Genomic DNA, 72,089 nt, shown 5'->3' with positions numbered 1-72,089 from the left:
GAAATTTCATATAAATATAGTCACACAGCACTCTCAGTCTTTGGTGTCTGGTTTCTTGTTTTATAGTTCGTGTGCTAGAGTCTGCTGTGTTGCTTCAGCATGGATGCAGAGGTCAGAGGCCAACTTGCCTGAGTCAGTTTTCTCCTTTCACCATGTTTGTATTTGTCTGAACACTTTTTACCTCTCTAGGGTGTATATGGGCCTAGGGCTACACTTGGGCCATTGGGTAATTCTCTGTTTAGTTTGTTGGAATTGTGAAATGCTTCCCCAAAACTACAGCATCCTGCATCTTCTATCTCAAGTGCCACCTTTATACATCATGTGCACCGTGTAGAACATGGTTTGTTCTAGGCCAAAGAGGAAGAAGCAAAGCAGAATAACAAGGTCTGGATGGGGTGTCAGAGGTGGGGTGTCAGAGATGGGGTGCCGGGGTGGGGTGTCAGAGGTGGGGTGCTGGGGTGGGGTGTCAGAGGTGGGGTGCCGGGGTGGGGTGTCAGAGGTGGGGTGCTGGGGTGGGGTGTCAGAGGTGGGGTGCCGGGGTGGGGTGTCAGAGGTGGGGTGTCAGAGGTGGGGTGCCGGGGTGGGGTGTCAGAGGTGGGGTGCCAGGGTGGGGTGTCAGAGGTGGGGTGCCAGGGTGGGGTGTCAGAGGTGGGGTGCCGGGGTGGGGTGTCAGAGGTGGGGTGCTGGGGTGGGGTGTCAGGGGTGGGGTGCTAGGGTGGGGTGTCAGGGTGGGGTGTCAGAGGTGGGGTGCTAGGGTGGGGTGTCAGAGGTGGGGTGCTAGGGTGGGGTGTCAGAGGTGGGGTGCCAGGGTGGGGTGTCAGAGGTGGGGTGCTAGGGTGGGGTGTCAGAGGTGGGGTGCTGTGGTGGGGTGTCAGAGGTGGGGTGCTGGGGTGGGTGTCAGAGGTGGGTGCCAGGGTTGTGTGTCAGAGGTGGGGTGTCAGAGGTGGGCTCGGTGATGAGTTATCACTGGTGCCTATGACTGGCCTCACCAAGAAAGTGTAAATGTATTTTATTGTACTAAGACTACTAAGGTAGTCTACCATGTCCAGACATCATTTCTAAGGTTGGAACAAAATAGGAGACTTGCTTTTCTTAGTCAAGCTTCCTCTTCTCTGCTTGATCTAGGGAGCCCAACCCCCAATCTTCTACTTGATATCATATGGTTCTTGGCAAAATTACAGGTTCAAGTTCCTGGAATGCCTCTCCATGCAAATGAGGTATCCTCAGAATCTTAAGCCTCAGTCAATGAAACTTCACCCTAAGAAGAACCCCTTTTTACTCTCCAAGGCTCTTGATTCTCCTGAATAAAGTATGCACACAAACTATTTCATTAAATATCATCTAAGAGAGCTGTTTTATTAAATGTCATCTAAATGGCTGATGCCTTGTCTGGTGCAGCAGCGTCTGGACACCTCGCGGGAAAGAGAGGGAAACAGAACCACTATATGTATATACTGTGCCACACCAACATCAGAGGGCATAGTCTTGCAGGGTACTTGCAAGTGGCCAGAGTGAGGCTGATCACACTTGGAGAATGATGTCATCTTGGAATGTTACTGTGGGGGAATTCATTATATGAGGCATAGCAAAAGTATAAGCACTCTCCTTTTCTGTTTGTTTTGCCCTCCTCCTCTTCCTCTCCCTCCTCTTCCTCCTTACCCTTTTATTCTTCCTTCTATTTCTTTCCCCCTTTTTTTCTGTTTTTTCTCCCCTCCCCCACCCTCCTCTGAACCTTATCATTTTTCTTCTTCCTCTTCATTCCATCTCTCCACCTCTTCCTTTTTTTCCTTTTTCTCCTCTCCTCTCTCTTAATCTCTTCCTTTTTGTTTGATGGGTATGAAATACTATCTTGTTGTGTAGCCCAGGCTGGCTTTGAACTCCTCATGCCATAGACACCCCCTCCCCACCTCTGACATTCTTTTTACTTCCTGGAATTCCCTGGCAGATGTGTGAATGAGTCATTCTGTTTGGGATCCCCATCTGTACAGTCCTCGGTCCCCCAAATCAGATGTTTTTCAGCACCAGGGACAGCGCTCACCTGCTCCAGTCGCCCTCCCCCGCCCCCTACCCCCTGCAATGTCCCGCACTAGACAAAGAACTGTGCATTTATACCGTGTCTGTTATTTATCGGGGAGGGGCCTGTGTAAAATTCCCTGAGTCTGGAAAATGCAGAAAGTTTGTTTTGGCCTTTAATCTTAGCCTCTTATTCCCACATGGTCGGCTAGACCGGTCCATCTCAAAGAATAGAAAAAAGTAGCGCTCAGCTTTCAGCTCGCTCATAAATCTGCTTCCTGCGTTGCCATTTTTTATCTGCTTACTTCTGTTTCCCCTGCGTTTAAAGGGAGTGCTTTACCTTAGCAATGATTCAGTATTCCTGGGATACTGTGGGCTTTGAGAGCTACACAATAGAAGTTCCATTTCACTCCCACCACCATTTATAACCACAGGGGGAAAACTGCATTGTCTTGGGGGTTATCAATGATTTCATAAAACTCAACCTTTGTTTCTTGTTGCCTCCATTTTTCAAAAAAAAAATGTGCTCCTTCAAGTCTCTGGAAGCAGTTGCCTCTGAGGAAACATTCGTCTTCAGTTTGACATCTTTTGTACAGTATCTCTTTTCAATTCTCCTTTCTCATGGAGGATAAATATCTCTTTGGGGCTTGGAATGAAGAGTTACATCTCCAAGATGCAACTTGTGAGTGTGTGGAGACCTGCCCTCCTCACTAAATCCCACCTTATACCTGGGGCTGGAAGATGGAGTCATAGACAGTTGACAAAAAGGATAGTGTAGGTTAAATTGTGTCCTCTTGGTGTTTATAAGCTGAGATCCCAACTCCTGGTACCCATGTGTGTGACCCTGTTGGGACCTAGATCTAATGCAAATATAAGGCAGGGAGATGCAATCACCCTGGAATAGATGGGCGCTTATTTAGGGTACCACAGGATTCCTGGCCTCTTCACTAACTGGGTGGAATGAGGACATGAACAAAAGAGAATCCCATGCAAATGTTAGGCAAAATCTGTAGATCAGGGAATGCCTAAAATGACCCAGACCACCAGAAGTCAAGGGAAATGTAAGAGCAGGAATTTTTGAACAGTCCTCTAAAGAAACCCATGAAGGGTTTGGATTAAGAACATCCAGGCCCATGACACAACACATTCCAGTTTTTTAAACCACTTGGTGTATGGTCTCCTGTCTAAGCAGCCCTGGCCAGGTCACAGGGAGACTTGCTAATGAGTTCTGTCACAGTGGATTTACTTGGAAGACGTTAGACTCGAGTTTCTAGAACCAGGTATCTTGAGTTTGAATTTTCAGGTGAGTTATTTGGGAAAATTGCTTGTCTCAAGGATTCCAGTTTCCTTGAAATAAAATAGGGTGGGGGTGAGGTGACATGAGTTTAGGTCTGATGCTATTACCATAAGGAGGAAAGGATATATGTATTGAAGGTATCTGCACATGAATCTGTTATCATAGTAAGCATTTGATGGGTGGGATCTCCCACAGTGGTTATCAGTTATAATGGGCAACGTTTTCTGAGCACAAGACAGACCTCTACAAGCTTTTTTTTTAATCCTTTCTGACCACACAGAGCCAGTGGCTGAAGTATCCCTTTCTGACCTTCTGCTCTTTAGTCTGGTGTTCTGGAGTTTGAATCCATTCCTTTAACCTCTTCCTATAAATTGCAGTTGGTTTATAATTAATGAACAAGAAAATTAACTTATAGTCCCCACCTGAGGAAAATAAGATGTCTTGAAAACCTGAGTAGGAATTTGGAATCCATAGAAGACTGATCAGGGTCACAAACTCATTCAGATTCAAATGACACTGTTTATTAAAAGCCAAGGGTGAAGGGGAGGACCTGGTCTAGGTATGGTATTTTGGGTATCTCCTGAGCAGGGAAAGGGGGCTCATGATGACCGTTCCATGATAACTTCTTGCAATGCATCCCGTGGTGGGTTAAGTCACCCTAGAATAATTATCTTTAAAATTCTGTAAGTCAGGTAATCATATCATGACCATTTTACTGCAAGGACACCGAGGTGCCGCGTGGTTGAGTAGCTTGTCTTGGACCACCAGTTAATGACAGGATTGCAGTTTAAACCTGTGGTATTTTTACTTCGACTCTATGGTCTTTAACTGTGAGTGTGTTTGTGTGACCCATGTGCACATGGGTGTGTATGTATGTGGGGGCTAATTGTGCTCCATCTGTTGGAGACAAGGTCTCCCACTGAACAGGAGCTCACTAATTCAGCTCTGTGACTGGACTGAGAGGTCCAGGAATCCTCCTGTCTCTGCCTCCCCAGTTCTGGAGTAAGCACTCTACCACTGAGCCACACCCACAGCTCTGCCTTTACTGTTTGTTTTGAGAGTGTCTCACCAAAATTGCCCAGCCTTATCTTTTAACTGGTGATCCTCCTGCTTCAGTCTTCCAGGTAGTTGTGCTTCTGGGCCCAGATTGCTTTAAGACAACCACTCATAGAAGAAAAAAAAAAAAGAAGCTTTGCTGATGCATACTTTCCAGCACTGCAAACTCTTCTTTCAAGTGGGCAGAACAACCCCAACCAGGGGCCTGTGACCCCAGGACTGCAGGCAGGAGGCCAGGAGCTCCAGGATATCTAGGTGACTGAAGAGTCCAAGGGGAGCCTAAACTATACAAAACTCCATCTCGAGAACCAAATGGAAACCCATGCACATAAAGGGCCATCATGAGGGTTTAGCTGCTGGGCTCAGAAGAAGCCTAACAATGCACAGCGGATACAGAAATAAACGTAAAATGAGAATTTACTCTCCACGATTAAATTGAGGCCAATAGATAGGGAAGAACTCGCAGTCTCCACGAATAACCACGGAAGCAGGAAGCTATGATAATTATTATTATTACTTGTGTTAATAATTATGTTCAGTTGGACTATTTAAATAGAGGATGCCTTAGGGGGCAAAGACAGTCTAAGGAATGTCATTATTAGAATTGCATTCGCATCCCATAGTCTGCTCAGCATCACTAATTAATATTCTCTCCATAAACAAATAAGCACGGCGGAGGTTGGCAGATTGCAGAAATACCACTTATCAGAGGCAACAGCGGAGAGTAAACAGGATAAAAGGACTAGGTCGCACTCGCTATTATTGACATAAAACGTTTCTGAGGAACAATTTGGTAAAACTCACCTCTGTCGTGCACCTGGCAGATGAACGGCGTTGAGACAATTGCAAAATGAAAGCGAGCCCGAGGTTCAGCTGCTGGATTTAAACCCAGAAAGAGGCTTCTTTTGCACTATCATCAATTCTCAGCAGGTTTTTATATGTGGGGTTTATGTGGGGTCTGTTGTTGCTTGTTTGTTTTACGCATCAGTCTTTCGGTTTACAACCTGGTTCTCGCCACGTCTCATTCAAAATGTATTGCAAGCATGTGCTGACAGATACTGGGGTCCTGTTGCTGCTGAGGCAATGGCTTTCCAGAGTTAAGACCATGGGGGCTAGGAGGCTTACTCAGTAATGTGCTCGCTGTACAAGCATGAAGGCTTGAGGTCAGATCTTCACACCCACATAAAAAGGTAGGTTCACTCTCATGTGCTCATCATCCTAGTACTGCGGCTGATGGAGACAGGGATTCCTGGACCCTCCAGCTCAGTGGACAGGTGGCCTAGCTGGATCACTCAACTCCAGGCTTTGGGAAAGTCTGTGTCTCAAGAAATGAATGTGAGAAAGGAACTTATAGGGAAGGAGGAGGGTTGCCAAGGATGGGTGAGGAGTGGGTAGTGGGTGAGAATAGCTAGAATGCATTGTGTATAGATATTAAATTATCAAAGAAGTTTAATAAAATTTGTTAAAAAATAAAGTGGAGACCAATTGAAGAAGATACCCTGCATCAACCCTTGGCTTATGGGCACACATATATGCACACATAGGCACATAAATAACTTTCTGACCCCTAACTTAGAATGCTTTGTTTTTACTTTTTAATTCTGTATCTTTGTTCTTTTAATGCTTCTTTCTGATTGTTTGAAAATTTCATACATGTATATTATGGATTTTGACTAAACTTGCCCCATCCCCATTCCCTCTACTCCAATTTCTCCCCAAATTCCCTCCCACCATTTCTTCATTGTTATATTTTTTAAAAAGTCCACTGAGTCCACTTACTGCTGTGTAGTATGTGCCTGGTGTAGGGCCACCTACTGGAGCATGAGGAGCCTCTCTGGAGCCATACTCTTAATGAAATCTGACTCTCCCTTTCCGAGCTGCCACACATTACCAGTAACTCCTTAGCTAGGATGGCACTTCATGCAGGTCTTCTTTCTCCATGCTGGTATTTTGCCTGGCTTGAACTTGCACAGATCTTGTGTGTGCTATCACAGCTCCTGTGAATTTACATGAGCAATGGCCCTGTTGTGTCCGAAAAACAGTTTTGCTGTCGTTATCTACTATCTCTGACACTTGAAGTCTTTATGGTCCTCCTGTGATGATCCCTGAGCTTTGGGGAGAGGGAGTGTGATAAGGATATTTCATTTAGGATTGAGCATTTCAGAGTCTTATTCTCTATAAGTTGACCAGTTGTGGGTCTCTGTATTAATTGCCATCTAATACTAAAGGAAGCCTTTCTGACAAGGGTTAAGAGGTGTACTAATTTATGGGTATAGCAATATGTCATTAGAAGTTGGCTTAATACTATACCCATTTAAGCAGAGTGACAGTAATAGGCTCTTACCTCAGGCTTATGGCCTCTTCGGTCACAGGTTCTTGGTCAAAATAACAGTTCTGTCTTATGTATGGGTCCTAAATTCAGGGATAAAGTAGTTGATTACTCCCAAAACATTTGTGCCACTTGTGCACAGGTGGGCATGTCCTGTCAGGCCAAGCATTATTGCAGCTCTCAGGGTTCACAGCGAAGTGAAATTACATTGAGGAGTACTTTCCTCCTCTGTTAGTTTCCATAGCACCTTCTAGCAAATAAAAGGTAACTAGTAGGGATGAAGCACCAGGTGACTACCAGATTGATTTAGCATATCCCATGACTCAATTGTCTACTGTCTTCAGCAAAATGGTCTTGCTGTCAAGTTCTGGAAGGTAACCAAGAATAACGGCAATAACCTAAAATGTTTGGGAGTCTCTGGGACTCTAGTGACCAACAATTCCAAAAACATTAACCTATTCTTAACACAGACTTTTGATATCTGATGGTGTCTAACAGTGCCTCTGTCCCCTCACCCCACCCATTATAGGGTCACCCCACTTAAACCCTGTATGTATGTATGTATGTATGTATGTATGTATGTATGTATGTATGTATATATTTTAGGAAGTGTTTACAGTAGTAGGTTTCCACATGAGTTTCTTAAAGGCCTTTAGTATTAGTTATTCCTTCCTATTTCTTTTTTTTTTTTATTAACTTGAGTATTTCTTATATACATTTTGAGTGTTATTCCCTTTCCCGGTTTCCGGGCAAACATCCCCCTCCCCCTCCCCTTCCTTATGGGTGTTCCCCTCCCAACGCTCCCCCCATTGCCGCCCTCCCCCCATAGACTAGTTCACTGGGGGTTCAGTCTTAGCAGGACCCAGGGCTTCCCCTTCCACTGGTGCTCTTACTAGGATATTCATTGCTACCTATGGGGTCAGAGTCCAGGGTCAGTCCATGTATAGTCTTTAGGTAGTGGCTTAGTCCCTGGAAGCTCTGGTTGCTTGGCATTGTTGTACTTTTGGGGTCTCGAGCCTCTTCAAGCTCTTCCAGTTCTTTCTCTGATTCCTTCAATAGGGGACCTATTCTCAGTTCAGTGGTTTGCTGCTGGCATTCACCTCTGTATTTGCTGTATTCTGGCTGTGTCTCTCAGGAGCGATCTACATCCGGCTCCTGTCTGTCTGCACTTCTTTGCTTCATCCATCTTGTCTAATTGGGTGGCTCTATATGTATGGGCCACATGTGGGGCAGGCTCTGAATGGGTGTTCCTTAAGTCTCTGTTTTAATCTTTGCCTCTCCCTTCCCTGCCAAGGGTATTCTTTTTCCTCATTTAAAGAAGGAGTGAAGCATTCACATTTTGATCATCCGTCTTGAGTTTCGTTTGTTCTAGGGATCTAGGGTAATTCAAGCATTTGGGCTAATAGCCACTTATCAATGAGTGCATACCATGTATGTCTTTCTGTGATTGGGTTAGCTCACTCAGGATGATATTTTCCAGTTCCAACCATTTGCCTACGAATTTCATAAACTCGTTGTTTTTGATAGCTGAGTAATATTCCATTGTGTAGATGTACCACATTTTCTGTATCCATTCCTCTGTTGAAGGGCATCTGGGTTCTTTCCATTTTCTGGCTATTATAAATAAGGCTGCGATGAACATAGTGGAGCACGTGTCTCTTTTATATGTTGAGGCATCTTTTGGGTATATGCCCAAGAGAGGTATAGCTGGATCCTCAGGCAGTTCAATGTCCAATTTTCTGAGGAACCTCCAGACTGATTTCCAGAATGGTTTTACCAGTCTGCAATCCCACCAACAATGGAGGAGTGTTCCTCTTTCTCCACATCCTCGCCAGCATCTGCTGTCACCTGAGTTTTTGATCTTAGCCAATCGCACTGGTGTGAGGTGAAATCTCAGGGTTGTTTTGATTTGCATTTCCCTTATGACTAAAGATGTTGAACATTTCTTTAGGTGTTTCTCAGCCATTCGGCATTCCTCAGCTGTGAATTCTTTATTTAGCTCTGAACCCCATTTTTTAATAGGGTTATTTGTTTCCCTGCGGTCTAACTCCTTGAGTTCTTTGTATATTTTGGATATAAGGCCTCTATCTGTTGTAGGATTGGTAAAGATCTTTTCCCAATCTGTTGGTTGCCGTTTTGTCCTAACCACAGTGTCCTTTGCCTTACAGAAGCTTTGCAGTTTTATGAGATCCCATTTGTCGATTCTTGATCTTAGAGCATAAGCCATTGGTGTTTTGTTCAGGAAATTTTTTCCAGTGCCCATGTGTTCCAGATGCTTCCCTAGTTTTTCTTCTATTAGTTTGAGTGTGTCTGGTTTGATGTGGAGGTCTTTGATCCACTTGGACTTAAGCTTTGTACAGGGTGATAAACATGGATCGATCTGCATTCTTCTACATGTTGCCCTCCAGTTGAACCAGCACCATTTGCTGAAAATGCTATCTTTTTTCCATTGGATGGTTTTGGCTCCTTTGTCAAAAATCAAGTGCCCATAGGTGTGTGGGTTCATTTCTGGGTCTTCAATTCTATTCCATTGGTCTATCTGTCTGTCTCTGTACCAATACCATGCAGTTTTTATCACTATTGCTCTGTAATACTGCTTGAGTTCAGGGATAGTGATTCCCCCTGAAGTCCTTTTATTGTTGAGGATAGCTTTAGCTATCCTGGGTTTTTTGTTATTCCAGATGAATTTGCAAATTGTTCTGTCTAACTCTTTGAAGAATTGGATTGGTATTTTGATGGGGACTGCATTGAATCTGTAGATTGCTTTTGGTAAAATGGCCATTTTTACTATATTAATCCTGCCAATCCATGAGCATGGGAGATCTTTCCATCTTCTGAGGTCTTCTTCAATTTCTTTCCTCAGTGTCTTGAAGTTCTTATTGTACAGATCTTTTACTTGCTTTGTTAAAGTCACACCGAGGTACTTTATATTATTTGGGTCTATTATGAAGGGTGTCGTTTCCCTAATTTCTTTCTCGGCTTGTTTCTCTTTTGTATAGAGGAAGGCAACTGATTTATTTGAGTTAATTTTATACCCAGCCACTTTGCTGAAGTTGTTTATCAGCTTTAGTAGTTCTCTGGTGGAACTTTTGGGATCACTTAAATATACTATCATGTCATCTGCAAATAGTGATATTTTGACCTCTTCTTTTCCGATCTGTATCCCTTTGATCTCCTTTTGTTGTCTGATTGCTCTGGCTAGAACTTCAAGAACTATATTGAATAAGTAGGGAGAGAGTGGGCAGCCTTGTCTAGTCCCTGATTTTAGTGGGATTGCTTCAAGTTTCTCTCCATTTAGTTTAATGTTAGCAACTGGTTTGCTGTATATGGCTTTTACTATGTTTAGGTATGGGCCTTGAATTCCTATTCTCTCCAGGACTTTTATCATGAAGGGGTGTTGAATTTTGTCAAATGCTTTCTCAGCATCTAATGAAATGATCATGTGGTTCTGTTCTTTCAGTTTGTTTATATAATGGATCACGTTGATGGTTTTCCGTATATTAAACCATCCCTGCATGCCTGAGATGAAGCCTACTTGATCATGGTGGATGATTGTTTTGATGTGCTCTTGAATTCGGTTTGCCAGAATTTTGTTGAGTATTTTTGCGTCGATATTCATAAGGGAAATTGGTCTGAAGTTCTCTTTCTTTGTTGTGTCTTTATGTGGTTTAGGTATAAGAGTAATTGTGGCTTCGTAGAAGGAATTCAGTAGGGCTCCATCTGTTTCAATTTTGTGGAATAGTTTGGATAATATTGGTATGAGGTCTTCTATGAAGGTTTGATAGAATTCTGCACTAAACCCGTCTGGACCTGGGCTCTTTTTGGTTGGGAGACCTTTAATGACTGCTTCTATTTCCTTAGGAGTTATGGGGTTGTTTAACTGGTTTATCTGTTCCTGATTTAACTTTGATACCTGGTATCTGTCTAGGAAATTGTCCATTTCCTGAAGATTTTCAAGTTTTGTTGAATATAGGTTTTTATAGTAAGATCTGATGATTTTTTGAATTTCCTCTGAATCTGTAGTTATGTCTCCCTTTTCATTTCTGATTTTGTTAATTTGGACGCACTCTCTGTGTCCTCTCATTAGTCTGGCTAAGGGTTTATCTATCTTGTTGATTTTCTCAAAGAACCAACTTTTGGTTCTGTGGATTCTTTCTATGGTCCTTTTTGTTTCTACTTGGTTGATTTCAGCTCTGAGTTTGATTATTTCCTGCCTTCTACTCCTCCTGGGTGTATTTGCTTCTTTTTGTTCTAGAGCTTTTAGGTGTGCTGTCAAGCTGCTGACATATGCTCTTTCCTGTTTCTTTCTGCAGGCACTCAGCGCTATGAGTTTTCCTCTTAGCACAGCTTTCATTGTGTCCCATAAGTTTGAGTATGTTGTATCTTCATTTTCATTAAATTCTAAAAAGTTTTTAATTTCTTTCTTTATTTCTTCCTTGACCAGGTTATCATTGAGTAGAGCATTGTTCAATTTCCACGTATATGTGGGCATTCTTCCCTTATTGTTATTGAAGACCAGTTTTAGGCCGTGGTGGTCCGATAGCACGCATGGGATTATTTCTATCTTTCTGTACCTGTTGAGGCCCGTTTTTTGACCGATTATATGGTCAATTTTGGAGAAAGTACCATGAGGAGCTGAGAAGAAGGTATATCCTTTTGCTTTAGGATAGAATGTTCTATAAATATCCGTTAAGTGCATTTGGCTCATGACTTCTCTTAGTCTGTCGACATCACTGTTTAATTTCTGTTTCCATGATCTGTCCATTGATGAGAGTGGGGTGTTGAAATCTCCCACTATTATTGTGTGAGGTGCAATGTGTGTTTTGAGCTTTAGTAAGGTTTCTTTTACGTATGTAGGTGCCCTTGTATTTGGGGCATAGATATTTAGGATTGAGAGTTCATCTTGGTGGATTTTTCCTTTGATGAATATGAAGTGTCCTTCCTTATCTTTTTTGATGACTTTTAGTTGGAAATTGATTTTATTTGATATTAGAATGGCTACTCCAGCTTGCTTCTTCTGACCATTTGCTTGGAAAGTTGTTTTCCAGCCTTTCACTCTGAGGTAGTGTCTGTCTTTGTCTCTGAGGTGTGTTTCCTGTAGGCAGCAGAATGCAGGGTCCTCGTTGTGTATCCAGTTTGTTAATCTATGTCTTTTTATTGGGGAGTTGAGGCCATTGATATTGAGAGATATTAAGGAATAGTGATTATTGTTTCCCTTTATATTCATATTTGGATGTGAGGTTATGTTTGTGTGCTTTCATTCTCTTTGTTTTGTTGCCAAGACGATTAGTTTCTTGCTTCTTCTAGGGTATAGCTTGCCTCCTTATGTTGGGCTTTACCATTTATTATCCTTTGTAGTGCTGGATTTGTAGAAAGATATTGTGTAAATTTGGTTTTGTCATGGAATATCTTGGTTTCTCCATCAATGTTAATTGAGAGTTTTGCTGGATACAGTAACCTGGGCTGGCATTTGTGTTCTCTTAGGGTCTGTATGACATCAGTCCAGGATCTTCTGGCCTTCATAGTTTCTGGCGAGAAGTCTGGTGTGATTCTGATAGGTCTCCCTTTATATGTTACTTGACCTTTTTCCCTTACTGCTTTTAATATTCTTTCTTTATTTTGTGCGTTTGGTGTTTTGACAATTATGTGACGGGAGGTGTTTCTTTTCTGGTCCAATCTATTTGGAGTTCTGTAGGCTTCTTGTATGTCTATGGGTATCTCTTTTTTTAGGTTAGGGAAGTTTTCTTCTATGATTTTGTTGAAGATATTTACTGGTCCTTTGAGCTGGGAGTCTTCACTCTCTTCTATACCTATTATCCTTAGGTTTGATCTTCTCATTGAGTCCTGGATTTCCTGTATGTTTTGGACCAGTAGCTTTTTCCGCTTTACATTATCTTTGACAGTTGAGTCAATGATTTCTATGGAATCTTCTGCTCCTGAGATTCTCTCTTCCATCTCTTGTATTCTGTTGGTGAAGCTTGTATCTACAGCTCCTTGTCTCTTCTTTTGGTTTTCTATATCCAGGGTTGTTCCCATGTGTTCTTTCTTGATTGCTTCTATTTCCATTTTTAATTCCTTCAACTGTTTGATTGTGTTTTCCTGGAATTCTTTCAGGGATTTTTGCGATTCCTCTCTGTAGGCTTCTACTTGTTTATTAATGTTTTCCTGTGTTTCCCTAAGTGTGTTCATGTCTTTCTTGAAGTCCTCCAGCATCATGATCAAATATGATTTTGAAACTAGATCTTGCTTTTCTGGTGTGTTTGGATATTCCATGTTTGTTTTGGTGGGAGAATTGGGCTCCGATGATGGCATGTAGTCTTGGTTTCTGTTGCTTGGGTTCCTGCGCTTGCCTCTCGCCATCAGATTATCTCTAGTGTTACTTTGTTCTGCTATTTCTGACAGTGGCTAGACTGTCCTATAAGCCTGTGTGTCAGGAGTGCTGTAGACCTGTTTTTCTCTCTTTCAGTCAGTTATGGGGACAGAGTGTTCTGCTTTCGTGCGTGTAGTTTTTCCTCTCTACAGGTCTTCAGCTGTTCCTGTGGGCCTGTGTCTTGAGTTCACCAGGCAGCTTTCTTGCAGCAGAAAATTTGGTCTTACCTGTGGTCCCAAGGCTCAGGTTCGCTCGTGGGGTGCTGCCCACGGGCTCTCTGCAGCGGCAGCAACCAGGAAGACCTGTGCCGCCCCTTCCGGGAGCTTCAGTGCACCAGGGTTCCAGATGGTCTTTGGCTTTTTCCTCTGGCGTCTGAGATGTGTGTGCAGGGAGCAGTCTCTTCTGGTTTCCCAGGCTTGTCTGCCTCTCTGAAGGTTTAGCTCTCCCTCCCACGGGATTTGGGTGCAGAGAACTGTTTGTCAGGTCTGTTTCTTTCAGGTTCAGGCGGTGTCTCAGGCAGGTGTCCTGCCACTCCTGGGCCCTCCCCCACGGGAGCCCAGAGGCCTTATACAGTTTCCTCTTGGGCCAGGGATGTGGGCAGGGGTGAGCAGTGTTGGTGGTCTCTTCCGCTCTGCAGCCTCAGGAGTGCCCACCTGGCCAGGCGGTTGGGTCTCTCTCTCACCGGGTCTGGGAGCAGAGAGCTGCTGCGGGCCGGGCTCCTTCCTATTTCTTATCTCACCCAATCTCTCCTACTCAGATTTTCCTCATTTCCCTCCACACTGTCTGCATTTCATCTCTACTCCCTTCAAATCCCGCTCCCCAAAGGCTCTATTACGTTTCCTCACCTCTATGGGACTCAATTTAAATACACATATCCAAAGAGCCAAAGCTAACATCCATATATATGAGTTAACGCTTGTTATGTCGTTATTGGTATGAGTTTCTTCACTCTGGATGGTTGGTCTCAGCTCCATTCACTTTCCTTGGGGTGTTTGTCTAAGAAGGTTAAAGCTGGACCAATGGCAGATTTCTTTCTGGAGCTGAAGGAGTTTCCTGGTGGAATCTTTAGGGTCCTTTAAGGATGAAAACTAAACCATCTGCAAACAAAGACACTTTCACTTCTCCCTTCCCTATTTGTGTCCCTCTCTCTTCTCGTGTTTTATTGCTCTAGCTAAGATTTCCCATACTGTGTTGAACAGGAGTGGAGAGAGCAGTCATCTTCATCTTGTTCCAAGAACACTCATGTTATACAAAGCAGCCTGCCAGTCTCGAAGACAATTCTGGTTCTTTTAAAACCAAGATAGGGCTGGAGAGATGGCTCAGTGATTAAGAGCACTGAGTACTCTCCAGAGGTCCTGAGTTCAATTCCCAGCAAGCACATGGTGGCTCACAACCATCTGTAATGGGATCTGATCCCTCTTCTGGTGTTTCCGAGGACAGTGACAGTGTACTCATACAAATAAATAAATTTTAAATTAAAAAAAAAAAACCTAACCCAAGATGGGCTTAGTATAACTTTGCTAAAAAGCCTATTTTCCTTCGCTAGCGCATAAACTGGCAGTTTGGGGTATTTGATATTGAACTGAGGCTCTAGGGTGTGCTGGTTAGAGTATTTTATTTTTTTGTTGTTTATTTGTTTGTTTTGTTAACTTGATATAAGCTAGAAGTAACCAGGAATAGGGACCTCAACTGAAAGACAAAACAAAACAAAACAAAACAACAAAAAAAACCCCAAAGCCCTGCCTCCTAAAAGCCTGTAGACAAGTCTGTGGGGCATTTTCCTGATTAGTGATTCATGTAGGATGCCCCAGCCTGCTATGTGAGGTGTCATCCCTGGGCATTTGGTCCTGGGTTATATATATAAATAAAAATCAAGCTATGCAAGCCAGTAAGCAGTGCTCCTCTGTGGTCTCTTCTGTAGGTTCTGCCTCCAGGTATTGAGTTGAATTCCTTAGATTACTTCTTCTACTTTCCTTCAAGATGGATTGCGAGCTGTAACATAAAACACACCTCTTCCTCTTCAGGTTGTTGCTTTTGGTCTGAGTGTTTCATCACAGCAAACCAGGACAAAGGGTTTCATTACCATAATAAAGAGTGAGGCCAAGTCTTGGTGACAGGGGACCCAGTAGATTGTGTAGGAAGTTTATCCAAAGCCAGACTTGGAATCAAGTCACTAAGTCTCTCCAGGTTTATGCTGTTCTCCTCTGTTTTATTGTGGGGTGGAGAGATGGATCTGTGGTTAAGGGTGTTTGCTGCTCTTTCAGAGAACCTGAGTTTGGTCGTTAGTACCCACACTGGGCAGCTTATAATTGTCTGCAGCTTTTGCTCTGGGGGATCCAACACCTTCTTTTGGACCCCTCAAGCTCTGCTCCCATCACACACACACACACACACACACACACACACACACACACACACACACACTTACTGCGTGTGCGCAAATAAGTCTTATAGAAGAGTAATTATTGTGGTTCCTCTCTTGTGGGATTATGGTGAAGCTCAAAATAAGGGAATGCTCATGACCTGCTTAATGTGAACGTGGCAGAGATGCTGACTCTCCTCATGAGATGCTCATATACACCTGGGACCAGCCATGGAGATGAATGACAGCTTAAGGCATGCCATACCTCAGGGTGACATACTCTACACTCTTTTCTCTATAACATGTTTAAAAGTGTACAGCAAGTGATTGTTCAGCTCAGTGCTAGAGCATGTGCTTAGCGTGTACTTAGCATGCATTCAACCCTAGGCTTTGTCCCTATCCTCTCAGTCTTTGTCTGTGTGTCTCTCTTAAACACATATACAGTTATTATATGCTAACAACATAACAAAAGTTAAAAATATGTTATGATTTTTAAAACTGTGAATATATATATTGTCTCAGTCAGGGTTCTTATTCCTGCACAAACATGACCAAGAAGCAAGTTGGGAAGGAAAGGTCAGCTTACACTTCCGAGTTGCTGTTCATCAAAAGAAATCAGGACTGGAACACAAGCAGATCAGGAAGCAGGAGCTGATGCAGAGGCCATGGAGGGATGTTTCTTATTGGCTTGCTTCCCCTGGCTTGCTCAGCTTGCTTTTTTATAGAACCCAAGACCACCAGCCCAGGGATGGCACCACCCACAATGGGCTGGGTCCTCCAACCTTGACCACTAGTTGAGAAAATGCCTTACAGCTGGGTCTCACAGAGGCATTTCCTTAACTGAGACTCCTTTCTCTGTGATAACTTTAGCTTGCGCCAAGTTAACACACAAAACCAGCCAGTATGTACGCATGTACGTACGTACGTATGTATGTATGTATGTATGTATGTATGTATGTATGTATGTATGTATGTTTAGTAAAATTTGGGGACATTAATACAGTCCTATCATTACACCCAGCACCACCATCCATCTCTAAGCCTTTTTCTTCACTTCAAACATAGATTTGCCTAATAAATATTGTTGTTTTTGAGATAAGATTTCACCATGTACCCAGGCTGACCTTGAACTCAGATCCTCCAGCTCCAGCCTCCTGAATGTCCGTACTGCAGACCTACACCACCTGCCTCATCCTGGGGCCATCTGCTGTTTCTGAATCCTCAGCCACAGTCACTTCCTATTGCTGTAAATACAAGGGTTTCCTCTTGTGTCTGCATCACTCTGCCTAGGGCAGGCAGTACCTTCACGTTTCATCCATGTTGGAGCATGTGCTAAAAGTTCCTTCAATTTATGATAATTTTTATTACTGTAAACTATATATTTATGCTGACCATTATATGCGTTTTTTCTTTTCATGGGTATGTGTCTGTGGTGTGCATTTTTGTATGTGTTCATGTGTGTCTGCACATGTGCGTATACATATGTCCTGAGATTGACATCCTGAGTTTTTTGTGATTATTCTCTATCTTAATATTGAGGTGAAGTCTCTCAACTGAACCAAGAACTCGCAGATAAACCTAGACCAGCTGACCAGATTGCTATGGAGATCCACTATTTACACCTTCCCAGGGCTGGAATCACAAGTGGGCTTCTGTGATTACCCTTCATGTGGGTTCTGAGGAGCTGAACTCCTGACCTCATACCGTATGGCTAGCATGTAACCAGTAAACCTTCTTCCCCGCTCCCATCTTAACTATGTTTTAAGAAATATGTTTTTTTATGGGTATGTTCCTCAATTCAGACACACAAAAATTATATAAACTCAGCTCCCTGTGGCGATCAGAAGAATGTATTCCCCGGAATTGGAGTTACACGTGATTGTGAGCCACCACCTGGGTGCTAGGAATCAAACCTAGGATCTTGACAAGAGCAGGGAACACTCTTAATGACTGAGCCATCTCTGCTACCATTGTTGTAATTGTTTTTAAATGCACCATGCAGTTGTTCTCACACACACACACACACACACACACACACACACACACACACACACACGAACAAAGACAAAACAAAACAAAACAAAGCACTTGCTTCTGGATGTGTGCCTATCTGCACACAGAACGCTGAATACCACCAGCTCATTTTTGTCTCTGCACAATGCAAAGAAGACATGGTAGCTCCTGGGCAGGGACTCTTGTCAAGCACTGTAGAGCTTGTTTACTTGACTCCAAGCCTTTGGCTAGAGCAATTGTGTGTAAATCATGGCCTGTGGGTGAGGCTCAGCCTGCTGTCTGCTTTTGTAAATGAAGTTTGATAGTAATAACAGTGTGCTTATTCGCTGGCCTATGGTCTGAGGCTGACCGTGTACAATGCAGAACGGCAGAGTTGTAACCAGCCCCTATACAGAGCAGACATCTGGTCTAGCAGCCATTTTTGACATCGCTTCTCTCTCTCTCTCTCTCTCTCTCTCTCTCTCTCTCTCTCTCTCTGTGTGTGTGTGTGTGTGTGTGTGTGTGTGTGTGTGTGGGCACTCGAACAACTGCATGGCACATTTAAAACAGTTACAACAGGATCTGCAGAGTGGCTCAGCCATCTGGAGTGCTTATCCAAGATCTGTGGAGGGCATACAGGTGCGAGCCACTCTGAGTTGCTCTCCCCAGCTTGAAAATGCTTTCCAAGACTCAGAAACCCTTGTATTGTTATATGAAGGAGGTCTGACAGTAATGGATGTTGTGTTTCAGGTGCTATAAATGGGGCCATGCATCAAAACCATTGACTTTGTGCTTCTGAGACCCCAAAGCAGCAGAACTGTAACCCTCAGCAGCCCCGCAGGAGGCTGGCTAGACACTGCTGACTGGGGAGGTGGACAAAAGAGCAAGTTTCTAAATCCTGCAAGCTCTGCTCATGAAGCACACCCATGGCCAGCCTGCTCCCCTGACAGTTGAGAAGGAAGGCCTTGCTTGGAAGGAGGGCATCATGAGGTCCTTTGCCTGCAGCTGGGTCTTGCTTTGAATCCAAATGATGCTGGGCTGCAAGGGGCAGTGGGTCCTCCTCGCCCAGTCCATACCCAGTTCCAGAGAGAAGGAAGGATGAGGAAGGAAAAAAGATTGATATCTGCTGAATAGCAGTTAAGTGGAGTCATTCGCACAGTATGTAATTCACCCACTCACTCACTCACTCACCCACTCACTCACTCACTCACTCACTCACTCACTCACTCACCCACTCACTCACCCACCCACTCACTCACTCACTCACTCACCCACCCACCCACTCACTCATCCACCCACTCACTCACCCACTCACTCACTCACCCACTCACTCGCTCACTCATTCACCCACTCACTCATCCACCCACTCACCCACTCACTCACTCACCCACTCACTCACTCACTCACCCACCCACCCACTCACTCATCCACTCACCCACCCACTCACTCACCCACTCACTCACCCACTCACTCACTCACTCACTCACTCACTCACTCACCTACTCACTCACTCACTCACTCACTCACTCACTCACTCACCTACTCACTCACTCACTCACCCACTCACTCACTCACCCACTCACTCACCCACTCACTCACCCACTCACTCACCCACTCACCCACTCACTCACCCACCCACTCACCCACTCACTCACCCACTCACTCACTCACCCACTCACCCACTCACTCTCTCACTCACTCACCCACTCACTCACTCACTCACCCACCCACTCACCCACTCACTCACCCACCCACTCACCCACTCACTCACTCACTCACTCACCCACTCACTCACCCACCCACTCACTCACAGTAGTGTTCTGTGGACTTGTGGCATCATTGCTTCTTAGAGGAGAGGCTGCTGTGGCTGGAGGAGTCTCCTCTCTCCACACCAGAAGGTCGCTAGTGAGTGAATCCCATCAGATGTTTGTTCTAGGATAGGTATTAGAATCTGCATGCTATTTGTATTGCTTTATTTGATTCCCACAAAGTACTTACCACCACTCTCTTTTCACAGACGTTGTTAGTCCCAGAGAGGATTGGTGACTCATCCCAGGTCACACAGGTAGTAAGTGGGAAGCTGAGTTCACACCTGGCTTCTGGGTGCGATGACCGTTTCTTAGCCTTTAGTTAATGAAGCAGAGATTTAACACAAGTCTCTCCAGAAACAACACCCTTCTGAGAGACCCTGTTGGTCTTTCTGGTAAGTTTTAGTTATTACTATTGGTGTGTGTGTGTGTGTGTGTGTGTGTGTGTGTGTGTGTACACCTGTGTCTGTTTACGTACATTTGTACATAGATGTGTACAGAAACATGGAGGCCAGAGGTCATCGTTGGTGTCTTCCTCATATTGTCCACCTTACTTCTAGGGTCTCTCACTGAGCTTGGAGGTGACTGACTTGGCCAAGCTGGCTGGCAAGGGACCTGCCTGTCTCCACCTCCTCAGTCTTGGGATGCACACTTGGCTTTTAACTTTGTGGTTCTACAGATCTGAACTTGGGTCTTCAAGCTTATGCAGCCAGTTCCAACAGCTCTCGGTTTTAATCTGTTCATGAGCATATATCAGTGCGACGTCTTCACACCTGTGTCTCACATGCTCCACTCATCTTTAGCTACTCTCTTGTTTGCTTCTCTCCTTGCCCCTTTAGTCCCCGACATGCTTATATCATACGTATACATATGCATGCCTGAATCTGGATTACACGGTTGGGAGTTTATCTGAGTCTGGCTTGTCACCAGGGGTGGCCTTGATCGTGTGACTGCATCTCCCTTGTCCTGCAGCACACTTCTATGACTCTGTCACCTTGAGGAACCAAAACTCCACACCCCATTAAACACTAATTCTTCCCAGCACCTGGCAGCCACTGCTCTGTTTCTGGATTTGAGTTTCATTTTTGAGACTCTTGCTGGCTGCCCAGGCTGGCCTCATTTTTTTTTTTTTTTTTTTTTGGTTCAAGCTATCCTCCTGCTTCAGCGTCTCATGTAGCTGGGGCGACAGGCGTGCATGAGCCTTTCTTCATTTTGAGTGTTTCCCGATGGCTTCAGCCACTGTGCATGAGCAGTCATGCTGCGTTTATGCTGCTGTGACCGATTTATTTTACTTAGGATAGAACCCTCGCGCTTTGGGACTGGTATGCTGACTCCATGAGTGAAGGCCCTGGCATCCAGGTTTGACCTCCAGAACCCTTCTTTCCTCCATGATGTCCCAGGGATCAGACATAGGTCCTTAGCTCTGACAGCAAGTCCTTTCTTTAGCTGTTGTGACATGACTAGAGTCAGTTGTCTTTCTCTTCCTTGTCCTCTTCCTTCTATTCCTCCTCCTCTCTCTCCCTTTCTTCTTCATTCTGGGAGTTGAGCTCAGGACCTCCTACATGCTAGGCCAGCACTCTACCCCGAACTCCATCCTCTGCTACACTCCCTTCACCTCCTCATCCATCCGCGGACTCTGGGGGGCCTGTATTTCTTGATGACTCACCCGGCCTTCCTTTTCTTTTCTTTTTTTTTTAAATTTTTTTTTTATTAACTTGAGGATTTCTTATTTACATTTCGAGTGTTATTCCCTTTCCCGGTTTCCGGGCAAACATCCCCCTAATCCCTCCCTCTCCCCTTCTTTATGGGTGTTCCCCTCCCCATCCTCCCCCCATTACTGCCCTCCCCCCAACAATCACGTTCACTGGGGGTTCAGTCTTAGCAGGACCCAGGGCTTCCCCTTCCACTGGTGATCTTACTAGGATATTCATTGGTCAGAGTCCAGGGTCAGTCCATGTATAGTCTTTAGGTAGTGGCTTAGTCCCTGGAAACTCTAGTTGCTTGGCATTGTTGTACATATGGGGTCTCGAGCCCCTTCAAGCTCTTCCAGTTCTTTCTCTGATTCCTTCAACGGGGGTCCCGTTCTCAGTTCAGTGGTTTGCTGCTGGCATTTGCCTCTGTATTTGCTGTATTCTGGCTGTGTCTCTCAGGAGCGATCTACATCCGGCTCCTGTCGGTCTGCACTTCTTTGCTTCATCCATCTTGTCTAATTGGGTGGCTGTATATGTATGGGCCACATGTGGGGCAGGCTCTGAATGGGTGTTCCTTCAGTCTCTGTTTTAATCTTTTCCTCTTTCTTCCCTGCCAAGGGTATCCTTGTTCCCCTTTTAAAGAAGGAGTGAAGCATTCACATTTTGATCATCTGTCTCGAGTTTCATTTGTTCTAGGCATCTAGGGTAATTCAAGCATTTGGGCTAATAGCCACTTATCAATGAGTGCATACCATGTATGTCTTTCTGTGATTGGGTTAGCTCACTCAGGATATTTTCCAGTTCCAACCATTTGCCTATGAATTTCATAAAGTCATTGTTTTTGATAGCTGAGTAATATTCCATTGTGTAGATGTATCACATTTTCTGTATTCATTCCTCTGTTGAAGGGCATCTGGGTTCTTTCCAGCTTCTGGCTATTACAAATAAGGCTGCGATGAACATAGTGGAGCACGTGTCTTTTTTATATGTTGGGGGCATCTTTTGGGTATATGCCCAAGAGAGGTATAGCTGGATCCTCAGGCAGTTCAATGTCCAATTTTCTGAGGAACCTCCAGACTGATTTCCAGAATGGTTGTACTAGTCTGCAATCCCACCAACAATGGAGGAGTGTTCCTCTTTTTCCACATCCTCGCCAGCATCTGCTGTCACCTGAGTTTTTGAACTTAGCCATTCTCACTGGTGTGAGGTGAAATCTCAGGGTTGTTTTGATTTGCATTTCCCTTATGACTAAAGATGTTGAACATTACTTTAGGTGTTTCTCAGCCATTCGGCATTCCTCAGCTGTGAATTCTTTGTTTAACTCTGAACCCCATTTTTTAATAGGGTTATTTGAGGAGACATATTTTTAAATCATGTGTTAGTCAGCTTTGCAATACTATGATGAACTGCCCGAGGCAATTAGTTTGTGAAGAACAAAGGTTCAGTTTGGCTCATGGTCCTGTAGGTTCCAGGACAAGATTGAGCAGCTCCATTGCTTTGGGCCTTTGTGGAGGACAGCACATCATGGTAAGAGCATGTGGTAGGGGGCTGGGGATTTAGCTCAGTGGTAGAGCGCTTACCTAGGAAGCGCAAGGCCCGGGGTTCGGTCCCCAGCTCCGAAAAAAAGAACCAAAAAAAAAAAAAAAAAAGAGCATGTGGTAGAACAGAGTACTTCATCCTGGGGCCAGGAGCAAGAGAGAGAACACCATAATCCCTTTCAAAAAGCACCCTCAGAAACCTAAGGACTTCTCACAGACTTTACTTCCTAAAGGTTCCATTCCTCCCAATGACACCACTCTGGGAACCAAGCCTCAAGCAGCTACATAAGGGCTAATATGCATAACATACAAAGAACCCGAAGGCCTCGATCACAAGGAAGCAAGGAGATAAAGGTAGCCAGCATGTATGTGAAGGTGCTCAACCTCTCTAGTAAGCAGGTAATTACAAATAAAAACCACCACAGGAGGATGCTGGTGAGAATTCCTGTGCCATGTATTTCCTACAGGCCCAAGAAGCCAGGGCCTGCAGCATGGGACCAGCAATGTCTGCCTTGGGGCCACCCAAGCCAGCTGCAGGCTCTGGTGTAAACTCAGCATTACATATGGAACCAGGAGTGCTGGACCACCAGGCTCTGTCCTGGTGAAGACACCTCAGTGTACCTGTCCTCCCTCTTGTATCAAGGCCTCCTGGTGCTACTCTTACCATTCTCTGGGACCTTCCTTTGTCTGTATAAAAACCACTCACTAGGGAATCTCATCTATACTTGGCTGAACACATTTTCTCTGCTCAGTGGGACTAAAGCAGGAACACAGGGAGGTTTTTGTTGTTTTTGTTTCTTTTTCTTTTCTTTTCTTTCTTTCTTTTTTAGCATAAACACACAACAGTTGAACTGAAAAAACTTAAACAACAAAAGGGAATTTGAAATAAATAAATCAAACTGCAAATATAATCCGCTTTCCTTGTTTGTTTATTTATTTATTCATTTATTTTTTCTGCTTGTTTATGCATGCATATGCACCAACACATGTGAGCAGAGGTCAGAGGACAATTGCTGAAGTTTGTTCTCTTCTTTCATTATGTGGGTCCCGGGGATTGAACTCAGATTGTCAGGTTTGGCAGCAAGCACCTTTACCCACTGGGCTATCCCAATGATCCTATCAGATCTTTTCATTCTCATACTACACTTGTACTGGGGACTCATAGCCTTAGTATATTTGTGAGCTAACAGAGCTCCAGGGAAGTTATTATTGCTGGGGTTAGTGAGTGAAGGACAGAAGAGGTTGACCCAGTGAGGGTTAGGTCTGATCATCAATTTTTGTGTCAGTTAATAAAGAGCACCACTGGTGCTGGGTGTGCCTGTGGTTACATCAGAGACAGAATACTAGGGCTCTAACCACATCAATGGATTAATCCCTTAATGACTTCATCAGGAGGAGGTGCAAAGAAGGGGGTGTGGCCTATTTAGAGGAAGTAGATCTCCGAGAGTGTTTCTTTGGGGTCCTACTATCCTTGACTGCTTCTGTTTTGTTTTTTTCTTTTTCCTAGCTTTGCTCTCTGTCAACCGCAAAGTGACTGCCTCTCCTCTGCCAGAGTGTTCTGCCCACGCATGAGAGGGCCTGATGACCGCAGACTGAGTCTCTGAAACCGTGAGTCAAAATGAACCTTTCTCTTTGAATTGCTTTTCTTGGGTGTTTGGTCAGAGCTACACAGAAGCCTGAGTACAGAGACTTCTTCCATTTTGTCTTATGGGCTGTGCTGAAGGAGGTGCACTACCTCTGGAGACTGGAGGGTTTTAAGCAGGGGATTGACACCCACAGCTTCCAGAAGACCCATCTATCAGCTGCTTTTAGCAAAGGGCACCTCACAACTCTCCTCCTGGCCTGTCATCTGTCTCATTTTTGACTACCTATGCTTTGAGAATGGAGAAGAGGAGGAGGGACTCCTGTGATGGGAAGAGTGGGAGGCAGCTTGAAGCTGGCAGGCAGGGGATTTAAAGCCTGATAGAGAATGAGTAGGATTAAAAGAAAAGGGTGAGAAGCCCTGGCTTTGTTCTTCTGTTCTTTCTACCAGTAATGATCACACTGTACATGGCCGCTCGCAGGCAAGAGTTGTGGAAAATCTTCATTGATCCCTGGTTTGAGTTATCAATGCATGGGCGACATGACAAAGGAAGATTTAAATACCCAATAAGATTCTAGTGGACTTTTTATGTTGTATCCCTGGTTCCTTGGCATGATTTGCCTCTTGTCTAGCTGTTGGATGAAAGCCAAATTTAGTGGCTACCGGTGACAGTGTAGGTGCTGTCTGTGGCTCAAACCTCAGCAGTCAGTCATGTCCATCATCCTCTGAAGTGGTCTTAACAGTGCTGGGAAAGATGCTTGCTGGGCAATGGGTTGTACTGGTTGGCTCTGAATTCAAGATGATGATTGTGACATGTGTCCAGAGTAAAACTCCTGTCTTGTGTAGGAAGGCAGAGGCTGAAGAATAGTGTCCTAGAATGGATGTCACTCAGACAAGCATTCCTTGTACACTCCCTTCTGCCATTGATTTCCCATCTAATCCATTAAGGAGTTATGGGGCAGTGTGCTCCTGTAACCAAAGGCCATAGGCTGGGTGGCTTATAACCACTAAGTGTTTGGCTCATGGCTATGGAGGTTTTGACATCCAATATCAAGATTGGCTTTTAGGGAGGGCCTTCTTGATGCTTTATTTCCTATAGCAGAAGGTAAGAGGGAAGTGGGGAAGGAGGAAAAGAGAGGAGAAGAGATGGAGAGGAAGAGGGAGGAAGGGAGAGAGAAAAAGGAAGGGGAGGGAGACAGGACAGAGTAGGGGGAAGGAGGAGAAGAGGAGGAAGAGAGGAGAAGGGGGATGAGAAGAGAGATCTCAGTCACCCTCCTATAATCTGTGTTATCTACTCATGAAGGTGGAGCCACCATTGCTGTAGTAGGTGATTAAGCCTGCTCAAATAGCCCTGGTGGCTCCTTGCTACCCACCCCGATGTTCTGGCTTCTGAAATGGAACACACACACACACACACACACACACACACACACACACACACACACACACAGAGCCTTCTATTTTAATATGCCTTAAATAGCTCAATGGCTGGGCCACTCCCAAACCTACATGTGGCTAACACTTCCCCTCTGATACTCTTGTACTCTTGAGTTATTATTTACTAAAATTTATATTCCATCTTTGCTGCCCAGACTCAATCGGGGGCCTCCCTGGATCTCTCTTCCCTGGCTCTCACATGACTGGTGTGCTCTTTGTTACGCCCCTCTCAGATCTGGACCTTACTGATTTCTCGGCATCAAGGTTCTTCTCTCTCGGTCCCTTGCCCTAGAATCCTAAAGTCCCACTTCTGTCTCCCTGACCAGCCATTGGCCAATGGCACCTTTCTTTACCAATTAAAGCCAGCTGGGGACGAGGACCCTCAGTGTCTTACATATGGATTCTCCAGCAATTTTGGGAACCCAAATAACATAACGTAAGTGTTAAACCAAATCTACAAGACCTCATGAGCTGAACCCTTCCCTGCCTCCTCTCAGCCACCTCTGTCCCCTGCCATGATGGGAATTACCATCATGTGTGCCTTTGGGGTGGGGGTGGGGTCACATTTCAGGCATTGTTGGAGTCTAAGGCTGTCATCCCAGCTGTTGTGGCGCTGGCCATTCTGCCCTCTCCAGAGAATCGAGCTCCACTGATGGTGCTTGGACTGGCTGGTGATGTCGTGCCTTTGTTCTAAGGGAAGGCTTTACCAGTGAAGCTGGAGACTTATTGAAAATGAACAAGTCTGCACGCCATCATGTCTTCTGGATTGGGGCTGGTACGACTGCCTTCAGGTAAGCTTCGCTCCCTTTATTCCAGTTAACAGTTCCACTTCAATCTTGGCTTCTGGGAGCCCTGAGACCTACTGTGTGCTGGGCAGGTATCTATGTCTTGGCAAAAGAGAGCCTTTCCCTACTGCAGCTTGTTCTCTTCCCAGGAGTCCAACTTTCAGACCCTGTATAAGAATTTTGAGAAGATATAGAAACCACTTATCTTTGGGTTTCTCATTACCTTGCTTAGAAGGGCATGGGTGGGCAGCTAGCTTTAGTCTGCCTCAGCTCCCTCTTCTTGCAGTCATGTCCACATAGGTGTCTTGGTCACTGCACCCATCTTTGCTGCTGCTCATGTGTACAGAAGCCCTGGAGCTTTCTCTGGAGCTGTAGAGTCATAGATTGAGGCACTATTGGATTTCATTTTGTTACACTCTACCTAGATGTGTTTTCTTTTTAAATTCTTTCTCTGCGCATGTGTACATGTATGTGACTTTGGACTTGTGTGGATCTCAGCACAAATGTGGAGGCCAGCAGGTCCTTTCCTTCCACTCTCTGAGGCAGGGCCTCTTGTTCACTGCTGCTTACCTTGGCTTATGTCAGGCTGGGCTCACAGGCTTCCATGGAGCCCCACTTCCTAGCTCCCTGTAGAGTGCTGCAGTCCCAGATGCTGGCTACCCAATCTATCTTTACCTGGATCCTGGTGTGTGTGTGTGTGTGTGTGTGTGTGTGTGTGTGTGTGTGTGTGTGTGTGTGTGTAGCTCAGGCCCTCATACTTGGGCTGTTAGTGTTTTACCCACAGAACCATGGCCACGGCCCAGTGTTCACTCAGGTGTGCTTGATGAATGAATAAATGGCATCCGATTAATCTGTTCGTCAGGGATCCAGGTTATCTGGTTCTTTCTACTCATACAGGACACGGGTGAGCATCTCTAAACTCGCCTATGTGGAGAGGACATGGAAGCATTTGAATGCGAAGAGATATCGAATGGGAGAGCAATTTGAAAGCATGTAAAACACATGTCCCGATGTAAAGTGTTCAAAGGCAGGGCTGGAGGTGGACAGACGAAGTCTCAGCGCTGACTTTTCCCGAGGAAATTGCTGGAAGGAATTTCTGTTCCAACGTACTTCTGTAACTTGCTCCTTTGTTCAGCACACAGGCAGACCACTCTTTTAACCCAGTGTTCAAAGCCACCAATGTTGTTTTTGAACCCTTAAGCCAAACACTTAGCAGCTGATTCCCCCAAAGGATGGCAAAAAGGAAGCAGGAGAGAAAAAAGGAAACCATGACTACCCGCTGCTCTAAGAGGAACCCTGATGTGCATGATTTTCACAGTGTGTTTGTGCTACCGCTCAGGAAAAATAACGCCAACAGTGACTGTTTGTTTGATCATTGAGCTTGGATAGAACCTTCAGTAAAGGGGTGTGTAATTATGCAAACATGTATACATCGAACCCTCTGCCTTCTAGTCGACGTTTATGTATCAGGGAAGAAGCAGTTGTAGTTTGGTTCCTGCTTTTTGTTTTCTCTGTTTTGAAATAGCATCTCCCACAGCCCAGGCTGGCTTGGAACTCTTTCTATATCTGAGGATGTCCTTGAACTTATGTTCATTCTGTCCCCACTTCTCGAGTGCTGGGATTACACAAGTGTGGCAACTTGCATGGGTTATTTGTTGTATGTTCTTGTGTGTATGTGTGCTACTGGGTTTTTGTGGTTATTTGAGTGTGTGAAGGTGTATGTGATGACCACAAGACGTCCTTTGGTGACACTCCCCAGAAGCCATCACCTTTTTAATTTTACCTGGTTTCGAGGAATGGAGTTTCACTAACTTGGTCTGGAATTCCTGGGCTCAATGATCCTCCTGCTTCGGCCTTTCAACTAGGACTATCGGTGCTTCCCACTGTGTCCAGATTCTTTCTAGTTTGGGGTTACCATTTATCCAATTTATTGTGTCAATGTGAGCAAGTTGCTAACTTTCCTGAAAGGAGTTTTCTCATCTCTAATGTGTAATAGGTATTGGTGGTCACCTCCGAGGGCAAGGCCCTTTCCACAGAGCTCAGAGACAATATGTGTTCAAGAAGACATCACCACAGGAACTGGAGAGTTAACTCTATGCTTAGGGGCACTGGCTGCTCTTCTAGACAACCTGTGTTTGATTCCTAGCACCCACATGGTCATTCACAACCACCTGTAACTCCAGTTACAGATCTGATGCTATCTTGTTGCCTAGTCTGTACAGCTCCCTGACCCCAATTTCTGGAGACAGATTCCTATGTTCATACCTAACCCTTCTGACCATCCCTGCAAGCTATCCCTAAATCCTGTCATCCATCATCCCTCTCTCTCTCTCTCTCCTCTCTATCTCCTCTCTCTCTCTCTCTCTCTCTCTCTCTCTCTCTCTCTCTCTCTCTCTCGTCACTACTTTCTGACCTAAGCCACTCCAGCTGTGTTCAGTCACCGTATAGTGAATTACTCCTAAGCTCAGCTGTCTCAGTCAACAGTATGTGGGTGTAGCCTGCCAGGATGTCTGCACTCAGGGTCTCTCATGGGCTGCAGTAAAAGGGTCCATGAGCATTGAAATCATGAGGGTTCAGCTTAGGAGGATCTCATGCCTGCTTGTGTGGTTATGAGCAAGACTTTGTCCCCTGAGGGGTACTAGGCTAAGATATTTGGTTCCCAGCTGGCTGTGCCTAGTAGCTGCCTTCAGTGTTGTGCTTGGTGACCCCCTCACTGAGCTCAGTTGATTCAGGAGTAGTTTATTTCATATGGAAAGAAGGAAATAAGGTTAATTAATTAATTAACATGGGTTCTGAGGATCAAACCCAGGCTTTCATGTTTGCTTGGCAAGCACTTTACCCACAGAACCATCTCCTTAGACATTAGGTGACCATTTTTTTTGTAGATAAGATCTGTCCTCTTGTTGACATTCAGGGACCCCATGAATGGACCCCTTTCTCCTTGATGACTTTGTTCTCCATGCCTTTGACCGAATCTCCCTTGCTGCCGTCACTGGACCTCAAGACTGCTTTTCATATATGCCAGCCACTGCTTCCTACCGATGAAGTTGGGTTTTCTCGGAGAGGCCTGGGCTTTGGTACCTTTAAAAAAATGTTCCAACTAATTCTAAGGTATAGCTGGGACTGTGTCCAACTTTTCAAGATTACAGAGGCTATTGAACCACACAGGTGGTTGCCATGGACAGTCAAGAGAAAGTCTCTTTGTAAACCTGCCTGTCAGCATTAGTGCATTTCCTGTCAGCATGAGTGTACTTCTTCCCGACAGCAAATTGTGTTTTAAAAATAGTAAAACCTTTCTTGGACCATTTTGTTTTTCAAGGACTTTGTTTATCACACATGCTAGGTCAGTTACATTCCCAGCATCCTTTCTATTTTGAGACATAGTCTTACTACATTGCCCAGGCTGGCTTTGAACTCACTATATGCCACAGGCAGGACTTCAACTTGCAAGCCTCCTGTCTCAGTCTCCACAGTAGCTGGGATAATAAACTTACAATCTCTAGTTCTTCGTTAGGATCTTAAGAAGTTTTTTTTAATAGACTCTAAGGCTTCTTTTGTCCTTGGGATTAAAAAACATTGCCATAGAAAATCATATATTTATTTTGTGTTTATTCTTGAAAAGTCCATTTGTTCTCCAAGGGTCATCAACTAACTCTATCACAGGAGGTGGATTTGGGCTCCAAGCTTGTGGTCATTAGCTGCTTTCTAATGTTACTAGCAGGGAACTTGGCCTCTTCTTATTTGGTATTCAAATGAATTCTCCTTCACAAAAATGTAACTTTGCAAATGACCTAGTGAGTCTAATGGATTCTCTTGAAGATATGATGTAAAGTCTTGATTTTTTTTCCCCTCCATGAATCAAAAATTAAAAAGAAAAAAAAACCCAACTCACTACACAGACACTAGAGAGCAAGCTAGCTTTGGCTTTTTAGTTTCTTTAGAGATATGATGGTTTACAGTGACTTCATTTCTGTGGGACAGTCACATTCTGTGACTCATTCATAAAATGCATCTCTCGACTTACACTAGTACAATTAGACTATGACCACGTTCTTTAAGGGAGGAAGAATTTATTTTGGCTCACAATTTTCAGGTATAAACTGTTAGGACCTAGGTAAAATACTAAGGCCTAGATGGAATGTTAAGACCTAGGTAAAATGTTAAAACGTTGGGTAAAATGTTAAGGCCTAGGTGACTATTACCTGGCTAGCCTGCCATTATAAGGAAACTTTCTCATATGTCTCTGCTGTTACTAGAAAACTTTCTAATGCCAAGATAAATTACAAATTCTGTTATGTTCTGGGCCCTTGGAAGCCAATCACGATAGAAGTTGGTAGAACTGTTTTGTGTAGTTACCTCCGATGAAGTTGGATCCAAAGCAACCAACCAACAGCATTTTCTGCACCCATGTATAAGCTTTTATAAGTTGCCCTTGGGATGGACTCTGACATAAGAAAGCTGCCTGAACCAGTAGAAGAAACTATTTGGAATAAGACTTCCATGTTGAGTAGCAGTCCAGTAAATTTAAGTTTCCAAGACCTCCCTGGGAACTGAAATCCCACTTGGCAGAGAGAAACATGTGCATGGGTAACTGACATCCTGGTTGGCAAGTTAAGACATGAATGTTAGACAAGTCCCATCTTGGTGGACAAGTTAAGATATAATATTAGACAAGGCAAGTCCCCTGCCACAGTTAAATACCCCTACCAATGGGAGCAGGATACGTGTATAACAAAAACATGTTGCTAAGGAAACCACCTACTTATAAATCCTGATTGGTGGAATCAATTGGTACAGATGTTTGTAGATTTTGGGCTTAAAAACCCTGTAGGGTCTTAACTTGGGGTCATGGTTTAGTTTGATGGCTCTGGTCCATCAGTTCTGGGGCATAAGCTCAATAAACTATCGCTGTCTGCCTGAGATTGGTGTTTATGAGGCAATTACTGGACCCCAACATAGCCCATCACAGTAGGAAAGTCATGGTGGTAGGAGTTTGAGGAGGCAGCTAGTCATGTGGTGACTGCATCCAGGAAAGGGGGGGTGGAGAGAGAGAGAACTGACACTCAGCTAGCTTCCTCCGTTTTATCCAGCAAGTCTAGGACACTAGACTATGGAGTGAGTCTTCTCATTTCAGTTAACAGAACAAGATAATCCCCGAAGGCTTGTTTTCTAGGTGACTCCAGGTCCTGTTACAGCAACAGTCAGCACTCACCATCACTCTACTTAAGAGGATGACAAGGATTAGCACTAATACTGATGGTGGCCTTGCAAATTGAGTCTGGCTATTTCCATTTTACCTATGGCTAAACTGAAGCAGTAGGAAAATAAGAAAGGCATCTTAAGCCACATGATTAACATTCATCTCTGGCTCATGACCCTGAACTGCAGGATTCCATCTTCAAAGCAAGCCTGAATATAGCAACATGGCTTTGCATTCTTAGTGGCAATGTAATTAAATAATTCACAATTAAGGTCGTACAAGTCCTTGATATATTTGCAAGATTTTACAAACTACCATAAATATGTGTGCATGTATGTGTGTGTGTGTGTGTGTGTGTGTGTGTGTGTGTGTGTTTACTGTATATGCATGTATAGATGTCAGAGGTCAATCTTAGGTGTCTTCCTCAATCACTCCCCACTTTATTTTGTGAGGCAGGGTCACTCACTAACTTGGCGTTCAGCAATTCAGCTAGATTGGCAAATCTGGGGAGCTGCCTGTGTCCATTTTCCCCATACTACATTCCCCTGGGTTACAGATGTGCAATGTGGACCCTGGATCTCTGAGCTCAGGTCTATATAGAGAGAGCACTTGGCCAATGGAGTCACCTCTCCAGCCCCAAGTATCACCACCTTCGAATTCTAGTACATGTCCTCCATAAAGAAATCCTTATCACTGACCATAAGCTCTCCTTAGCACTGACAGCCACTCTTCCACTTTCCATCTCCAATGGATTTGCATTTTCTGGATATGTTCACCGTACATTTTCTGTACATGTAGCATTTTTATATGGCTTCAGTGTTCATAAAAGTTCAGATTCTCCATGATATGGAATGTGTCAATTCTTCATCCATTCTATGGTTGAATAATATTCCATTGTATGGATATATTTTTAACCCATTCACTGATTCAGGGTTATTTGGACTTTTATCTTTTGGCTATACCTACCTGTTAATGTGTTTTTCACTTGGTATCTCCTTCCAGAGTGGCTTCTTCCTGGGCATGCTCCTAATCTCTTTCTGTGGTTTTTATAACTCTGTGGCCTTGGTTGAGTCACTGTACTTCTCTGAGCCTCAGTTATGCTCCTACTGCACAGAATAGTCTTAGGCATTCCCTAGACTAAGGCATAAAAAGTGGCTTCTTTATCATGGATTCCATGGACTAAGCAGTGCCCTCTCCCCAGTGGAACATCGATAGTACACCCTTTCACTAAAACTCAGGGGAATACCATGGAAGAGGGGCCACTGACTCAAGACTTCCACAGGGTCACCCCATTCAATATCTCACCACGGGAGCATGAAGGGCCTGTGAGGCCCCACTTCTCCATAAGAAACTACAGGCGGTTAACAGCTGTTGAGGGAGGGCATGTGAGTTTTCTTTAGGGATGTGGCCAGCCTAGTATAGGTTGTCCATTCTCCAGTGGTCTATGCTATACCCATGTGCCCATAGGTTATATATAAAGAAAAATAGAAGAGGGCATGGTTGGAGGTGTGTGTGTGTGTGTGTGTGTGTGTGTGTGTGTGTGTGTGTGTGTGTGTGTGTGTTGTGTATTCAGAGTCCTTACCTTTTACTCATTTTTCTATTGGTTTGATCTTTCTCTCATTGATTTTATAATAAGGGAAATTAGCCATGTTCTATACTGGGCTAGATAGACATCATTTCCTGGCTTGTCATTGGTTTTGTGACTTTGTGATGGTTTTGTTTCTGTAGCACTTTTAAAGCTATTATCAAGCAAGTGTAGCTTTCATTGTGTTTTCTGGATTTGTGACATACTCAGAAAAATGTTCACAACCCTACAGTGATTCTATGCTTTTAAACATTACCTTCAGGACAACGCCCCCCTCTGGCCATCATCTACACCCCACCTTGACTATGTATTCACCTCTGCTCTGGCATAAAACCTGTCTTCTACACTATGCACTGTTCATCACATCTGTTTTTTGATATAGATCACAGGGACTGGGGCTCTCAAAGCAATTCAGGGAGAAAAACAGGTCTAGGACAACTGCTGGGTCCATAGACTCCCACTCACTTCCTCAGCACCCCATGGTGGAGTCTCCTTTCCAGGTGGAAGAGTGGAGACTCTTATATCACAGAAGTCAGAGCTGAGTCCTCCATCTCCTGCCTGTTGACAGAAGGGATTGCCTTCCACTGGCCTATTTAAGTCAAATCAAAGTCAAAATGAGATATGGGAAGAACCTTTCAAAGAGGGAAACATGCAGATGTGTTTACATTCCCTTTCCTACACTTCCTCACAGTGGGGATAGCAGCACAATGGTTTAGTGAATCGCAGTGGTGTTTGATGTGCAGGATTTGCCTCTGCTAACTTATGTTATCACATTATTGATGGCCCTTAAAATGGCTCACCAAGAATTTACTGAGCAGGTCCAATAGCCCAGTATCTGCATCACTGATGTTTCAGCTCCAAGACAGATTGGCAGGGATACGCCAGCATCTTCTAGACCTAAACCAAAAGCTTCAGTTCAGAGACAGCACACTACACTCTTGGTGTTTGTACTCATTTTTATAAATAAAGCTTTATTGGGACATGGCCACATATATGCCTACTCATTTACCTACTGTCAGTATGTAATACCAGAAGTTCAAGAATTCAGTTCAAACTTACAAATTTTCTCCCAAGCATTCAAGGAATTCAAGGATTCATGGAATCCTCGGGAATTACACCAGAGCTAAAGAAATGTTTACTTTTCTGCTGCTTTTAAACCCTGGGCACACTTGGTTTGTGTTACTCATAGCTGCTTAAAATTATGGGGTTGGCCATGAGGCACAGCAGATAGATGTGCTGATCACCTCAGTCTAATCTCTGTGACCCACAAAATGGAAGGAGAGGACCGACTCCTCATTGTCCTATGACTTCCGCGTGTACATTTACATTTTTACGCACAGTACATAGATGGTTTTTTAATTAAAAAAGCTGTATTTGATTTTTATTTCATGGGCGTCAGTGTTTTGCCTGCGTGTATGTCTGTGTGAAGATATCAGATCCCCTGGAGTTACAATGAGTTGTCAGCTGCCATGTGGGTGCTGGGAATTGCCCGTCCTTTGGAAGGGCAGCCAGTGCTCTTAACCTCTGAACCATGTCTCCAGGCCTGATAGATGGATTTTTAAAAATTAAAAACAAATACAAGTTGGGGAGGAGCGGAAGAGATAACTCAGTTGGTAATGTGCTTGCCACGACAACCGGAGTTCTTCCTCCATCACCCAAGTCTCAAAAGAGGGAAGTGGAGCACACTTGTAAGGCTGGTGCTAGCTATGGAGATGGAGACAGGAGGATGAACCCCTGGGTCTCACTGGTTAGCCTAGCCTAACCAACAAACTCTGGCCAGTGTGACAGCATCTCAAACAATAGGTATCCAGCACCCGAGGAATTGGTTTTCTATATATATGTACCTGAACACACATTTGCACACATGTACACATAATAAAATAAAGTTAGAGGCATCATGCATTGATGAGATTTATGCAGGCAGGGCTGAACTTCAATTTATCCTCCTTATATTAAGAGAACATGTGTGGGATTGGCCCCAGCTTGTGTGTTTCTCAACCTCTGTACTAGACGGTCAGTATCATAATTCTCCAAAACTGTGGCAAAAGCAAACCAAACCAAACCAAAATGTCCTTGGGGTGGGAGATTATTCTGGATTATCCTTGTGGGTCTAGGGAATGAGAATAGAAAGTTGCATGACGACCAGGTATGAGATGGAGAAAGGGACCATGAGTCAGGGATATAGGCACTCTCTAAGGGTTGAACGAGAGAAGAAAACAGATTTTCTCACAGCACCAGAAGAAGCAAAGTGACTTGTGTACACATTTTGAGTCTTTTTTAATATATATGGGTATATAGCATACATACATGGATATGTACACATGCTCCCATGTGTGTGGGGACAAGTGTATATGAGAGTGCATTTGCCTATGGAGGCCTGAGGTTGATTGGGGGCCTTCCTCAGTTGCTATTCACCTTATATAGCAAGGCAGCATCTTTTACTTGAATCCAGAGCTTGCCAGCTCAGCTGGTCCATCCACCTGGCTCGGAGGTCCATGTCTCGGGCCTCCCATGTACTGGTCTTGTAGGTAGGTGACCATGCCCACCTCACTTTTACATGGACGCTGCTGATCTGAATTCTGGTCATCAATATGATCAGATGTAGGTGGCAAGCACTTTACAGAAGAGCCATCTTCCCAAACTCTATTCTAGTGTGTGTGCACCAGGGGTTTGTACTAAGGTTGTGTGCACACTAGCCAAGGGCTGCCACTGACTAACATCCCTAGTCATTTTAGTCTCCTGAGCTCCAGGAATATAGATTAATAACTCATGCTGTTTCTAGCCTCTGCATCTGTGGTTGTTATAACAGCATTAGAAAACTAATACAGCTCTTCTTTACCTGGTACTTGACAATGATAACCCACCCCTAGGTGTGATACCCAGAGAGCCAGTGGTCGTTGTTAAATGTCCTCATGGAGAATAGCTGTACTGGAGCAGGTTAAGCAGAAGTAAAATCCTTGCAGACAAAAAAAGTCCAATGCCCAGTATGAGCTGTTGGGGCTCCAGGGACGCAGAGTGGGGCAAGCACACATGGGCATCTGGGGGACAGACTGCCCATCATGCTCCCTGTCACCCCTGCTTCCTCACCCCAGGGGACCCATGCCTGGATGCTCAGCATGTGGCTGGGCTAGCTGAGCGTCCTTATTGGAAGTGACAGCTTGCTCTACTGGGTCCTTGCCTCTTAGCACACAGATGACAGCCACTCTCTCAGACAGACTCCCTGTGGGTCAGCACTGCCTTTGCCTGACTGAGACTGGTTCCTTCAGCTGGCAGGACTTTCTTCCATCTCTGTCTCTGAATCTAGATCCTGCCTGGGTACAGCTGAGTGTTGGGGATTGAATCCAGGGCCTCACACCTGTAAGACAAGTTCCCTACCACGGAGCTGTGGCCTGGCCCCTCGCCCAATCCCTAAAAAGTTGTTTTCTACTTTTTCCTATTCTATATCCTTCTAGCCTGCTTTCTCACAGGTTTACACTTTACAGAAAATGGGGTTATGTTGTATGTTCTGTTTTATGTCCGACTTTATCTGTGGTGTTATCAGAATGTCTGTCAGCGGTTTTAACTGTGTGCTAATCACATTTTCTAAACAGCTTCATGGTTGCTTCCTGACTGATGTAACTTACCCACAGCCCACCACTGAGCACGGTTTGTTTCTAGGTTGGTGAAAAGTTTGTGGTTTTTCTGTGGCTGCAGAATAGATAAATTTTAGAGTCTGTGATTCATGCTTTATAATGTCATGACCGTCATGCTTTCTCTGTCCTGTTGGATAGCTACGTGGTTTTTCTGGTCCTTTTGATTTCAAGATGTTTTCTTCTGACACCCCATTGTGACACAGCAGTGCACACTCTTTGTCTTCCATTTCTCTGAGACTTTGAGCCGTGGTTTAGATTCTTGGAAAGAACAGCCAGTGACAGGCGGGGCATCTTCTGAGCCAGTGTGCACTTCCTGGTGCTGACTCACCCCCCACCTGAACACCACGACCTAGAAAACGAAGCAGCTTAGGACTGGGGGTGCAGTTCAGCTGGCAGAGTGAGCGTGTACACGGAGCCCGGGGTTTGATCTCCAGGACTGTATTAGAACAAAACAACACAACACAACACCTGGAAGCAGGTGTGTCGCGCTGGACCATCCCAGCTGTGACATCGTTGCTTACTTATTTTTCTCCCTGGGTCCAGTTCCAATTTATCCCACTGTAGATTCAGGTCTTTGTCAGACCTTGGTCCCTCCTGCTGGCAATAGGACCCTGGTACTAGTTCTCACGCTATTTCTGTTTTCCTGCTACACTGATATATTTAATGGGATTATCTGCACAGAGCACACAGCACACAGCATGTAATTAGTGATTCAACAAGCTGTGACGTTACCGACATTATGTCATTACCATCCTGTTCTGGGCATTATTGGTTTGAATCTGAATGGTCCCCAACAGGCTCATATTTTAACATTTGTTTCCTGACTGGCAGAGTTATTTTGGGAAGCTATGGGGCCTTGTGGAAGTGGGGTCTGGATGACTACCCTAGGGCACATTTCTTCTCTCTCTCCTTCCTGGTGTATTAGAATGTGAGCACTTCATGCTCCTGTCACCACTGCTCCATTGTGGATTCCCATGCGGGACTGGGACCTCTCTGCAAAGGGGTTTGGGTCACAGTAGTGTGAGGGCAGCCAGTTCACTATGGGAAGCTGTGCACATCATGTGGAAAATGTCTAATTCATTGCCTTGCTCATCCAAAGCATCTGATAGAGAAAGACATAATTAGTCCCGAACACAAGGTAGCAAGAAGAGGCTGCTTTCTGGGTTAACTCCACTACATTCCTAATGGAGCCAGGTGGGAGAGCCTTGCTGCATGCTGATGTGTCGGCTTATAATGAGTCATCAGGTGCTAACATCAGCTCAAAAGCAATGCGTCTTTTTGCAGCCTCCAGAAGCAAATGTTCCTGATGTGTGTAAATTCTCAATTCTTGTGGTGTATGTGACTGTTAGAAGATGTCATGAGGAGGGCCAGACAGAATCTCTCTATCTCATGGGTGGGTGAGGGGAAAGGCTTTATGAAGATGCTACTTGGGTGGGAGAGGGAGGAATATTCCTTCCTGCTGGGAGACATTTCTGAGACACTCCTGAGAAAATAACATAGAAGAAAAGTAGCAACAAGTATGACCTGCAAACAATATAAATTTCTGTCTGTAGGGAACTGGCCATAAGCTTTGTAAGGTATGCGCACCACAGAGTACAGTATTGCCAAGTGTGCTGGCTGTTTTTTGTCAACTTGACACAAGCCAGGGTCTTCTGGAGAGATGGGACCTCAACTGAGAAAATGTCACCAATCAGATTGGCCTGTAGATAAATCTGTGTGGCATTTTCTTCATTAGGGTTTGGTATGGGAGGGATCAGTCCACAGCGGGTGGTGCCATCCCCTAGGAAAATGGTCCTGGAGTGTGTGAGAGAGCAGGCCTAGTAAGCCAGTAAGCACAACCACAGCTTGTTTCCTTCCCTGACTTCCCTTCAGGATGGACTGTAAGCTGTGAGGTAAAATAAACCCTCTTGCATACAAGTTACTTTTGGTTATGGTATTTATCACAGCAACAAAAACCTAACTAGGACACCATGATAAAGAACGAGGTGGAGGAGAGCTGGGCCACAGCTGGTGGGTGAAAAGAGTCAGAAAGAAGGAAGAGGAAAGGAAAAACACCAGCCAGGCCATAAGTCAGCTCTAGTGTGATGAGGGATAAAGACTATCCACTAAGTTGGAATGACCTCCCAGTTGTATCTTCAGATGGGAACACAACACCTGGTATCTTAATTGTAATCTAAGGAGAGACTTGAACCGGAGTCAGAGAGGCTCTGCCCAGCATCCTCGGGCACAGACTTCACGAGAGAATGAAAGTGCTCTGAGTGAGGCTGCTGGGGTCAGAGTACAGAACTTCTACCTGCAGTGGACTGATCCTTCCCATACCAAGCCCTAATGAAAATGCCACACAGACCAATCTGATTGGTGACATTTTCTCAGTTGAGGTCCCATCTCTTCAGAAGACCCTGGCTTGTGTCAAGTTGACAAAAACCAGCCAGTGCACTCTGTTATGGTTCCACAGCCGTAGGTAATCAAGACACCAAGACCAAGTTGTTTGAATTGCTGTTGTTCATATCAGTGCTACAGGGTGTGCTCTTCCCTTTCTAGCCCTGGGGATGTGTTCCAATATGCATCATTCTGTGCCTGGGGTCAGGCTCCTTGCCATTTCTTCTTTGATCAACGTGACTGGACTCTACGAAGGAGAAACTTAATTGACTCTTTTACTGAGTTGTGAAGGGAAAGGTCTGTACGGACTATGACACAGGGAAAGAGGCTGGGTGTTAAGTGCCTAGGCTCTGACTGCACCATCTTGATTCCTTGGTGATCTGATTTCCCCAGTCACTAGAAAACTACCATAGCTTCAAACTTCTACTCATCCTTCCTGTGCATCTCTCCCACTAGCCCTTCCCATCCTCCCACCTGGACAACTCCATTCAGACATCCCCAGGTAGAATTATCCACGAAAGAAGCTATGGTAAGATCTGGGGAGATGACTCAATTGGTAAGGTACTTGCCATGAAGACATGAGGCTTGGTGCGAAAAGTCAGGCGAGCCATGCATGTCTCTAATCTCATCTCTAGAAAGCAGAGACAGGAGGATCTCTGAAGCTCTCTGGCCAAGAAGTTCAATGGAGGAAGAGTCTGATTTACAGATTGCAGAGAAGTCACAGAGACAGGTACATGAATGGAGGAAAGGCAATGGTCATCCCACATCCAGTCAAAAGCTGAGTGAAATGAATGCCTGCTTCCCCGTCTCAGCAGTATTAAATAACCCAGGCCAAGCTCATGAAACAGAGCTGCCCACATTGGGCTGGGTCTTTCTACATCAGTTAACAATGACGATAACACCCCTCAAATATGCCACAGGCTAATCTGATCTGGACAATTCTTCAGGTGGGGTCCTCCTCTCAGAGGATTTTAAATTTGGGCAACTTAACATTTATAACTAACCATCACAGCCTGTCTCAGAAAAAGTAAGGTGAGGCTCTATAGAGGGACACACTTAATGAGTCCTTCTGGCCTATACACACACACAGATATGCATGCACACTTGTACACATAAACATATATACATGTAAGTGCCTACACATACGTACCACATACACCACATATGCATATACTTACAGGAACATCGTCACAGAGCAATACACCAAACATACATATACACACACATACATGCACATATACAAACACAAACCACACACATGCTTGCCTACACAAATAACATGTGCTCACACACACTCACACACATACACAGGCAGACACACATGTGCAACCCTCTCCACACCCATGCTTAGCCAGACCCTCTGTGTTGAGATCATAGGCATTTCTCATGGTCTCCCTTTGCTCTTTCCTGCTTTTGCTTGCTATTGATCCTAACATTCTTCTTCTTTTGTCAATCAGAGCTCAGAGGCCTCCCTTTCTATCCCACCCAGCCTCAGAAGTCAAAGGTCTTCAAGTTCAGTGATTATGCATTTGTACTTGAAGAGCAAATGGAACTGTGAGTGGCTGACATGCCCGTGTAGGGACAGCAACGAGGAAAGGCCTCTGCTCCTTTACTTTGGACTTCAGTTTGAGTTCTGCCTCTGTTAGTTCTAGACTGTGAGGTCCTGGTCAAAAGCTTCATTCTTACTTCATTCGTTATCATTCCTTATGCTGCTGCTTTTCCTTAGCTTCCCTCCCTTTCTCCCTCCCTCCCTCTTATTTCTTCCCTCCTCCCCCTCTCTTTTCCCCTCCCATCTCTCCTGGCTCCCCCTCCTCCTTCTTGTTTTAGTGCTGGGAGCTGCACCCAGAGCCTTGTACATTCTAGTTCTTCATTGACGGCCTGCATCACCTTTCATTTTGAGACAGGGTTTCTTTAAGTTGCCCATCTGTAGTTGAAGATGGCCTTGAACTTGCAATCCTCCCACCTCAGCCTACGCCACCACAAACAGTTACTTCATTCTCATCTGTAGACCCCCCAGACATGTTTTCCCAAAGTCCTTTGCTCTGTTGTGGCCTAAGAAACATGGACTATGACAGAGGCACAGACCCTGCAGCCAGGGAAACTGGGCTTGAATTAACCACTCAACCTTGGTAGATGGGTATCAGCAAGCTTATTGTCAAAGTGGGGGTCACATGGTATTAGCTTACGTGGTCATCCATTAAATGTGGGCTGTCATTCCTGCAGGAGGTGATGGAGGTTGGAAGCAGCCCTTCTCTGACCATTAAAGCTCAGGCACACTGTCTTCTGCATCTTTGAAAACCTTGCTTTATCATCCTGCCTCCCCTGGGGCCGTAGTGACCCATTTGCATCAGCACCAGGTTAGCTGGGTCCTCCTTTCCTTCCTTCCTTTTTTTTTTTTTTTCTTTGTACACCAATTCTATTCACCGGCCCTCTGCCAGAGCCACATACTAGGAGTTCTTATTTGATACATAGTTTCTTCCCTTGCAGTTCTGCTCCCTCAGGGGTGCCCTGCCTCCATGCCAGTTCCCAGAAGCTGGCAGGAAGTGTTGCAGAATTTCTTTCTCCTCTTAATGGTCTGGCACCTACCAAATGAGGACCTTCCGAACCAAAGGATAGAGGCTGCAGGTTCTAGCCACGCAGAGAAGGGGAAGAAGATAAAGGGAGAAAGAAAATGCCAGCACATCCCCAGACTCATTCCAGTTCTTCTACAACGAGGAGAGTGTGTCCTTCCAAGCCCTTGGGAAGCTGATGGAATCCTTATAGATCTTAGTGAGGAATTGACCTATTAGCTTTGGGCCATATGGTCTCAGACCAGTGTGGGCTGTTGTAAGACTTGTACAGTCCTGTCTCCTCTTGATCTGAGTTAACAGAAATGTTAACATTTCAGTGAAGGTGGGGTTCAGGTTCACAATAGTTTCAGGGAAAGCTCAAGAATCTCCCTCCATCCCCCAAAATTCTGATTAAAGGGGGGCAACCCTCCATTGATAATTCTACAAAGACCACAGTGCAGGCAGGTAGGAAGCTCTGAGACCAGGATGTTAGCTCAATGAGCCAAGGAGAGCACCCAGGAGGAAGACATATGGACATCCTATTTTTTAAAAAGTGCGTGCATGCGTGTGTGCATGTGTGCGAGTGTGTATCTGTCTGTCTGTGTCTCTGTGTGTGTATGTATGTGTGTATGTATGTATGATTTTTTTGAGACAGGGTCTTACTATATCACCCTAGTTGGAGTTGGTCTTAAACCCAGGATTTTCTTGCTTCTGCCTTCCAAGTGCGCTACCATGCCTGGCTTAGGAAGTGAATTTTATTTGTTTGTTTGTTTATTTATTTATTTATTTATTTATTTATTTATTTATTTATTTAGTAGACAGGTCCTTAGTAAATAGACCAGGCTGGCCTTGAACTTATAGAGATCTGCCTGCCTCTGCCTCTCAAGTGCTGGGATTAAAGGCATACTCCCTTACATCCAGCTTGAGGAAGTGCATTTTAAAAATAAACATTTTTATTTATTTATGTTTAGAAATAGAACCTCACCATATAGCTCAGACTGGGGTTGAATGTACAATCTTCCAGCCTGACTTCCAAGTGCTGGGTTTATAAGTATTTGCCACGATGCTTGCCTTAGGTAGTTTTAAATTGGTGCCACAGAAAATTCATGCCGTCCGCCCGTACCCATTCCTTTCCTCGTCCACAGTAACAGAACCCTAGAATTAGGGCTGCAGTTTTGTGGAATAATGCTTACAGTAGTGCCCACACTGGCCCCCTCTCCATGGGCACCCAACTCCAGGATGTGCCTTTGTAATTGCTATTTAGAGGAAGGATTCATGCTTGCAGACCAGTCTTGGTTCTTTGGCCAACGTCATGTGGTGGAGGTAACTTCCTGTTAGTACTGAGCAGTCTCTTGGAATTCTGCCCGACATGAAGAATGAAACATGGGACTGACATGGGAATGAAAGCCACAGGGAAAAGCAGCAAGGGTGTCACATGTAGCTCGAGGCATCACTGCATTCCTGTGAGAGGGACCTGCTGAGGGATGGGAAGCAATCAGGTGGGACCACAAAGCTGCTGGACTGAGTCCCACAGAGGCCGCCAACCTACAAAATCTAACACTGAGGAAAGTCTTGCTGTTTCAAGCTACTATGGTTTAAGGTGCTGGCTCATGACATAAGCAATCCCCATGCAGCTAGGTATGCCTATGTGATTGAGTTTCTGTAAAAAACAAAGCAAAGCAAAACAAGCAGAAAGTATGGTTTCTGGAAGTTTCCTTATAGGAAGGAGGAATGGTGTTCTTTTAATTTTATCCCCGCTGACTAGCGAGGCTGTAGTAGCTGGAGCTCCACAGCCTTCCTGGACCATGAAGTGAATGTAGGAGCGGAAGGCACCCATGACAAAACAACAGGGGTCAGGTTTCTCTGGGTGTGTGTAGCTTTTGAAGAATATTTCCAGTATCTTTACATTTATTAGACAAACGAGTGAAATAAAATTTAACTTGTGTAGGCATTGTTGTTTCAAGTCCAAAATTATATGCATGTTCAGGAGTTAGCAAAAACAGGGACAGTAGATAGAGACATTTATAGTAGAGGGACACGTACATTGCAGAAAGAAAACTTGTGGGCATTTGAATGACTCCATATAGCTGCCTACAGGAAGCAAAGGGCAATCAGACTGAGAAGACTTTGGGCCAAAGTGTTAGGATTTCTCCACTGTATCCGTCACATATGGCTAAAGCCAAGCTGTGTGACAAACATCCCGTCAGATCCTGCTTGCAGCAATTCATTCTCTTGTTCATGGGTCAGCCTGTAGCTTCTGCTTGGCTCTGTTGGCTTCACTTGGCTCGAATTCAGGCCATGGGGTGGTCCAATATGATGTCCACCCTTGCTCAACCTGGAACAGTGGTATCTAGGATCTGCTGTTCCTGGGATGGCTGGAGGAAGGGTGTGGAGCCAAGTGAAAGCTCAGAGGCACAGGTGACGCCTCTGGTCCAACTTGCTTGATAGTGGGAGTCACGTGACTGCAGTTGACATCCTCGAGTCTGGTCTGAGCATGTGACCCACTGTTGGGGGATGATAGCAAAGGTAGAGAGTGTAAAGGTCTATTGAGAGAGAGGGGGAAGGGAGGGGAAGGAAAAGGGGAGAGAGGGGGAGGGGGAGAGGGAGAGAAAGGGGGAGGGGAAGGGGGAGGGATAGAGAGGGGGTAGAGAGAGAGGGGAGGGGAAGGAGAAGGGGAGAAGGAGAGGCAGAGGGAGAGGGAGAAGGAGAGGGAGGGGAGAGAGAGAGAGAGAGAGAGAGAGAGAGAGAGAGAGACCGCACTCTGTTACAATCAGAGAAGCAATGTGTTTCTGAAAAGCACTTCCATTTTCTTCCGATTGGGTACACAGCAAGGCACTGTGTTTCTGTTCTTAGAAACAGGGTCTTACTGGGTTACTAGGTAGTCCAGAGCTCACCTCGAACTCACGACCCATCTGCCTCAGCCTCCAGAATGTATCACCAAATTTCTTTTTTTGTTTAAGATTTTATTTAAAAGCTCCAAGTGCACACATGACAAAATTCAAAAACAAAAATAAAAACAAATGATGCAACAGCATAAATACTGTTGTTTTCTGTTTCTTCCACAGAGCCAAATGTTACCTTTTTCTTCCAAGAGCAGATACATAACTTGATACTTGCATTTCAGCTCAAAATAAAAAAAAAATGTCTCATACTTTTTCCTTGTCACCTTCCTTTTTTCTGCTTAGCAGCTTTTGTGGGGAGGAATTCGACTTTGCTTCTTTTGGGTCCATCTCATTCCATTCAATGGCTGCATTTTCTTCTGTGTGCTGTTACTACTATGGATTGCATCAGAGCCGTGTTGGGAGACACTGGATTGCTTCTTTTCCCATATCTGAAGCTGTATCAAACCTCCCAGAGTCTTTATTGTTATGCCCTATATATTTCAGGAAGCTGACTCCAATCCCTAAATCAAAAATGGCTATACATATCTCACAGATAGCTATTGGCCTCTTGCATTTGAAGCATTTTGTTCATTTGTGTGTGTGTGTGTGTGTGTGTGTGCGTGCATGCTTGCATGTATGTGCACGTGCTCCTGAAGTCTATCCACTATCTTTGAGGAATGGCTTCTCATTGGCTTAGAGCTCTTCCCTGTGTCTAGTCTGTATGGCCACTGAGCCCCAGGGGCCTTCCTCAGCAGGTGTGTGTTATCACACCTGGGTTTTTAGATGTATGTTCTGGGCTTAAAATCAAGCCCCTGTGCTAGTATAGCAAGCACTTTATCAGCAGAGCCAACTCCCAAGCCTCCCAGGAATCTTTGAGTCTCATCCTTTGGATCTTGACATGTGGTTCCCACCGGCATCACAGAAAGGCCTTTGCAGCCCAAACCACCCATTAATGAGAGTGGAGGAGAATATGTGGATGCGGCATTCACAACTGCTCTTTCGGAACTCTGTTCCACAAGTTGGATGATTTATCGCTCCAGAAGATGTCAGTAAAAAATGTGCACAATACCCTTTGATTTGATCTGTTTTCCCTGTAGCACCTAAATATTTAGGGCAAATAGAAAATAGTTCTGATTTACAATCCCTATAAAAATTTTAAACAACCTAATAGGGCATTTGATCATGAAATAGCTTGAAATAATGTTGGCAGCAGTCAACCATATTTCTTCTAAACGGCCTGAAACTTCCCTGCAAACCCCCAAACATGGATTTTTTCCTTGCTAATAACAATCTTATTAATAAAAGAATGATTTTCTCCACTGATCCTTGGCAGTTGTGTTCTGGTTGTCTTTGCTCAATAAAGGTGGAGATAATAGCAGTCAGTAGAAAGAAAATGGGCCCGGGTTCCCCAGAGGAGTGGTTGGAAATACATCTTTTATTAAATCACATCAGATTGTGTTTTCTTGTTTACTTTCTTTCATTTCGCAAGCCACGGTTGCTCTGAGAAATGTTGGGTCACAGTTTTGTTCTGCTTTTCAAAGCCTCAGACTAGGAAGCACGATGCTCTTGAGGTTAAATGCTGTGTGATCAGCCAGTGAGGAACTCGCAGTAATGAATGGTCATGGTAGTCTTTGCTGAGTCTGACTCCCTTCTGTCCCTGAGGAGGCTGACTTCTGAATACAGGCAGACATGCTCAATAAAGAACAATAGACACCTACTGCACTCCACTTAAGCAGATACTTGTATTCAACTCATGATTGACTATCTATCTGTCTGTCTATCTGTCTGTCTGTCTGTCTGTCTATCTATCTATCAATCATCTGGGTATCTAACTGCCTACTTACCTGTGATAGCTAATCTTGGCTCTCAGCTTCACATACCTGGGAAGAGAGAACTTTAATTAAAAACTTGCCTCTATTGGCCTGTGGGTATATCTGTGGGGAATTTTCTTGATTGCTGATTGGTGCAGGAGGCCCCAGTCTAGGGCGGTATCATCCCTATGTAGTTGGACCTGTGTTGTATAAGAAAGATGGTTGAACAAGAGCTTGGGAGTAAGACAGCAAGCAGTGTTCCTTTATAGCCTCTGCTTCAGTTCCTGCTTGAGTTCCTTCCCTGACTCCCCTCAGTGATAGACCTAGATCAAGACATATTTCCCTGTGTGACCTAGAAATATGTTAAAACCCTTAAACCTCCAAGTAGCTTTTGTTCTGAATGGTTTATCACAGTAATAGAAAGCAAAACAGGATTTTGTCACTTGTCTGTCTGTCTGTCTGTCTGTCTGTCTGTCTGTCTATGATGCTGCCCTGGCTAGTCTAGAACTCACAACCTTCTAAACAGTAGGTGCTCCAGGCACACACCACTGTATATATGCTCCTTCTTTGAATGACACTCCTATTTTCCTTTGAGGACCTATGTCTACCCAGTTCCTAGGACAAGTGACCCTACAGCCAGTACTAGGGGAAAGCAAGATCCAGATCTTGCCAATCATCAAACTGGGTCAACCAGAGCCAGTGAAAACCATGGGCCTTCTACTGCCACCATTAGAAAAGCAAATTTGTTTCTTTTTATTGCCATTCCTGAAAGAACAAGATCCTGCCTTCCCAAGAATAACACCTTTTGAAGGAACACAAAATCAAGGAACTCTTTTCTGATGTGGAAAAAGACAGATTACTGCTTAATGTCTGGCCAAGACTGGTTGGATCCGTCAGCTTGACTTGGGTTCCACTGCTTGCTCCAAAAGAATTCTGAACATGTGTATTTTTCAACTTGTAATAGTTCATTGAAAGAACAGTGTAGTCAAGACCCATGACACAGCATCCGAGGATGATACCAGTTCCTTTCCTAATGGCATCGGTGGTCATCTCTGTGTAAGGGAGTGTTTGGGAACTGAGTAAATTCTATTGCCCATGTAATCATGGCTCAGCATCTTTTGTCTTCCCAAGAATTCTCATTGCCAGATCCCTTGATGGCTGTTCCAGTTCCCACCCTGGGACTACAGTATACCAGAGCTATGCCTTCCCCTCCCCCTGTTCCACTCCCAGTAACTGGTCACTCTTTAGGTATGATTCATTTATCTGTTTCTGGTTCCAGCCTCTGCTTCCTGATCTATAAGTCTATGCTGTGAACTTGAACTTCCCAGACACTATGTCTGTCTCACTAGAAAGGAGTGCTGGCTCCTCAGCGATGTAGCACATAAACCCCATTTCCCGGTGATGCTTAATTTCTATCGACAACTTGATTGGATTGAGAGGCACCAAGGATTAATGATAAATGCTTTTGTTTTGAGTGTGATGGTGTCCTAGAGGTTTAGCAGAGATGGGAGTGCTCCCTTGTATGTGGGGAGCACCATCGAAGGTCTACCCTGAGTCAAAGAGAAAGGCAGAGGAGAAACCAGAGGGGTGCCAACATTCTCCACAGACTAAAGCACTCCTCCACTATACCTTCCCTCCTGGAGGACTTGATTACTCTGAACTGTGAGCCAAGATAAACCTTCCCTCCCCTAAGGTGCTTTTGCCAGGCATTTGGTCATAGATGTGAGACATACCATGTCTACTTCCCTCTGTGTATGAATAAGTGTCTCTGTGTGTATCTTTCTGTCTGTCTCTTTTTCTGTGTCTGTCTGTCTGTCTGTCTCCTTATCTCTGCCTGTCTGTCTCTTTGTCTCTGTCTCTGTTTGTCTCTGTATGTCTGCCTGTCTCTGTCTCTCTGTCTCTTTCTCTCTCTTGGTGTGTGTGTGTGTGTGTTGAGAGTGTGTGTGAGTGTGTATGTGTGTATGTGAGAGTATGTGTGTGAGAGAGAGAGAGAGAGTGTGTGTGTGTGTGTGTGTGTGTGTGTGTGTGTGTGTGTATGAGTGTGTCTGCTAGCATGGAGGTCAGAGTACAGTCTCAGGTATTGGTCCTTGACTTCACTTTCTTTGAGGCTCTTTCTGTGTCTCCCATTTTGCCTTAGGGCCACCAGGATCACAGACACATGCACTGCTGAGTCTGGCTTTACTGAGTTCTGGGCATCTGAACTCAAGTCCTCACTCTTCCACAGTGTATGCTTTATGCACTGAGCTATCTCCTCAGCCCCAGCACTAGCACTTCTTATAGACTAGACACAGGGTACAGCATCTTTTTTTTTCTTTTCTTTTTTTTCAGAGCTGGGGACCGAACCCAGGGCCTTGCGCTTGTTAGGCAAGCGCTCTACCACTGAGCTAAATCCCCAACCCCAGGGTGCAGTATCTTATGAAGCATATTAATTTAACTTATAAAACAATGAATGGTATTATTATCCCTGTGTGTAAGAGGAGGTTCAGGGAGGCTGAGCGAATCCCTAGTACAAAGGAAGTGGGCAAGAGCAGATGCAGAGGCCAGCTCAGCCCAAATAGACCTTTGTCCAGCTTCTTGGTCTCCAACATCAGAATTTAATATACTGTACAGTGGGTCAGTGCATCTCTCACCTGTGAGCTCCCTGGGTTTATGCACTCAGTGGCATCGTTGAATCCCTAGTCCTACTCAAGAGACCTGCATGAAGTAGGCTTCCTACGGAATAAGAATCTTTATAACATGTATCTTCTTCCCATTTTACACATGAGCAAATCTACGCTTAAGAATGTTAAATAAATTACCATAGGTATGCACTGTTTGGACCTCTGTGCATATATAACACATGTGTAGTTTGGTTTTCATGTAGGACTTGTAATAGTGGGAGCAGGGGCTGTCTCTGACTCTGGTGCCTGCCTTGAGATCCCTCTCCCCTAACTGGGCTGCCTTGTTTAACTTCAATAGGAACTAGTCTTACTGCAACTTTATATATACCAAGGCTGGTTGATATCCTTGGGAGGACTCCTCTTTCCTGAGGGAAAAGGGAGGATGGGTGGATTGGGGGAGACAGGAGAAGAGAGGGAGGGACTGGATGGAGAGAAGAAAGGGGAAGCTGTGATTGGGATGTACGGTAAGTAAATAATTAATAAAAAATCCATTTCAAGTAAATTAAAGAGAGGAAAAAAGATTCTATGGGGTGGGAAATCTTTGGTGTTTTCATTCATTTTCACATATGTAGGGATATTAATCAATTTTATGTTACAATATCAAAATACTGGAATCAATTATCTCTATAAAGATAAAAAGTTTGTTTGTTTGTTTACTTAGACAGGGTCTCCAGTATAGCTCAGGCTGATCATGAATCTGCAATCCCCTGCCCTTACCTTTGAGTTCTGGGGCTGCAGTTATGCACTACTATATCCCACAGAGTAAAGTTTTATTTAGGTCATATTCAAGTGCATACTGTAGGCTTATCAAGGGTCATTAGTGGGCAAAATGGTACAGATAGCAGTTGAGAGAAATATGTACTAGAGTACAAGGCTCACTGAAGAGGAGCAGAGACACAGGGTGGGTCACAGCTCCACAGCTCCCCTTAAAGAAACATCCCCAATAACCTCAGGCTCATCCATAGAATCCCATTTACTTACATTCTCCAATGTCTCCCCAAAATGGCATCCTGGGGACCAAGCCTTAGACATGGGTTCTATATACTTACATATCTGGGGAGACATACAATATCTGGACCTTAGGAAATACATGAAAAATTTTGAAAGAGACAGTATTAGACTGGCTTACCAAGCAGAAAACAGCACAGACATTTTTATGCCAAAAAGCCTTAACAGCATCTATATTTGAACTCCTTATAACTTGTAAGCAGACAGAGCATTGCTTAATGGTGCCGGACCAAGCTCTTATGGAAACAAGTCTACTGGGGAAATCATTTATGGAAAATGAAATGATTGTTTTAGAAATCTGAGCTGTAAATGTTCATTTCTTAGTCTCTGGTGCCTTGAGACCTTGGGCACATAAATTATGGAATCCTGGTGACTTTGCCCAGCATTCCAGTAATGTTGGAAAGCCCAGGAGCTCTCTGTGGAGAGAGAGAATGAGTGAGGATATCTCCACAGCAGCTACAGCACTGCATGGGTGGGACTGACACCTCAAAAGGGTACATGTCGGAGAAATGTCTCCCAAGGCATAAAAGTCAGCCTGGGTTCCCACACAGATCTTCTTAGTTGAAAGCACTGACATTCTGTTGCGTTAATGATGAGTTTCCTAATCATTGCTCCTTTTAACACCAGGACTAGGAGAAAAGAACAAGTAGCAAGCTGCAGGACTCAGGGTCCCCAGGGTGACTTTTGAACCAAGTCACACGGCTGCAATGCTCCTGGCTGCTGGCATCTATGTCAGTTTAATAAGTTTCCTGCAAGATAAGAGAAAATGCCAACTTAAAATAGTGCTACAATTTCAAGAGATCCTTTTGAAAGAGGTGAATACGCTAGAATCACCCTGATGTTCTCATAGAAGCATCTAGATGTTATTAAAATTCTTTGCTATGGATCCAATACTGCATGTGCTTTATCCTTTCACACTTCCACCCATCCATCCACCCACTTATCCATCAACCCATCTATCCATCCATCCATCCACCTATCCATCCATTCTTCCATTTATTCCCCCATCGACTCACCCACCAACACCCATCCATCCATCCATCCATCCATCCATCCATCCATCCATCCACGTATCCATCTACCCATGCATTCATCCATTCCTCCATCGATCCACCCATGCATCATCCATCCATCTGTCCATGTATCTATTATCTACCTACCCACCCTTTATTCATCCATCCACCTACCCACCCATCTACCCACTCACCTACCATTTACTCACCTACACATGCATTTATTCATCTGTCTATCCACCCACCAATCCACCTACCCATCCATCACTCATCCACCTACCTATTTGTCTTCTATCCATCCACCTGTTATCTACCCACCTCTATATTCATTTATTCACTAATCTACACAGCTACTCATTGATCTATTCCTCTACCCACCCACCTCTCCATCAATAACATTATTCATGTATCTATTACCCTTTCCACCATCCATTTATTCTTCCATCTACCCATCTAATCATTGTACACTTATGCATACATCTATCCACACAGCACATCCATTCATCCATCTATCTGTCTATATTGTACCCACACACCTACCCACCTTTATCCCCCATCCATCTATTCTCCTTCTGCGACCACCTGCCCTGTCCACTCAAGCATAGACAATGCACACATTGTTTTAGAACTACCAGCACTTGGTTCTCAGGGAATTCCAAGACTTCATTTTTTATTATAATATGATTTTAGAAAGCAAATTTACTCTTGAGGCTTTGATACAGTGGAAAAAGTATAGTACCGAGTTTATATAGAGATTTTGACTATTATGTAACTGTACACTTGGCATTGAAATTGTATGAAACTTATTTGGGAAAGAGTTTAAGGTACAAGCTGCTGCATCATGTGAAATGATGGGCTGCGAGAAACAGTTTTTGTTTAGGTTTTGTTTTTCATTAGAAGCTGTGAAATTGTTGGGCTCAAGTGGTTATTTTGCTTGGTCAGGTGTTGCTATCCAACTAAAAATAAGTCTGTATCAGTGAACATCTTAGATTCTAAGAAAACTCGGATGTGAGTGAAAGAATTGAATATGTCTGCACTTCGTTTTGTTCTTCCACAGAGGTTGTAAAACATGCTGGTTAGGGTACAGCCTCCGGAATTACACAACCCCAGTTCAAATTCTTCTTCTGTAGCTAACTTGCTCTGTGGCCTGGGGGAAAGTTTCTTTTGTTCTGCGATGATTAGCTTTAAATGTCAACTTACCACAAATTAGACTTGCCTGGGAAGAGCTTCTCAATTGAGTGACATTTTTCATCAGGTTGTTTTACAGCCTTGTCAGTAGGGGATTATCTTGATTGCTAATCGAGGAAGGAGTACATAGTCCACCGTGGGTAGCACCATTCCTTATGCAGGGGAGTCTTGAACTGCACTTTACAGGAGAAAACCAGCAACAAGCAAGGACGTATATTTATTCTCTCTCTTCTCTGGCTATGGATGTGATGTCATTGGTTGCTTAAACTCTTGCCATGACTTCCCCTCAATGGTAGACCAGGACCTGAAATTGTGGGACAAATAAGCCCAATCCTCCTTTTGCTATGTTTCTATCCAGGTGTTTTATTGCAGCAACAAAAAGAAAACCAGAACACCTTCTATGAGACTTAGCCTTCAAAGTTGCAAAGTGTCCCACAATGCCACAAAGAAATTTAAGTGTGATACTATACATGAGCCACTTTCCCTGCTTTTTGAGGTGCAAACTCAGTTGGTATTTTAAGGGTACAAGACAGATGAACTTATATTACTTCCCTCACTGATCAGAGAGGGGTCCTCACATTTTTGTTATGTTTTTTTCTTCTATCCCCTTGTCCTCTTTAACTTTTCCACAGGAGAACATTCTAACATATACAATCTATGTTCTCTCAATTTGCCTTTCATGTTTATTTAGCTATATGTAAATATTGATAAAATATGCAGTCACATTCTTTTTATTAATTTATGCGAATGGCCTGAAGCATAAAAAAACACCTTCATTTTCCTTACTCAATTTATATTAGAAATCTTGTGTTGCTGTCTGTAAATCAAAGTCATTTAATTCTAACAGTGACTTAGAAGCTGCTACATGCAGGGATCACCGTTTACTTATCTGTTTCCCTAGTTATGATTGTATGCAGACATCAGTCTTTGCTGTCCCATGCCAGACAGTGCTGGGTAGCCTTATGTATGAATGTGCAGGATAGTTTTGCAGTCATTTTCCTGGGGAGATAAGTAGCTAATTGCTTTGGGGATAGAGATCTTTTGTCTTGGAGTGGCTGTCGGGTTGAATCTCTTAGCACTTGTTTCTAACTTTGTATTATTTTGCAGATCTGCGGTATGTTGCGTGGCCGGATATGCTTTGCTCTGAGTGTGAGCACGGTTGGGTATCTCCACATCTACTTCTGCCCATTAGGGTTTCCTCATCCATTCATTTTCTTCTAAAAGGCTTTGTCCATTTGCTTCTCCATTGGTTTTCTGAGCATTTCTTGGTATTTTGGGGGGTGGATATTTCTCTGGATAGGAAAACAAGCTGAGTCTTAGATGCTGCATATAACCCCTCCCTAGTTACCGATGCCTTACACGTGTAGCTGAAGTCCCTGTGAGCAGAAACCCTGATTTAATGTTGCCTAGTACTTCCTGTTTTCTATTTTTGGCTTGTTCTTTTTAGATCTTCAGAGCCTGTCTGAATCCATTCTTTCTTTCCCCCTTTCTTCCTTTCATTTTCGTTATTAGTACATTTAGCTATGAGTACACTTTGTTATGAGTACTGAAAGTGTCCTTTCAGATGAGGGCACTGAGGCTCAACAACAGTAGGTGCTGTACTGGAATTTGTTGATAATACATCAGTTGTGATAGGACCTCAGTTCCCTCACCCCAGAACTAGCTGCCGAGGATGACCTTGAACTCTTTAATCTCCTCCCACTTCCACCTCCTGAGTGCTGGGATGACAGGGATGAGTTACCATATCACCTAATGCAATGCTGGGGACTGAACCCAGGAACCCCTGCATGCTAGGAAAGCAGTCTACTCACTCTGGTCCATCTCTACGACAAGATCTTAGGTCTTTTGACTACTCTTCTAATACACTTAGGAACAGTCTCAATCTCTTCTGGGTTGGGGGATCCTTAGGGGTGAAAGCTATGCTTTGTGTTCCTTGTAACCATCATGTCTAACCAATAAATATCACAAGAATGAACATATAAATATGATTTTCGTTGTTATAACTTGAGTGGCTCTCATGGAATGACAGAGGATATGAAATCTACTTTTAAAGTACTTTGACAGCATCCAGCAGAGGTTTCCCATGGCAGAAGCCATCATCCTGGGTATGATTTTGCACCCATTTGTCACAGAGGTGGCAGGTAATGACGCTTCTGCAAAGATCATCTTGTCTCATGAATTCTCCTAAACCCACAGGAGGAAGGAACTGTGGTCCTTAGGTCCTTTCCACTTCTGTGACCTTCCAAACGCCTTTTCAATAAATACCAGTTTCTGCTTGAAAGTGTACTTCAGACTTTGGGGCTGCCTTTTAAACACCAGTCAGTTACCTGAGTATAAAAAGCAGATGATAATTCATGCTATTACTTTTGGTTTTTAAAAATTTATTTTTCAAAAACCTTAAAAATAGAATTACCATATGCAAAACTTAACCGATGGGAAAGTTCTGAGTATCTATCAAAGGAACTTAAGTCACGGTGTCACGGGGACATTGGCACATCTAGTTTCCTGCGGCTCTTTTCATAGTGAGCAGGATGGAATCACCATGATGCCCGTCAGAAGATGATTGGGCAAAGAAAGGGTGGTATGTATACATAGTGGAGTATTATTCAGCCACAAAGAAGGATAAAAATATGTGATTGTTAGGAAAAGAGCTAGAAGGTGGGAGTCATCCTGTCACAGAAAGTAAGGCAGACTCAGAATCTCACTCACTTTCTCTCTCTCACTGGTAGAATCTAGATTTAAAATAGTAAAGTAAAGTAAAGAGGGAATGTTTACAAGAAAGGGGTGTGTGGGAAAATGACCAAATGTCCCCATGTACTCAGGGGACATGTCATGCTGTAACCCGTTATTTTATTTTATTTTTATTTATTTATTTATTTTTCCGGAGCTGAGGACCAAACTCAGGGCCTTGTGCTTGCTAGGCAAGCACTCTACCACTGAGCTAAATCCTCAACACCCCCATCCCCATTATTTTATACAGATAATATGAAATCTCAGTCCAACAACAACAACAACAACAACAACAACAACAACAACACACACACACACACACATACACATTCTGAAGTCTGGGAATTGTGGTGTTGATGACAAGCCAACTGCCTTCCTACCATCAATGTCCTCTGGTTAGCTCAGAGGAACAGACACTAGTTTGTCTGCAAAGCCTGCCTGGTGACTGGAGCTTAAGGAGGCCATGGAGAACTTACACGCTTGGTGTTTGCTTGAGTGCAGACCTTGGCTCCGTCAGGGCTGTGAGACAGGGATATATCAGAAGTTACTGCAGGAGGGAGCCCATTGTCCATCTGGGCTTCATTCAGCCAAGGGAGCAGACTCAGGGAAGCCCAGGCATTTGGAATTTGGGACACGTGGATGCTATGTCAATGACCCATAAAAGGTCACTGGGGGTCTCACTTCAGCCCTTCTCTCCTTTCTTGTCAGAGGGAAGGCATGGCACACCTCCAGGTCCCTTTGTATTTCTCCCTTAATAAACCACCTCCTTTCCTTTATTCACGTGTCTCTATGCTGCATCTCAAATGTTGGGAACATGTTGGGACAGCTTTCCTGAGATGGGGCAAGATGGAGAATTCCCTTTTCTTAGCAGGGTTTCCTCTTCTGTGCCTGATCTGGGGAGCCTGACCCACCTCAATCTTCTACTTGAGGAATATTACATAATCCTTGGTGAAATTATAGGTTCAACTTCCTGGAATGCCTCTCCATGCAAATGAGGTATCCCCAGAACCTTTAGCCTCAGCCAATGAAACTTCACACTAAGAAGAACCCCTTCCCACTTTCCAAGGTTCATATTTATAGCTCTTGACTCATCCTGAACAAAGTGTATGAGCACAAGTTGTTTCTTTGAATACCATCTGAGAGAGCTGTTTTATTAAATGTCATCTAAAAGAGCTGCAACTCTGAAATCTTTGGAGAAGACCTCCTCCCTCTGACATTCACTGGTGGATCAGATCCTGCCGATTCATCCATTCTGGACTTTGCTCCATATTTCCCCACAGGTTTGCAACTGTGCCTGGACGCCCTAAGGGAAGAAGTAGAAAAAAAAAACCCAAAAAACAGAACCACATCTCTGTACAATTCATTGTTTTGCCTGAAAAAAAGAAATGAAGTCTAATTGAGGATCTGTGTTTGTCCCAGGTCAAACAGGAAGGGTACAGTGGCTGCTAGGTTAGGACACACACACACACACACACACACACACACACACACACACACACACACACACACACACGGCCCACCAGAGCTTGACTGGCACACCTAGCACGTTCTTCTGGTCTCAGCTGAGGTTACTCTTTCATGTAATGCTTTAGCTCAGATTTGGGAAGGAAGGGTGTATGTGCTGTGCTCCAGGACAAGTTGGAGGCAGAACTCAGACAGCTCCCCTCCCTCTGCCTGGGTGGGTCCCACCAGTCCTGTAATTCATTCTGCTTTGCAGTGTTAGCTAAGCTGTTAGCTGGTGTTTAAGACAAAGCCCTTCCTAGATACACTTGCATTTTAGAGGGCTGATTAATTCCTCTCTGAGAGCAACTGGGGCACTGTTCTCCAGGTTCCCTCTTGAGGAGTTACTTATCCTGGTCAGGTCTCAGTGAAGGGCCTTTTCAGGCTGGAGGGCCAAACAGTGCTTTCTACTCAGCATATCTGCAGTGTGCTCAGATGTGTGGTTGCCATGGTAGGGGAGACGAGATAGCCAAGGGCATGCCCTAAAGGGATTAAAATACCAAGATACAGGGATACAGGGATGTGTGTATGATACATTTAGTTCCATTTTTATTTTGTGAGTGTGGTGTATGCATGTGTGAGCTTGTGTTTCTGGAGGCCGGAAGTTGAGGCAGAATGTCTTCCTCAGTTACTCCCCAATTTATTTTTTGAGACAGGGTCTCTCATTGAGCCTGGAGCTCGTTATTTTAGCCACACTGGGCTGGCCAGGGAGCTCCCAGGATCCATTTATCTCCACAGCCTCAGTGCTGGGATCACAGCTGTGTGCTGTGAACCCAGGTCCTCACACATGCGTGGCAGTTGTGTTGCTAACTGAACCCTTTATTTCGTACCAGCCAGTGCCATCTAGTATTACTCTGATGTTCACACTACCTTCCCCCCCACCCCTCCAGGCAACAGCTCACTCTGCTGCCCAGGCTAAATTTGCATATGACAATTCTCCTGCCTGAGCCTTTTGAGTGCTGGGATTACAGGTGTGTGCCCCTCTATCTTGCTGTTGCCAGTTATATAATTCTGTTTTCACAGTAGTCCTGGAAGTTTCGTGTTCTTCTCCCCATTTGGAATAAGAAGTCAGGATCACAGTGGGCAGTAGGTGTTTGTATTTTCTCCCCTCCGACACCCTCCAGTGCCTTCCCTCCTTATCAGTGGAACTCAGGAGGGAGACATCTCATGGATTCTGTGCCTGGCCCAGTCAGAATGAATATTCATTTCTCTGCTTCCTGTTATTGACCCAATGCTTGATTTTTTCAAGATTTATTTTATTTTTTAATTACGTGTATATGTATCCAGGATAGGGGTAGAGTATGTGTATATGGATACAGTGTCCGTAGATGTCCGAAGAAGGCATCAGATCCTTTGGAGAGCTAGAGTTACAGATGGTCGTGAGCTGCTGGTGGTAAGTGCTGGGGCCTGTTCTTGGGTCTTTGGGAAGAGCAGAAAGTGCTATTAGCCTCTGAGCCATCCATCTCTCCAGACCCATGGGTTGACTTCTGAGACCAATGGTGTGGTGGTCTCCATGAGAATGGTCCCTATAAGTTCATCTATTTGAGTACTTGGTCCTCAGTTGGTAGAACTGTGTGGGAAGGATTAGGAGGAGTGGCCTTACTGGAGGAGGAGGTATGCTTACGGCTGCACTTTAGTGCTACTCCATGCCTTGAGTTCCCCGCCCCTCTATCTTTCTATTTTTCTACCTCTTTCTTGTAGATCAAGATGTGAACTCTTAGTTGCTGCTCCAGTGCCATGCCTGCCTGCCAGCCTCCCTGCCTGCCTGCCTGCCTCCCTCCCTGCCTGCCTGCCTGCTTCTTTGATTCCCACCATGATGCTGATGGACTCATCCTCCTGGAACTGCAAATCTCAAATAAACTCTTCCTTCTATAAGCTGCCATGGTCATGGTGTTCTATCACAACAATGAAAAAGAAACTAAGACAAAAGGGAGACAGACTTGGGGCTTCTTCTTGAGCCCCAGTAATGTGCGATCTTTGCTTGAGTAGGTATGGTGTTAGCAGGTAAGCCAATGGAGGCAGGGCAACAGGTTTTATTTTTTCCCTGCCAGAAATAAAACTAACAACAAAGAGGGAAAAGGTAGAAAGAGAGAAAGGTTCTGGTGGCATCTGAGCTGCAGGTTCCAGCCACAAAATGCACTTTTTTTAGTTTGAGAACCAACAAATGTCTGCCTTCCTTCCTTCCTTCCTTCCTTCCTTCCTTCCTTCCTTCCTTCCCTCCTTCCTTCCTGTCTCTCTTGTATGTGTGTGAGTGTGTGTGTGTGTGAGTGTGTGTGTGTGTGTTGTGTATGTATGGGTGTGTGTGTATGTGTATGTATGTGTGTGAGTGTGTGTGTGTGTGTTGTGTATGTATAGGTGTGTGTGTATGTGTATGTATGTGTGTGAGTGTGTGTGTGTGTTGTGTATGTATGGGTGTGTGTGTATGTGTATGTATGTGTGTGAGTGTGTGTGTGTGTGTGGTGTGTATGAGTGTGTGTGTATGTGTGTGGTGTGTGTATGTATGGGTGTGTGTATGTGTGTGGTGTGTGTGTATGAGTGTGTGTGTATGTGTGTGGTGTGTGTATGTATGGGTATGTGTGTATGTGTGTGTATGTATGGATATGTGTGTATGTGTGTGTATATATGTGTGTATGTGTGTGTGTGTGTGTCTGTATGTGTGTGTGTATGTGTGTGTGGTGTGTGTGTGTATGTGTGTGTGGTGTGTGTGTGTGTGTGGTGTGTGTGTATGTGTGGTGTGTGTGTGTGTGTGTGTGTGGTGTGTATGTGTGTGGTGTGTGTGTGTGTATGTAGGTACATGCTTTCATGTGGAGGACAACATCCTTTTCTGTCATTCCCCAGGTCCCACTTCTTACTCATTTTCTTCGAGACAAGGTCTCTCCTTGACCTGAACTTGACAAGAAAGCCAGGCTGGCCAGTGGCCCAAACCTCCCGAAATCTGTGTACTTTGCCGGCGATTGGCTTTACCAGCTCCTGCTGGCTCACTCAGCTCCTTTACCTGCATTTAGGGGACTGAACTGCTTGCCATGCAGGCATTTTATCCATGGAGCCACCACTCAGTTCCTACCCTGGTTTTTGATCTGGGGTTTCTGTTTTTTGCAGTTGAGGGAAGGGCTGTGGAGCTGAGGCATCTCTCAAGTTTGTGTTAGCTCCCTCCTTCCAAGAGGTAGTATCTGGGAGGGAACCTCTGGGCGACAGATCACAAGCTTTCATGGGGGCAGGACACAAAGATAGGAGCAGTACTCTTGCAGAAAACAGAAGGGTAATCCTTTTCTCCTAATGGGTATAGACTCAGTCAACCAGGGAGCATGCTGTCACCAGGACCCTAGTGATTCTTGCTCTTAGATTGTCAGCATCTAGAAGCATGAGAAATGAATGCCTTCATGCCACATAGAACATCATGTCTACATGACAGAATCTGTCTCAGCAGCTGTGAGCCCATGCTTTCAGTCAGCCTTTCTGTCCTGGGGGCCCTGGAATCCAAAGCAGCCTGGTCTTGTCCAGAGAAAATAACAAAACTCAGAAAAGCTTGGCTTTATTTCTGTATGAAAGGCCACATAGAGGATCCCAGAAGCAGCTCTTTTTGCAGAATAATGGAGCGATGAATTAGCTCCTTAAAACCCAAGAGCCTGGTGGATTATCTTTCTGTGAGGCTTCCACAAAAGGAAGAGTCTTTATCCTTGTGGACATCCTCTGACGGTGGGACAAAAGCAGGCACGAGTCCCCACTGTCAAGGGACAGCAGTTTTTGTTGCTGTTACATTAGAGTTGTCATTCAAGCATCAAAGACTAGGGAAGGAGTCATGGTGGCCCCACTGGGGCTCTTCACAGGATTCTCTGTCTCTTTTTGGTTTGCATGGTGGGATGTATTGGGAAGGGGCGCACAACACGGGAGCTCAGTAACATGGCTTAGGACCACTCTGTTCTGATGAACTCCTTCTGCGGCCCAAATAAACAACACTATAACAACCAACATAGAAAACCTCTATTTTATTTTATTTTACGAAGAAACTCCTGCACAAAAGCTTTATTTCCCCTTATAAAGTGTTTGAAGTGAGATCCAAATTTGATTCTGCAAGCCACATGTGGATGGGTCCAGCATACTCTGAATTCTGTTGTGCTGAGGTGAGGAGATGCACGTGCCATGTGACAGCTGGGATGGTGGGCACCCTAGACCTTTGGCTGGGGGTCTTTCAACTTTGACCACACAAGGTCATCCTCTGGGATGCTTTTTGAAATGCCAGCACTCAGGTTTGAATGAAGGGAATTTGATTTGGTGGCTTCTGGGGTATGGACTGTTCTAAAAAGCATCCTTGGCACACTTACGCTGTGGACTTGGTTTATTGCTTCTGTGATGTTAGTTGGGTTCCCCAATTACACAGGGAATAAGCACATCTGCATGTAAGTGTAGGTCCCTTCCCCCAGGTGGCTCTAATTGGTAAATAAAGTTGCTGGTGGCCAATGACTGGGCAAGGAGACAGAGGGGAGACATTCCTGGGCTAGGGAACCCAGGGGAGAGTGAGGATTTAGAATCACCATTCCCTTCCCGGGGAAGCAGGAGGACCAGGCTTGAGAGCTGTAGGAGAGAAGGCCATGTAAGAGCTGGGGAGGAGCAGCTCCAGGGTTCCCTCCCCTGATTGGGTCTGAGGTAGAAAAGATGAAATATAGATTTTAGTAAATAATAATTCAGGAGTATTGGAGGGGAGGCATTAGCAACGTGGAGGTTTGGGACCGGCCCAGCCATTTTGCTGCTTAGGGCATATTAAAAATAAGGCTGTGTGTATGTGTGCCTTTTCATTTGAGAACCCAGAGCATTTTTCCAGGTGGTGAGGAAAGTGCGTGCTGCCGGCCGGGGCGATTTGAGTATCGTTAAGTAAATAATGCAATGCTTCATGTGCACTCCTGTTTGAGAACCACTGATTAAAATAGAGGTGGAGTTAAGCACATTCTCCTCTGCTGCGGTTTGGATATGGTTCTTCTGCCCCACATTCAGGAATCCTGCACAGAGCTCCGTTTCCACCGTGGTGGGTTCTGAGGAGTGAGAGCCTCGGTGCAGGTTAATCACACCATTGGGATTCTCCTCCTTGGGAGGAACTAACGAAATTCTTAGGGGTCTTGTTTAGTGCTCACAAGTAGCTTGATACAGAAAAGGCCAAGACTGGCCCCTTCTTCATTTGATGGCCTCTTGTCTGCTATGGAATACTCACTTTTCTTCATCATCATCGTCGTCATTGTCATTATTTTGTGCATCTGTGTAAAAATGATGTTAGAGATTCAAAACTATTGTGGCTAACTAATGGTGCATAGGTAGAAGCCAGAGGTTGACCTTGAGTGTTGTTCCTGAGGTGTACCCATCCTGCTTTTTGATATAAGGTCTCTCATTGGCTTGGAGCTTGTCTATTAGGCAAGACTGGCTGGTCAAGGAATCTCAGAGATCTGCCTGTTTCTGGGATTGCAAACATGCTCTACCAACTTGCCTTCTAAAAATGTCTTCTGGGCTAGAGAGTTGGCTTAGCCGTTAAAGAAGAGGCTCACAACCAAAAATATAAAAATGTCTTCTGAGTATTGAACTCAGGTCCTCATGCTTACAAAGCAAGTACTTACTGAGCTACCCAGCCTCAAGTAATTTGCTCAACAGTAGAAAATGAAGTAATCCAATCTTAAATGACTAAAAGTATATAAAAATGTTATCTATGCAGTGTAGATAAATATTTAACTGTATGAGCTTAAACAAGTTACCTGACCTCTCAAAATCTTATCAAGTTTTAGTCACACAGTCTGGATGAAGTGATGGATTACTGACCTCAGGGTTGTGTTAAGAATTACTGAGGGAGGGGGCTGGGGAGATGGCTCAGTGGTTAGGAGCACTGACTGCTCTTCCTGAGGTACTGAGTCCTCCAACTACATGGTGGCTCACAACCATCTGCAATGATATCCGATGCCCTCATCTAGTGTGTCTGAAGAAAGCGACAGTGTACTCACATACATAAAATAAATAAATCTTTAAAATAAGAATTACTGAGGGAGGGGTTGGGGATTTAGCTCAGTGGTAGAGCGCTTGCCTAGCAAGCGCAAGGCCCTGGGTTCGGTCCCCAGCTCCGAAAAAAAGAAAGAAAGAAAGAAAAAAAAAAAGAATTACTGAGGGAAATTAGTGTGCCAGACCCAGAGTGAGCACTTAATAATCGGCCACTATTATTACTATTGGCAAAACTCACTAATGGCAGATGATAGTTTTAGATTAATTAATTATTTTTAGATTATTTAGATACAATCTATCTGAATCTAAAACAATAATCTAAAACAATTTAGATATGTCAGGTCTGAATATTGTAGCTAGGAGGTAGATACACTCCCAGAAGCCTATGGAATAAGATACAGAGAAGACAAAAATAACTTTTCCAATGTCAGAAAGTTACAACCACAGTGACTGAATTCACTTTGTGGACAAATCCAGCATCTCTACTGGCAGGCATGTCTCTAGATACTGCATTATGAGTTGAGGAATATGCATCCTGCTTTAAAATAAACACCAAGGCATGTTTTCCTACTGCAAACCCCACTGTTTTATGGTGTTACGATTGGGCACAGCAGAATTCATCCCTTTGAGCATCCGTAATATTCCAGGTCTTTTGTGCTATCATAAAGGACAGTAATTTGCAAGTGTTGGGCTCATAACTCTGATCTGTCATGCATTCATAACACATGCGGTCACATAGCCATCACTACTGTCAAGACCTAGAATATTCTGCTTATCGCCCAGTTGTCCCATGTGTCCTTAGAGCCAGTGATCTCCACCTACCTTTGGAGCTTTCCCATGTTGCTGTTTTGGCTGAACTATGCAGCAAGCAGCCATTTTTTTTCACTTAGTATTTGAGATTCCTACAACTTGTTGCATGTACCAATGGTTTTCTCCTCATGTTATCCAAGAAAGGAGCATTGTATGGCTGTGTGCTTTGTCATTGTGAAGAGTCCTGGAGAGAAATGATGTTTGGAGAGAGATTTGTTTTTATTCAAGGTTCAGTCCATGGTCCCTTTGTTCCATGTTTCTGGGCCTGTGGGAAGGCAAAGTGTCCTGATGGAGATGGCATGGTAGAGCCGACAGGCTCACCTCATGGGAAGCTGGAAGCAATAGTGAAACAGGAAGAGCCTCTTCCCTCCCCTTTCTCCTCTGCTCCTCTTCACCCTCTTCCTCCATTTCTATCCTCTTTTTTCCCCATGATGCAAGTTGAACCCAGAGCTTTGTGCATACTAGGCAAGTATTGTACCACCGAGCTACTTCCCAGCCTCATTATCTGAAGTAGTCTTTATACATGTGGTTATGTCAAAATGCCAACTATGTACAAGATGACAGGAATTTTCTTTCATTTAAAGATTTTTATAACTTTAGGTTTACACTTAGGCCTGTGGTCCATTGTGAGGCAATTGCTGTAGATAGTACTGAGTGTGGACTGGGTTTTGCTATTTTGCATTGGGACACGGACTATTTAGTTGAGGGTTACTGAATTGCTTTTGCAGGTTTGTGAAGTGTGAGCTATGGCACTGGTGTGGACCTTTCTGGATTCTACTCTGCTTCATTGATCTCTGTGTTTATCTTTCCCCAGATGCATGGTCTTGATCACTGTAGGTTTGTAACAGACCTTGAGCTCTGGTGGTGTGAGTTTCCCAAATTTGACATCGTTTTTCAACACTGTGTTGGTTATCCCTGATCCGTTGCCTTTCTACAGAGCTCTGAGAGTTTGAATGGAATTGTGTTACGTTCATATTTAGGGAGAACTGATAGTTTAAGTTTATTGAGTATCTCATGAACATAGTTTATACCCTACACATTTAGGCCATCTTTAATGCCTTTCATCAGGATTGTTTGTAGCTGTCAGCATGCTGTAGTCCTTCCAATGAGATGTGTCCCCAAGAGGCTCAGGTATTTGAACACGTGGTCCCTGTTTACTGGTGCTATCTGGGAGACTTATGGGACTGTTATGAAGTGAGCCTTGCTAGAGGAAGTATGTCAGTGTATGGATTTGAACATTTGTGGCCTCATCCACTTCCAGTTCACTTTCTCTGTTTTCTCTGTGGTCTCTCAGCTTCCTGCTTTTGCCACCTGCCACCATGACTCCTCCCCACCTGCCACCATGACTCTTCTCCACCTGCTGCCATGACTCCTCCCCCATTACTGAAAACTTTTGAAGCTATTAGCCTTAAGCCAAAGTAAACCAGTTCTCCATAAGTTGTCTTTGGTCAGGGTGTTGCTTCAACAAAAGCAACTAATAGACAAACAGACTTATTTTATATGGTTGTAATTTTTATTGGTGTTTATTCATTGTGCTGAGGGATGGGTTTCATGCTTAATCTATCATGCCACTTTGATCATTTTCATGCCCCATTACCCTCTCCTGTCCTCCGCATCCATCACCCTGGTCACCTTCTTCTTCCCAAATAGTCTTCCTTGCATTCTCATGTATTCTTTCTCTCTCTCTCTCTTTCTCTCTCTCTCTCTCTCTCTCTCTCTCTCTCTCTCTCTCCTCTCCATATATATATATGTATATAATTTCTGCATATGAAAGAAAGCACACCATACAGATGAAATACCTTTTGTTTTTTTCTGCTGTTGTCAATGTGTGAAATTTGAAATCAGGAATTGAAAACCTTCTGGTATGGTTTTGCTTTGTCAAAGTGTCTAAGTTGTTTTGACTTACCAGTTACTGGTCTTTTAGGTAGGTGTGTGTGTGTGTGTGTGTGTGTGTGTGTGTGTGTGTGTATCAACTTTATAAGATTCTAATAGGAATGGCACTTCCATAGACTGACTTGGATAGAAGTTCTATGTTAATAATACATTTTACCTATGACTATGAGTGACAAAGGACATGACATCAGTCTGTCAGACATTGGACCCTTGTGTTCATTATGGCATTATCGATGGTAGCCACAGTAGGAAATCAACCTAAATAACCATCAATGCCTTTATGCACACAGGAAGTATGACCCACGCACATATAGATGTGAGTATGTGCAAGAGAATGCCAATCAGCCTTGCAAAGGGTGGGAAGTCTGCTGTTGGTGACAATGTGGCTCAGCCTGGTAGGGATGATGCGGAGAAATAAGACAAGTCTAGAGGGACATCATGTCACTACCACAGGGGACGTGAGCCAGTGGGACTCACAGAGGCAGAGAGCAGAGCGAGGCTGCCAGGGCTCGCTGCCCAGCTCTAGAGGAGGAATAAAAACGACGCAGAGTTCAGTGTGGTGGTCAGTGTTCTTGAAAACAGCTCAGAGGCTAGATACTCACTAATCTCAGCACAGAAATGTTACTATTCGAGGTGACATATATGTTGGGACCCAATTCCACAGATACAGATACTTTGAAACATTTCATAGGCACACCAAATACTTGATTTGCTGGTTAAATGAGTTAAATCAGGTCATGGCTGGTATTATTTTGTTTACCTTCATTAGGAAATCTGTAATTTGGGAGAGACAGGAAGACAGAACAGAGCAGAGGTTTGCCACTCTCTGGTGATGAGTGAGCCAAGGGTCTGGGAAGTTTTCCATTTCAGAGACCACATGCAGAAGGACATTTCTATTGAGTAAGGAGTTCTCTGGATGAAGACAGCAAGTGGAGAACGAAGTAGTTGTGACACCTGCTAAGTGGCTAAGAGCCCCGAGTCCACAGCTCACTGCCACGCTCCAGTTCTACCCAGTGAAATCCCACTGCAGACATGAGTTATGGGGAGGCATGTCCTTTGCCACATCCCTAATTCAGAAAAAAAAAACAAGCTTTTTCCTGTTCTCTGCCGTTTCCTGCCACGCGTAATATAGTAAATTAATTAGTGGGTCTGGAGGCATTTTGCTAATACAATTTCTCTCTTGCTTGAGGTGAATTATGTTCATGCTTCAGTCACCTGAATATTACTCCTCCATGTTCGACGGAATTATGTTATCAGGTGACGATTCTATTGCACACTATCTGATTCTAATTAAACCAGAAAGTAGCAAATTGCTTCCCAGTCCACGCTCCCCCACCCCTTGCCGTTAATTCCACTTTTAAAGCTTTCTGAGCTGAGCCTGGGCTGTTCTCTGACAGCTACACTGTCTTATTCTTCTCTGGATACAAGGGGTGCTTCGCTGGGGATGGGATTTGTGTGAATTGAGTCTTGGAAGATGGCAGAGCTAGTATTTATATCTGATGTCATCAAAAGGGAAAATGTATTGTTTTGTCAAGATCGTTTAGATAATTAAAAAGTATGGCCCGTGGTCTGAGAGAAGAAAAAGTACAGTTGTAGAGAGAACAGCAGGAAGTGAGGCAGTGTGTGAGTTAGGATCCCAAGTACTGGGGGGGGGGATCCCCAAGATCTGAGTTTATTTTCTGCTCTGCTTTCATCCCAGGGGACCTGTGCTGTCTCACCCAGCGATAAGCGCTTCATGGACTAGAGGCTCTGAGGGGTGCACTGGATCGTCAAAGGTCTGATGATGCAGAAGTTACAAAGCAAATTCTGAGACTTTCCCATTTCATTCCTCCCTCTTCTACTCTCTGCAAAACACTGGGCCCTCCTTTCATAACGGGGGAGTCCTTGGAGAGACATGAATTAGAGCAGGTCACTGGGCACTAGGTCTTTTTTTCTCTCCAGGATTAAGATACCCTTTTGAATTAGACTGCATGCAGCCTCAGTGATCCTCAGGACACTGGTGGCAGGATCAGTTTGTAAAGTCAGGAATGAGTCCGAGATGAAGTAGGCACCATGCTGCACATAAAAGAAACTTGTGGGCTGCTGGCTCAAAATAAAATACAGGGCATCCTTTGTATGGAGCAAGTCAAGTGCCAGGCACAGCCCATCGTGGTGTGTGGGGCTTTGCTCTTCTTCCAAGGTGGGGACTAAGTCAGACTGTGACTTGCTCCTGGTAAGAGCATGTTCCTTGAACAGCAGGCCTGCTACCTCTCCAGACAATGCAGACTCCTTTCAGAAATGACAAACTGTAATTCAGGTGGCACCCAGATCCATTTCTCCCTGTTTTCTGCCATCCACAATGAAGAGAGACAACTTGGCTTCTGCCTCCTTGTTAGACCTCACTTCATTCCTTCCCGTGTAAAAAGCTGCTCGAAAGGGAAAAACAGATGTGCCTATGGATAGGTAAAAGAAAGGAGTGTGTGTGTGTGTGTGTGTGTGTGTGTGTGTGTGTGTGTGTGTGTGTGCGCGCGCGCGCGCCCAAAAAGTGGAAGAAAAAGAAGACGCCTTTTTTTCTTAGAATTTCTTCTGTGGGCTAAGCAGGAAGCAATGCACTTTACATATATTTATTGCTCACCCATTATATCCTTGGTCATAGTCTTTATGCTGTGGAGAAAGAGTGCAGTAGACAGAACAGCCCAAAATCCCTGCCGTGGGACTCAGGAGGCTGAGGCAGGGGTGGGGGTGGGGGTGGGGGTGGGGTGGGTCATGAGTTCCAGACCAGCCTGGGCTACATAAGAAATTTAAGATCAGACTAGTATCTAGTATCAAAATAAAGGTTTCAACACTGGAGAATCAGGAATCAGGATTTACCATGGTGTGGAAGAAAGGTCACTGTGCTTGGCTTTTTAAAATTTTTCCTCTAATAGGGTGAGGTATATTAACAACAAAAAATAGGTAAGTATACAGAATACTGAAGAGTGATGATTCAATGCATAAAATTAAACATGGCAGGAAGAGGAAGGAAGAAGAGAGGAGAGATGGAGAGAGTGAAGAAGAGAGTGGGGAGAGAGACAGAGACAGAGAGACAGAAAGACAGGGAAGGACACACAGAAAAAGAAAAATACAGAGAGAGAGAGAGAGAGAGAGAGAGAGAGAGAGAGAGAGAGAGAGAGAGAGAGAGCACAAGAGCACAAATCACTCTTTTTAGCAGGGAGGCCTCTGGAGAGAAGGCTTTTGAACAAAGACTTAAGAGGCAAGAGCGTGAGTCTCTGGAAGACTGAAGGACACAGGCCCAGCAGTATGAAGTTGTCAGGCTGGATGTATTCCTGAGAAGAAACAGTCAAGGGTGGTCGGACTTAAGCAGGAGGTCATGTTAAATGCTGTCCTTGCTACAACTCTAGGCTGCTAGCCAGGAGGAGGAAGTGGCTTGAGTTACTCAAAGAGCAGAGACTCACCTTGCATGCCATGTCAGCCTGCCTCTGTGAGTTTCAGTTCATAAGGGACATGCCTCATTTTACTGCTGTGGAGACAGTGACCAAAAAAATGTTGTGTACATTTTAAAGATCACACAATAAGAGGTAGATCTGGGACTTACTCAAGGATGTTCCCGCCAAACTTCTTGATGTTTCTCCTGGACATTAGAGGGTGTTTGTGGGGCTCGAATGAGACTGCAGAGACTCTAGATCTCAGGGTTACCGTAGCTAGGAGAGGCCCAGGAGGTAAGAAAGAAGGGTTGGTAGCCCCTTTATTATCAGCTCAGCACACCACACTGTGGTCACTGATGCTCTTAGATTGAAGGCTGCGGCGTTAACTGGATTTGGAAGGACTATCTGACTAATGGAGTATGGACATGCCTGAAGACAGACCCACACGACTCTTCCTATCTGAGGAGAATGAGTTTTTCTTTTTTAAAAAAATTTGTTTGTTTGTTTGTTTGTTTTTACACTCCAGATTTTATTCCCCTCCAGTTCCACCCTCCACCCCCACTTTGGACCTGTTGGTGAACCTCCTTTTCGTCAGGCTCTTCTCCATTTTTTTTGTCCCTGCAATTTTTTCTGACAGAAAGAATTATGGGTCAGAGCGTTGATTGTGGGATAGCAACCCCATCCCTCACTTGATGCCCTGTCTTTCTTCTGGAGGTGGATTCAATAAGTTCCCTCTCCCCACTGTAGGGCCCCATCTTTGAGTCCTGAGGGTCTCTTACTTCCCAGGTCTCTGGTACATTCTAGAGGGTCTTCCCAACCTCCTTCCTCCCGAGGTCGCCTATTTCCATTCTTTCTGCTTCAGTTCAGGGCTTCAGTTCTTTTCTTCCACCCAATACCAGATCATGTTCCCCTCTTCCCTCTCCCCTCTCCCCCAACCCCCATCTCCTTTCCCTCCCCTGTTCCCCCTCCCCCCTTGTGGTTGCTTTCTTCTCCCTCCCAAGTGGAACTGAGGCGTCCTCACTTGGGCCCTTCAGCTTGTTGACCTTTTTCAGTTCTGTGGACTGTATCTTGGGTATTCTGTACTTTTTTGGGGGATAATATCCACTTATTAGTGAGTACATACCATGCATGTCCTTTTGGGTCTGAGTTACCTCACTCAGGATGACATTTTCTAGTTCCATCCATTTGCCTGTAAAACTCAGGATGTCCTCGTTCTTAGTAACTGAGTAGTACTCCATTGTGTAATTGAACCACATTTTCTGTGTCCATTCTTCTCTTGCGGGACATCTGGGTTGTTTCCAGCTTCTGACTATCACAAATAAGGCTGTTATGAACATAGTGGATCATGTGCCTCTATGGCATGGTGGGGCATCTTTGGGGTATATTCTCAAGAGTGGTATTTCTGGATCTTTAGGTAGGTCTATTTCCAATTTTCTGAGGAACCTCCAAATTGATTTCCAGAGTGGTTGTACCAGTTTGCAATCCCACCAACAATGGAGGAGTGCTCCTCTTATTCTAACTTTTTGACTGAAGACCAGGAATACACTAAGTTTCCTCAACTGTGAGATGGGAGTTAATGGGTAGCTGGAATGAATCCAAGGGCATCACTCAGATATGTAAAGCTCAGGGGGCAGATATCATGAACCAGGCTTGTGAGCTAAGGAGGGAAGATTTTCTTATCCCTTTTTATGCATAATTTTATGTATGGAGGATCTCTCATGATGATTTTAAGGTGTTAAAAGTTCCCACCTCTTCTTGGAATAATGGTCCCCGGGGATAGAAAGCTACCAGATGTTGGTCGCTCTCTAGGTGCTGATGACGGAGACTAAGCTAGGTGTAGCACTCCAAGAGAGCAGCCAAGTAACTGTGCATTTTAGGTGCTTGCTGCGTCTGTTGACAGTTTTATTAAGCAATGAAAACACAGCTTAGATCTTAACAAGAGTAGTTGAGTTCTGCAACTATACTGACAGCCAGGGAAAGGTGCTTTATTCTTGGGTCAGCCTTTCTTCAAGTGTTCCCAGAACAACAAAGGGCATTGGTGCATGAAGATGTTTTGTAAGACATTAGGCTCAAGGGACTTTGTGTTCCTTCTGTAAACAGAAATGTTAAGTTCATGCTGAACACTGGAATTCTGTCTGGCTTGGACTTACCCAGGTCTTGTGCATGCTGCCACAGTTGCTGTGAGCTTATGTGCAGCTTCTCTATCATGCCAGAAGACACGGCCTTCCCATAGTCATTCAGCACCTCTGATTCTTACAGTCTCCCCCAACCCTTTCTTCCAAAATTATCCTGAGTCGGGAAGTGGGCATGTGGTATCTATGCTCTTTTAGGGATGACCATTCCGCAGTCTCATTACTATTTGTACCTTGTCCAATGGTGTGTCTCCTTGCTAGTCGCCATCTACTACACACAGGAGGAAGGCTCTTTGATGATGCTTGAGAGATGCACTGATCTATGAGTAGAATGAGAAGCCGTTAGGAGTTGGTTTAATGCCATATCCATGAAGCAGAACAAGCGTAGGTTCTCATCTAGCTATATTACCTGTTTAACCATAGAAGTCCCACCCCCAGCCAAGGAGCTATTGGCAATTGTTGGATGCTGGAGGTAGGGGGAGTCAGTTTTTTCTTAAGTGTGTAGTCCTTGATCACACCTCTGTGGTAGACCACCCATCCAAGAATATTTGAACACAATATTTGAACACAAATTGGCTTTGATGGGCAAATAAGAAAAGGACATGGTGTTGGATGATTAGGAATAGGGAAGAGGGGCAGATCTAGGAATAATTGTAAGATGATAAAAATGACCAAAATATGTAGGAAATTCTCAATGAACACATGTTATTTAACACATATGTGTTGTATTCAAGAGGAGGAGCTCCTAGATCTTCCAGGAAGGATCTTGAGAAGGACAGGCTGAAGGATGTGACCAGTGTTTGACTGCATGATCTTAAATACTCTGTGTTTCAATTTCTTCACTTAGAAAATGATAGTCTATTTGCATGTTGTAATGAAATACCTTGAAGGGCTAGGAATTTACAATTTTGGTCTGGTTCTAAAATTATTATTTTGTGTGTGTGTGTGTTCACATAGATGTGTATGGGTGAATTTTTATGCAAGCATATGTGATCACGTGTGTACATATATGACATATGTGGAGGCCTGAGTCTGACATTGGGCATCTTCCTCAGTGCCTCTTCACCTATTCATTGACTCAAGGTCTCTCAATCAAGCCCAGAACTTGTCGATATGTCTAGCACCAGTAGCCAGTTTGCTCTGGAGATCTTACCTCTGCTCTCCTGGTCTGCAATTACAGGGTTGCTGCTGCATCCACCTGACATTTACATGGGTTCTGGGATCCTTGCATAGCATGTACTTTAAAGCACATAACCATCTTTCCAACCCTCAGTCTGAAATAAGGTGTCGTTAAGAATGCTGACTGATTGTGAACGACAAAACCCTTTTCTATAACTATGAATGTCATGTTGGCTTATCATCGTTGTTAAGTGAGAAGTGACTCCTGCTGTTTAGCATCTCATTTCTTTAATTAAAGGAGAGGGTGAGCAGCTTTTCATATAAATGAAATTTGATTTTTTTTCTTGAAAAATGTTGCTCG

Source organism: Rattus norvegicus, chromosome 1 (assembly GCF_036323735.1).
Source record: "Rattus norvegicus strain BN/NHsdMcwi chromosome 1, GRCr8, whole genome shotgun sequence".
NCBI classification, from domain to species: domain Eukaryota; kingdom Metazoa; phylum Chordata; class Mammalia; order Rodentia; family Muridae; genus Rattus; species Rattus norvegicus.
This window is presented reverse-complemented; position numbering follows the sequence as displayed.